At 36.9% G+C, this 72,089-nt stretch overlaps 1 long non-coding RNA gene and 1 other non-coding gene across 3 annotated transcripts; one reads left to right on the plus strand and one right to left on the minus strand.

The window, feature by feature from the left end:
- Nucleotides 1–3,789: 3,789 nt before the first annotated feature.
- Nucleotides 3,790–50,379, minus strand: LOC103887216. 2 transcript variants are annotated; one of them, XR_651224.4, is made up of 4 exons: nt 50,268–50,379; nt 36,527–36,596; nt 30,629–30,849; nt 3,790–4,207 (listed from the first exon to the last, which is right to left on the minus strand). It is a non-coding gene; the product is annotated as an uncharacterized LOC103887216 (long non-coding RNA). The 2 variants fall into 2 exon arrangements; XR_002515297.2 differs by lacking the exon at nt 30,629–30,849.
- Nucleotides 38,294–38,480, plus strand: LOC116272345. The gene has a single exon (XR_004181038.1).
- Nucleotides 50,380–72,089: the final 21,710 nt, after the last annotated feature.

Below are 72,089 nucleotides of genomic sequence, written 5' to 3' on the forward strand. Positions count from 1 at the left end.
ACACCGGTGGCTCTGCTGGTCTGATGGCATGGAGGTAGCCTCACCCCCTTGTCTCCACTGGGCATTGCCCTAGTAGGAACTTTTTGCCATGGCCCTACCCATGCTGCTGCTCTCTTCCTGGGCCTTTTGGCTGTCCTTGTTGGGGTCTTGTACCCATGGCTCTGCTGGGAAGTCCTGCCTTTAAAATATATGTGGAGGCAGGAAGGCCCTCCTGGCTTTGCTGGGTGTACCCCATTTCACAGGTCTCTGTGTGGGCCCCACCCCTGAGCCACTGGAAAGGGATATCCTGGCCCATGTGGACTGGAGACATGGCCCCATCCTTTTGAAACTATTCTGACCTAGACCCTTGCACTCTGGGTCTATGATGGGAGGTAAAGCCCTGATAACCTCTGAACTGTTATTTTTCCATCATCTTAGAGAGTAGCTTCTGGCTTCTATTGAGATGGCTGATCAGTACTAACAACCTTTTCAAATAGTTGCCTGGCTATGCGCTTAGTGTTTTCTTCTGACCATGATTTCTCTGTTTTTACGGTATGGGTATGCTGAGAATTTTCCAAATCTTTGAGTTCTGCTTCCTTTTCGCTTAATAATTCTGTCTTTAAGTCAGTCATTTCTTTCTTTCTTAAATTTTACTAAGAGCACTAAAGAGAAGCCAAGCTGCACCTTTAAGACTTCTCTTTGAAATTTTCTCAGCCAAATGTATCCAATTTTATTGCTCACAAGTTCTACCTTCCACAAAACACTAGAACACAGCACAATTCAGCCAACTTTTTTTTTAACCACTTTCTAACGAGGATAGTCTCTCCTCCAGTTTCCAAAAGCATCTTCCTCACTTCTTTTTGAGACTTCATCAGAATGACCTTCACAGTCCATATTCCTACCAATATTCTGTTCAGAATTACTTAGGCATGCAATAAGAAGGTTGAGGCTTTCTCTACCCCGGTTTTTTTTGTTGTTGTTGTTTTTTTTTTACCACGACCTCACCAGAATCACCTTTCAAGGTTTGCTCCCAGCAATGTAGGCTTTTTCTAGCATGCATTCCAAGCTTTTCCAGCCTCTACCCATTCCCCAGTTCAAAAGTCGCTTCTGTGTTTTTAGATATTAATTACAGCATCACCCCACTTCCAGGTACCAATTTCTGTCTCAGTTCATTCAGGTTGCTAGAAAAGAGTACCACAGCCTGGGAGGCTTTTAAACAACATTTGTTTCTCACAGTTCTGGAATCTAAAATGTCCATAATGAAGGCGTGGGTAGATCTGGTATCTGAGGAGGGCCCACTTCCTGGTTCATTAACAACCTTCTGTTTGCTGTGTCCTCACATGAAGGAAGGGGCAAGAGAGCTACCTGGGGTCTCCTTTGTAAGGACACTAATACCATTAATGAGGGTTTTATCCTTATGACCTAATCACCTCCCCAAAGCTCTACCTCCATATACCATCATATTGGCAATTAACTTTCAACATATGAATTTGGGGGAGATATAAACATTCAGTATATAGTAGTTTTGTCTCTTTTCTTCTTCTTGTATTTTTTATTATACACATCTTCTATCTTTGTAATTGTCACACAGCTCTTAGATATTTTGTTCTGCTTTAATTTTTTTCATTCTGTTCTCTTTCTAGTTTTGGAGGTTTCTCTTGATATATATCCTCAAGTCCAGAGATTCTTGCCTCAGCCATATCCAATCTACTAATAAATTTATCAAAGGTATTCTTAATTTCTCTTAAAGTATTTTTTATTTCTAGCATTTCTTTTTGGCTATTTCTCTGAATTTCCATCTCTCTGCATACATTGCCCATCTGCTCTTGCATGTGTAATTTATCCCTTGGAGCCCTTAGCATCTTAATCACAGTTTTTTTCCTTCTTTTTTTTATACTTTAAGGTCTGGGATACCTGTGCAGAACGTGCAGGTTTGTTACATAGGTATACACGTGCCATGGTGGTTTCCTGCACCCATTAACCCATCATCTACATTACATATTTCTCCTAATGCTATCCTTCCCCTAGCCCCAAACTCCCCCAATAGGCCTTGGTGTGAATCACAGTTGTTTTAAATTATTTGTCTGATAATTCTAACATCCCTGTCATGTCTGGCTCTTTACTTGTTAGAATAGAGTGGGAATATCCAAGCTCTGATACTTGCTGTCTCTTCAAACTTTGCTTTTGCCTTTTAGTATATGGTATGGTTTGAATATGTTTCCCAAGGTTCATGTGTTGGAAACTTATTCCTTGCTGTGACAGATACGGTTTGTCCCCACCAAAGCTTATGCTGAAATTTGACCCCGAGTGTGATAATATTGGGAAGTAGGGCTTAGCGGGAGATAGTTGGGTTATGGAGATGGATTCCTCACAAATCGTATGATGCTGTTCTCATGGTAGTGAGTTCTCATGAGAATGGATTTAGTTCCTGAGAGAGTGGGTTGTTATAAAGCCAGGACATCCCTCAGGTTTCCTTCTTTTTGTACATGTTCATTTCCCCTTTGACCTTCTCTGCCATGTTGTGATACAGCATGAAAGCCCTCACCAGAGTCAGGGCCAAGCCCTTAAACTTCTCAGCCTACAGAATTATGAGCTAAATCAACCTCTTTTCCTTTTAAAGCACCCATTCTCAGGTATTCCTTCATGGCAACACAAAACAAAGACAATCCCCACTGCAACAGTGTTGAGAGATGGGATCTTTAAGAAGCAATTAGGTCATGAAGGCTCTGCCCTCATGAAACAATTAATGCTGTTATCGCAGGAGTGGGTTTCTGATAAAAGGATGAAGTTGACCCCCTTCCCAATCCTGCATGCTCTTTTGCATTTCTGCCATTCTTCCGTGGGCTGACACAGCAAGAAGTCCTTTGTCAGATTTGCCCATCAACCTTGGACTTCCCAGCCCCTAAAACCATGAGCTGAATAAATACCTATTCATTGTAAATTACCTAGTCTCAGGTATTCTGTTATAGCAATACAAAGTGGGCTGAAAGAGTATGCCTTGTAATTTTTTCTTGATAACTGAACATGGTGTACTGGGTAAAAGGAAGTGCTGTAAATAGGCCTTTACTAATACGGTGATAAGGTGTTGGGAAAGGGGAAACTTTCTGTAGTCCTATGATTAGGTCTCTATCTTTTAGCAAGCCTATTTCTCTGGACTCTGAATATCACACTTGTTTCTTAGCCCTTCCCTTTTTAAGTAAAATAGGACAGCTAGAGTAGGCTGGGGTTGGTTATTTTCAATTCCCTTAGGTTAGTTAGGCTCTGATGAAACCCCAGCAGGTGGCTCTGGTTAAACAGTTTCTCCTAAGAGTAGACCTTGTTAAGAACAGAGCGCTCTGGCATGTATCAAAGTGATTTTTCTTTCCTTCCTACTGCCAGAAGCACAATGTAATTTTCTTCAATAGTTAGTCTGATAATCTGGTCATGCTGCTGATGGTAAAACATACAAAAGCATGGTGGTCCCCTTATGACTAGGTCTTCCAGAGTTTTTATCTCTCAGACTTGTCTACACATAGCCTCCAGCAATTCATCAATTAGTTTAGGTTTTCCTACCTCCGCAGTGGCTCCAATGGAGGTTTCTGCTCCAGTATATTGTGATTCTCTGTATCTGCCTGTCCATCTTGCTAATTCTGGGGCAACAGTTTGCCCTGTGACCTCACTTCTCTTATGGACCCAAGAAGACTTGATTTTTCAGTTTGCTCAGCTTTTACTTGTTAGAACCAAGTGGCAACTTCCCAGCTCCTTAAATGTGAAATTGGAACCTGGAAGTCTTGGAGATTACTTTTTCAAAATTAAAAAGACAGTGATAAACAGTCACAAAGCAGCTTTATTTAACTTTTCCAACGTATTTATCAGGCCAGTCTCTTTCAGACATTCAAAAAGAAAGAGTTTCTAACCTTAAAATAATTAAATGACAAACGGTAACAGCTGCTAGTTATCTCCCAGTGGCTGTTCCCATGGTGGTAGGGCCTCAGATGTGTGGCCATTTGCAATGGACACAGCATTTCTAGCTTGCAGCCAGGCACAGCCAATAGCAGGAGAGAACAAGGTGTGTTCCTTTCCTCTCTTGTCTTCTGACCCTTTCCCTGTTCTGCTCCTCTGGAATGTGATGTTGCCATGTTGAGACCGTGAGGTTGAAGCCTTCAGGAAAGAACATCAAGATGAATGGAGTCTGAGTTCCTGACAACATGGAGCATCATGCCAGCCATGAACCACTTCCGAGACATCCCTGTGAGACAAAAATAAACTTCCATATTCTTTAATTTGTCATTTTGGAGGGTTTTCTGTTATTTGCTGCAAAACCTGATCTTAACTAACACAGATATTGAATCTGAAATTCCCAGGAAAATCCCTGTAAACCTGTTGCTTGCCACAAATAACTGGCCTTTACCAGTAGCATTCTACTAAAAAAACCGTATGTGGCATTATCCCTTATTTATAGATAAATAAAATAAGGGCCAGATAAGTTTCCATTCAGATTCTGAATCTAATGCTCCTCTTAAGAAACTGTTTTGCATGCTAACTAATGAGTAATAAATTAGAATATAGAGTCAGTGTCAGCCTTTTGTATACAGTTCTGTGTTTGTTTCAAGATATTAATCTCATCTAGTTACTCACAACCACCCTTAAAGCAGGTTCTTAAATGACAAAACTGAGGCCCAGAAAGTGTCATCTGTACAAAGTAACACAACTGGACAGTGCACTAGCTTCCTGGTTTCCAGCTTTTATGATTTGTGTCATATTCTTCACCAATCTTTTAAAGCCTCATCTGTCATAAAGTATATTATTTAACATTTTATCCACCGAGTTTGATCAATAATATTTTCCATCCCCATTGTAGACTACAGGCTGTCCTTTTCACACTTAAATCTATAAAACTGAGAGAAGAGCATGAGAATCAAGAAGATGTTATTGTTTATTCAATAAGGTAATGTTTACTTCCACATCTGGGAAGGAGGAGATTTTGAAAGGAAGAGTAGACAAGGAGTATATATGACTTAAAACACTCTCTGAGTTCAGGGAAACAATCCTTCTAATTGTTACTGATACACTGGACATAGATAACAAATAAGATATCATTTCCATCCTGCAGAAAATCAAGCAGTCTATTCATTGACTGAAATAACAAAGCCTGATTGAAAAATCCACAGGCAGAAAAATCCCAATGGCTGCTTTGCGTGCTCTAGTTAGTTCAAGCTGAAAGTTTTAGTATGCGGTTTGCATTTGCTTTCATGCCCCAGTGCACTCAAATTTCAGTATTATTCAATTTCCTGAGGAGCCCAAATATGAACAACCTTAATAAACAATATTTTCCTCCACTTCCTATATGAGTGTTTAAGGTAATTGCTCTATATTGCTTCTGCTGTAGCCTGAGATCATCAAAAGCATAATCGGTATATGTAATGAGCTGACCTTGACCTTTTCTTCAACCAACTTTAAAAAGAAACCATTTCTGTTGGGTCTCTGATGGATTCTCTTTTTAATTTGTCTGCTTTTGTTGTGTATTTTATTCCTTTTTGCTCATGTGGCAAAGGGACTGAATGTTGATGACTGAAAGTTTGGATCTTTTCCAGGCATTTATTTTGGGACAAGTTCTCACTCTCTTGGCACAAATACCTACCTGCCACCCCCGTCCTGCCCTCTCCTCCCCACAGTATGACCGACATACATCTACCCTTTCTCCCTTATGTAGTGGGAAGAGTGGGAGTTCTTTTGACAATCTCTATAAACTGAAGTATTTATAGCAAATTTCTGGGTAGACATAGATAAGGCCTAGGGAGTTTGTTAAGGATAATAAAATTAGTTGCTTTACTTTTAAAAAATAAAACATTCTTAAACCACTTCTGAGCCATTCTATCATTAAATTTGCTTCTATCTTGAAACTTTCCTTAATAGTCAATTCTTATGCAACTTCCTTTTTCCCTTTGACAGCATGAAGCATTTTATTCACATGAGTTTTCCTGGTATAAACATTTGTATTTGAAGGAATTGGAAGATGCAGCTCACAGTAGACTCTTCTCTCTTTTGTACATCCCACTATTCATTTAAGGATCCTAATTCTTAGAGTTTGCACTTTCATATTCTCACGCCATAATATTCTGAGTATGGTGAAGCTTTCAAATGCAAGTTAGAAGTTCTGAATGTTACTGAATTGACTTTGATTAGTCAATAACCTCTTTATTTTTTATTGGTGAAACATATGTATAATAACTAGAAATCAACTGATCTATACATTTGCTTTGAAAAATAAGTATAACTAAAGTTAGAGAAACAGTGCTGGGTAAATAGTGCGTAAAAGAATTGCAAAGAAAGGGATTCTTGTTATTTAATTGGCTTGAATTAAAGAAAAAAAACAGTTTTTTCAACCATTATAACATGATTAGCTTAAAAAGACCTTCCTGCTGAATAGTATAAGATATTTTTTCAAAATATACCTCAATAATAATAGCAATTTTTTCAGCAGTCCTAAGAGTGTAGGTAAAATAATATTATATGTTTTGTTTTTTTAAAAAAGGCAAAGTACTCTCTTTTATGACTCCTCAATACATTTCCTGTCTTGCAGGTCCAAGTTCAGTTCCATATTGGGCATACAAATTCCTGTAATTATTTCATATCCCAACAGTTTCTACCTCTGAACTGTTCGTTATATATTTCATATAACTTATTACATTTATTCTAATACTTTCTTATACACAATATTATTGTTATTATCTAGAATTTTGAAAAATGTCCTCCATCTTCTAAACTGAATTTTAATTTGCTGGAAAAAAACGATTGCATAGTCTCATTTACTCTCAAAGTTTTATCTACTAATGTAGAATAAGTCTTAACAAATTATTCGAGATTTAGCTTGCTCTGCAGTTCTTTTGCATTGGAATGTATAAACATTACTGTAGGCTCAATTCATATTAGTCTACTTAAGTAAACAAGAAACAGTTAATTATGATCAGTTTCTCAAACTTATATACTATTTCCTTCAAGAAAAGAACTTTGTTTTGACATGTGTAACATTCAGTGTAATCCACTGTAGGATCAAAACATAAAAATCTTTGTGTTATGGAAAGGGAGGCAATAACTAAAGTTTTACAATAAACATATTTTACATTTTACAGTGTTCTATGTTTTTCAAAAATGTTTTTATGTGCCTTTTGAAGGTAAAAACGAAACACATTTTAATTTTATAACATCATTTAATAATGAATATTAGGTTTTACCTGGAGTTCTTTGAGAAACAACAAGGCCTGGCGGAAATATTAGAATCAGAGTGCCTAAGTTTGAATCCTGACCCCACCACTTGCAAGCTGTGTGACCTTTGTTGTTACTTAACCTCTCTGTGTCTCATTTTCTTCATCTGTAAAACAGGAATGATTACAATAATTGGTTGTAATATATTAATGTATATCATGCATTTAAAGTCAGGCCTGGAACTTAATTAGCCCTGGGTAAATTTCTGCTTATACTATTATTTGGGGAAAATTTTCAATGTATCGTGATTTTTTGTTGTATTCAGATTTATTATCTAAATTATAATATAAAAATGGATCTACTGGAGTTGATAAAATAGTTTTATTCCTCTAACTGTGATGCAAGAAACATAGGTATAACCACAGTGTCTTAAACTTTGCTATAAGCTATGCTTCACCAAGTACATCAGACAATTCATTATCATGGGCTCAATAAATACCTGCTTATTGTTAATTAACTGCATAGCAGACTTCCTATTGCTGGATAAGTGTTAAAATTTAGTCTCTTTAAATTTATTTTGCTTGCTTAAGTGGCAGGCTTTTTTGGACAATTGAAATGTACACACAGAAGTTATATATATATAAACACACTGATATATATATATATCTCTTCTTTAGTCTTATATGTGACTAAAAATATATGTTATAAAAAGTGTAAATCTCTCCAATGCCACTCTATTCCTCTTATAAGCATCCTTATAATCCCATTTTCCAGAGGCTTGCTTCCTATTCCCCCTAGGTTTTGATATACCATGTAAGCAAAACTATGTGTGTATATATATGCATACACAGGATGTTTTTTCTCATAAAATTGGTATTTACCACACATAATAATCTTCTGTTGTGTTTTTTCGTATCACATACTTCTAACTTGATTAATACATGTAGATTTCACTTTATTCTTTTCTAATTTTTTTGAAAATTCAGAAGCATGTAAAAACATATGTACAATGACATATGTAGCTATATAGTGAACATCCATACATCCATTACTCAGGTTAAGAAGAACATTGCCAGTATATCAGAAACCCTATCTAATAGCTACAATAGTGTTCCAGTTTATGTCTATATATTAATTCATTTCACATTCACTTATCAATAGATATTTAAGTTACTCCTAATATTTTGCAGTTACTAATAATGCTGTAATGAACATCCTCTGTTTTACTTTTACATTCTCATGTAACTGTGCCTACATGACGGATTCTTAGATGTGAGATCTGTAGGTCATAGGATGTACACTTTTCAGATTTGAACAGCAAAAACTAAATTATCCTCCAAAAGTTTGGGTAAATTTACACTTCTATGAGCAGTATAATAGAGTTTATTCCCCCAGACCCAGCACATATCCAACAGTTGTTGTGTTCAATATTTTTAATTTTTCTAATCTGATTAGAAAAAAGTTTTATTCATTTTAATTTCTATTTCTTAACTGGTGAAGTTTAGCACAATTTCATATATTTATTAGGTACTTGTATTTCTTTGGTGAATTGCCCATTCATGTACAAAACCCATTGATACTATTGGATTTGTTTATGCTTCCTTCCTAATTTGTAGTAATTCTTTATAAAACAGATATATAAGTCATTTGTCTGTTATATGTCACATGGATTTTCTTCTGGGTACTCTTTTAAAGTTTTTAATGTATCATGGAATGCATGAAGGTACAGGTACTATAAGGCTCAAGAATTAATATTTAATAAGCTATTTTTTTCACACATATTTCCTCACAGTATTTTAACCTCTTACAGAAAGGTTATTTAAAGCGGTTGGATTACTGAATCTAAAATTGCATTTGCCGTTTTGGTTTCCATTTGTGGATATGCACCTACACATCAAGTAATTTGTGCTTAATTTTTTTCATTCTCATGGACAGAGAATGTTAAATTGCTAAGAACCCTGTAGTGTTAGTGGACCATTGTAGAGGTGTGTATCTAGTTTTCCGAAGAGGCGATTTATTTCTATATCAATTGAATCATTATATAAAAGCTATATATTCTTCAGTAAAAGTACAATTACACTAGTTTAGAATTAAATTAGTTCTCAATACTTCAAATCACTTTTCTTAACAAACTTTTGTGGTTTTTTTTCCATTTGTTTGTTACTCTGTCACCCAGGCTGGAGTGCAGTGGCGTGATCTCGGTTCACTGCAACCTCCGCCTCCTGGTTTCAAGCGATTCTTGTGCCTCAGCCTCCCGAGTAGGTAGGATTACAGGAGAGCGCTACCATACCTGGCCGGTTTTTTTTTGTTTTTTGTTTTTTTTGTTGTTGTTGTTGTTGTTGTTTTTGTATTTTTAATAGAGATGGGGTTTCACCATGTCGGTCAGGCTGGTCTTAACTCCCAACCTCAGGTGACCTGCCTTCCTTGGCCTCCCAAAGTGCTGGGGTTACAGGCGTGAGCCACCATGCCTGGCATTAACAAAGGTTCTTATATGTACCTCTAGTGTGTCTCTTGGTATGTTTTTATAATTTTTTTTGTTTCTAGTATTTGTTTTATTTCTAGAATTTGTTACTAAAGAAACTTTGAATGTGATAGAAAGGTGAGAAAATCCTAGAAAAACTGATAGTCTATTAAATAATAGCTTGGCCACTTTACATATTGCTAATATAAAAGAATAATTGCTCTCCATATAGAGAAAACTATGCTTGACATTATTTTTACAAGAAAACACGCTTTTTCAAAAGTAATGACATTAAAATTATAGCCAATTTTTTAATGGGTTATATGCCTCTGAGAAGTAAGGAGTGTGTCTTATTGACAGCCTGTAAATAGAACAGATATTCTGTCACTTGAATTTTTAAAATTTACTATTTTCTAATTTGATTGAAAGTTTTTTGGTTTAGTATCTATAGAAAAAAAAGAAAGAATAACATATTTTGAGAAACAGGAAAATCTGATCTATGCTTTCTAAAGACTATAACATGCTTCACGATATAATTTCTCTTCAAATATGTTTAGTACATTTAATGTGTTTTTAATGTTTTAGAAAATAAATATATTCTCTCTGTTTTTTCATTCTCTGCTAATTGTATGCTGCTTGTTGTTTAGTTCATATGCATGAAGTAGCTAAATGTTGGCAAGAACTTTTAGCTGGGCTCAGCTTTTAGTAAGCCAAAAAATTTTGAAAGAAGATGGGCATTCTTTAGCTTCCAAAATGTTGACTCTGGATTTAGCAGCCACTAAGTAATAATAGACTACCCACTGACTCAAAGGTCAGAACCACAAACTGATTAGGACATCATGATTATGTGAAGAAAGAAACATTGGGTTATCTAGTGCCAAGTTTGAACCGGATTGTGTCCTGTGACCTACTTTCCTTGCTCTCTATGGATGGAACATGCAGCCGTATTCTCTGGAGACTATTAACAGTTATTATTCAAAATGTAAAGGTTTTAAAGAAGTCATATATTAATTAATCTAGCCTACCCAGCAATATTATTGATGTGGTTAATTTGTTTGAGCTATATGATATAAAGAACATTGTAATGTACAAAAATAAAGGCAAGCAATGTTACTGGAAGACTTGATGTAGGCAAGTATTATAAACTTCACTGCTACCTATGTAGGTTACACAGATCATGTTACATTGTTGATAGATACACATTTAAACAGCAGTTTTAGTCACATACATAAAATTCATCCTTTTAATATGTACAATTCAGTGTTTTCTTAGTATATTTACAGAGTTATACAACCATCATCACTATTTAATTTCAGAATATTTTTATCAATCCAAAAACAAGCCCCATGCCATTAGCAGTTACTCCCCAAAGTTGGTTCTTTGGAATAATAGGCAAAATTGATAAGCCACTGACTAGATTGACCAAGGAAAAAAAAAGAGAGAAAAAAACACAAATAAAAAATGCAGACTTGAAAGAGATAATAAGAGAATATTTTTATTATATTATCATAAAAAACTTTGTCAATAAATTTGAAAATTTAGATGAAATTTTCAAATGGACAAGTTCTGAGGAAAACATACTGTACTAAAGTCAATGAAAAAAGACAAAAAACCGAATAGTAACTATTCTAACAATTATTACAGAAAATGAATTCATATTCAAAATCCTTTCCACAAACAAAAGTCCAGGTTCAGATAACTTTACCAGTGAATTGTATCAAAAATTTAAGAAAAGATGAATCTCTTCTGTTTGAATCTATTCTGATAGATTAGGATCTGTTCTAATACAAACTCTTCCGTGAAACAGAAAGTAAGCAACTTACTTTCTGTTTCAGAAGACCAGCATGACCTTGTCACCAAAATTCAAGGACATTATGAGAGGAGAAAATTATGAGGGAAACATATTATTATCTCAATGATACAGAAAAAGCATTTGATAAAATATAACATCCTTTTTTGATAAACAGAAAAATTGTATCTAGGAATATAAAGGAACTTCATTAATCTGATAAGGGTCTCTACAAAGAAACAATTAGCAAATATACTTAATGGAGATATGCCAAAAGCTTTATCTTTAATATCTGGAGGAAGGCAAGGATATTCACTATCACCACTTATATTCAGCCTTGTTCTAGAGGCCTGAGCAAGTGCAGTAGGGTGAAAAAAATACACTGATTGGAAAGGAATACATAAAATTGCCATTATTGGTGAATATGATTGTGTTGAATGAAAATTCAAAAGCATCTACAGATAAATTATTAGAAATAGCAAGACCGATGACTATAAGGTCAGTATTAAGCAAAGAACTACCAATCTTAAATCTCTACTTAGGTATCTCAGAGTGATCTCAAACTTAACAAAGTTCCAAACTCTTGTTTTTTTCCCATCACAAATCTATCTCTCCTCCATCCCAATGTCCCCGTTTCTGTCAGTGGCAACACCATTTACCCAGTTACTCAAGCCAGAATTAAAGGGTCAGCCTGGGTCTAGCCTGTGTACTGCTTTTGTACAAATTAGAAAAGGTCTCCATGGTGGTAGCCCCATGCCAGGGGACATGACTTGGTGGACCAAGTGTGAGCTGGGTTTCAGCTCCTATTTGCCTTTCTCAGTTAAGTGCTCTTATGCAGTGAACATCCTGCACAACTGTGTATGACAGCTCTGCATTGATCTTCCTCTTTTCCCCAAACTCAATTAATTCACAAATACTGCCAAGCTTATCCCCAAAATGTATCTTGAAACCACTCTCTTTTCTTCCTCACTCCTTCTACCTTAGTTCAAGCCACCATCACCTCTCACCTTCACTACTATATAACACCATTGTAGCTGGTCACTCCATTTCTGTTCCTGCTCCCTCAATTTCCCCATAGCATGTGAAGTGATCATCTTAAGACATAAATCCAATAACATTCATCTCCTGCTGAAATTCTTTAATAGGTTCCCGTTTAACTTAGAAAAAAGTCCCAGCTCTTTACTATGAGCCACAAGGCCCAGCATGATCTGATCCTGTCTGTGTTTCTCACCTCATCTGTGCCACTGCCTCTTTGCTCTTCTGCTCCAACTGCATTAATCTTATTTCAGTTTAATTAACACACCAAAGATCTTTCCTACCTCAGGCTTTTGCGCATGCTGGTCCCTTTTTGTGAATAAAAACATAATATTATAATTAATGACTAGTATTTGTTTTGTTCATGCTATGTGCCATGTACTGTTCGAAGTACCCTACAATCATTAACACGTTTTATCTTTACAATAGTTTTATGGAATAGGTAATACTGCCCTCCATATTTCACGGATAGGGAAACCAAGGCATAGAGAGGTTAAAGAGGTTGCCCAAGGTCTCACAACTTGTAATCAGTGAAACCAGGATGAGCTTCTTCACATTCTTTGTACAGCAGCCTCTTCTCATCCTCCAAGTCTCAGGATATTAGTCCTGTACCTGGGAAGGCCTTTCCTGACCACTATATCCAGGATAGGTCCCACTGTTAGTAGCTATCTCAGCTCCTAGCCTGTGTCCTTCATAGTGCGGACTACAACTTATTGTTATTATTTTTATTTTTCCCCATCTTCCCCACTAAAATGTAAGTTCCATGAAGACAGAAACGTGATATTCAAGCATCAGTATGCCAAACACTTTAAAATATAAAATGATGAATGAGAACACCTTTTCAACATCTAGCACATTACTTTGGACACAAGAACCACTCAATAAATGTTCACTGAATTTATAAGAGCGATATCCCTTTCCTATTCAGATATTATTGACTTGCAGAAAAATAAATGTTTTGTAATTTAAAACAAAATAAAAAAATGCTACTGAAATTACTCCTCGATCAGCTTAACGGGTTTTGCTAGAAACATCCTACCTTTGCCTGACTCACTGTAGAGAGTATAAACCAGACAGGAAGCAATGTGTCTTGCTGTGAATTAAAGATAAGCTAATAAAATTATCTTTTAAAAATAACTAACTCACTGTTGAGATTTTTTCTGATTATGGGCCACATTCTATGGGTTTAGTAGTAATCATTACTTTATTTCAATGGTAGATTTACTTAGGAAATAAATATTATTTTCTCATTGATTGAATGACTTAATTTATTCTGATGTTCAGCCAGGTTTCTTATCAAAAGAGGCAGAAACTAATTGGCTAATTGAAGTGAAGGAAATTTCTTGAGAAGGCTTCAGGGTCACAGAACTTAGAGGAGACCGGGGCATGGGACGCTTGGAAATAGGCAGGAACCAAAAGGTCACCAGAGCCAAAAAGCGTGAAGCAGCCCGGAGTTACTGTGTCCTCGCTGGATGGCCTGATCAGGGTGCCACCACCACTGCTGCCACCGTCCTCCAGTCCTGGCATCACTCATACATACGAAATGCCATGAGCAACCATCTGACTCACCTCACTCATGCGTTGGGCTGCCCAAGTCTTAGTTCTCACTTTAAGACTACTCAGTTAATTCCCCACAAAGAAACTGACTAAGTGTCTTTTCCATAGGGAAAAGCAGAAACATATGTTTTCATCTTTTAAAGATATTTTTGAATTGTGTTAATGGCATAGGTTTTACCCAAGCATACAGATCACAACATTAGAAGGGACTTTACTCTTCCTTTAGCCAAAACTCTTATGTTGAATTAGGCATTAAACAAGAAATAAAAGTGAGTGTTGTCATTGAAGAGTGAAATGTTAATACATGATGAACCTTTGTGAATAAGTCATATGTGAAACAGCCTTGTAGGAATCAGAAGGTAAGAGTGCCATCCACATTCTTTGCAGAACTAGAGAAGAGTCTTGCATTCAGGTCATGACCCAGCCGTATTTTCAATTACCTATCTAGCCTCTTCACATGGTTTCCCACATCCACACATTCAATTTGGGACATTCTGCGTTTGAGCTCAAGCTCAACATGTATAAAACTGAACTCATCTCTTCCACACCTGCTACTTCTCCTGTTTTCCCAATATTGATAAATGCACCACTATCCAATCTAGTCACATAATCCAGAAACTCAGGATTCATAGATGACCATTCTATATCTCACCCTACACATGCTGTCATATCATTACATTCTGTCAATTCTTCCTCCATCTTGCTTTTTGAATGTATGCCTTCCTCTATTCCCTTTTGCTAGTATCTTGGTTCAAATTCATGGTATCTGTATTTCTCACCACTCAACTTATCTTGCAGTTTAGCTTAATTTTAGTAGGTCCCATTGTTGCCAGTAAGCCGGTTCAGGTTCTTGTTTTTGCTTCACAAAGTAATTTGAGAATGAGTCCAAAGTAAGAGTAAGCAAAGAAGTCTATTGCAAAGCAAAAGTGCACTTTGAGAGGCAGAATGGGTTGCTCCGAGAGAGAGACGGCAGTTAGTGCCTTAGGAAGAATTTCTTTTATGGGAGTAGTATATACATATGCAAAAAATACTGATGAGGTCAAGTATGTAAAGGTAGACCTGCAGCTGGCACATGTGCTCGATATCTACAAGCTCTAACAGGCATCACATGTAACATTAGCAAATAAAATCTCCACCTAAGGCTGTCTTTTTTACTATTAAAATGAGGAAAATGTTACTATTAATATAAGCTAAAACTTGACACTTGTTGCACATGCGGGATCCTGGAGAAGTCCCTGCCCCCCAACCTCCAGGCAGGAATTTGTAGCGAATAGCTTCTTGGGCTTTTGGTGCTGATTGGCTGGAGATTGGGGAAGCTACATGAGGAATATGGGGCTTCTGTTCTCTTTCCCAGGCCATAGTGGGTATCAGAAACATGTAACCATCTGGCAGTCTGCTTATATACTGTAGGATCACCTGTCTTGCAAAAGAGTTAGGTGCCGATGCACGAAGTTGCGGGTGAAAAGGACCCCTTGCGAAAGGTGCCTGCTAGGCTTCACACAGGGGAACAAGTCTGTATGGCCTTCTACCCTCGCTTATCCTGCCTTACAGTGTCAGCCATATATCCCACAACTTATTCCCATTTTACCTGGACTACCTAAATTCTGAATATATCCTGCATTTTCATGTGACTTAGATTTTAATATGCTGCTGTTTAGTTAGTTAATCTTTCTACCTACTTCAGTCACTCCTGTCCTTCTTGTTTGCTTGGTAAACTTCTACTCCAAACTTCCAGTTTCAGTTTTATTGAATTTTCCCTGAAGACTTTCCCATATCAACCACCACCTTCGCAAGTAGTCTCAGGCGATTCCTCTGAGCTCCCATAGCACCTGTACACACTTCCCTAGATCGCTTCCTTGCTCATTATTTGTTTATACGTCTGTTTTTCCTTTTGGACTGGAAGCTTCTTGAGTGCTGGGACTGTTGCTTATTTACAGTTGTGTTTTCTCCCCTTAACACATTCATTTAGTGCCTGGTTCACCACAGGCAATGAAAAATATTTGTTTAATAAATGAATGAAGCACGCATCATTGAATAGAGCATGTAGACAAAGATGAGACTGTAGAAAACTCCAGAAGCCAGGCTGAGGGAGTGCCTCTGTACCCTGACTGTGTCCTGCCTTTTACCCAAGCTGCACTCAAAATGGAGGAACTTCAGGAAAGCAGCCCTTATCAATCCCAGATTCTAAAACCTCTTCTCCCTTGCTTTCCCCAATTATTATTACCTCATTACATTTACCTAGGACACAAACTCTGCCTTCTGCTCCCATTTCTAGCCTAGAACTTGCCTCAAACACCTCACCATGGATTTGGTCCATTCACCTGTGAGCCTCAGTGTTCCTCTTTACACACAGTTTATTTTATCTTCTTCTTGCCATTTTATCTCAAGTGACTACACCCTGAGCCAGCCTTTGACTCCCAGACTATGCTTCAGTGTTGGTTCTTATGGCCCACATTGCTTTGGGGGGTCAGGCCTAAAGGTAGGGAGAGATATATAAGGCAGTGCCATGATAAATATCAGCCTAACTTCACGAGAGAAATAAGAGTCATAGGGGAGACAGTCCAGAGTACAACCCTGACAATTTTATCTGAAAACATCTCTTTGTTTTCATGCCACTTTTCATAGCCTAGTATACACATACCACGTGAGTCCACACATGCATGCCTTCTTCCTTTCATTTATTTCTTTTGGCCTTTATTGAGCTCTTTCTGATCACCAATCACTATACTAGGCTCTAAAATAAAATATTTTAGAATAAAGAAGTTTCCCCTGCTCTTCCGATTGCTTATCATCTGGGACGGAGGGATAGTTCCCTGAGTGATAATTATAGGATAATAAAATAAAATGTCAATTGAACACAGGCCCAATAGTAACAAAGCAAAGGGAAATGCAGCCATAAAGGTAACACCAAGTGTCTGACGAACCAAGAACATTAAATAGTTCATCCAAGGCTTCCCATAACTTGCCCTATCTTATCTTTTCCAACCTTAATGCTTTATACTGTTACATACTCTATACTCCAACCAAATGTAAGACTACCATAGAAGACGCTCATTATGAAATTTAGACAGTTTATTTGTGGGATACATTTTCTTATAGTTCCATGAATACCAAAAGGGCTATGGCAACAGCTTATAATTTCTATAGTCTTGTATTTCAACGTGGCAAAGTAAGGTTGATTTATTTTGGGAAGGTATTTTGATAGGGTAACTTTGTGTTAAATATAGTCAACCTTCTGCTAGCACTTTGTACAATGAGAAATAATCTAAATGTAGTTTCACAGATAATCTAAAGTCACGTGTAGATTTACGATGTATTTTCTGCTTTTCTGCTCTGCCATCTTTCTTAGGAAGGATTTCCCATAGTTTTGCCCCTTTTAAGGCTAATGTCAACAATTAAAACGTAATATTAACAAACATTTTCTAACCACATGCCACTGTTGATATGTTTCTGATGGATAATGAGGAAGGAAACTGTTTAACGACTAAACATTGTCTTGCATTATCCCTAAAAGCATAATCAGATATATGTTAAAATGACACATTTTTCTCGTGTGTGTGTGTGCAAACAACTTGCATAAAAATAGTCTAACTTCTGTACCAAAGAGGTGTACAATACATGTAACTATAGGGTTCACTTGTAGTATGTTAGAACCCACCTTTGGGTGGAGTTACATCACTGCCAACGGATATAGTTGTTGTGGTTTATTCTAACACTTTCGGTCACTTTGAACAATCAAGGTTGTTTGATCCAACGTTAGAAGACTGCATTTCATGAGAACCAAGACAACATCTACTACAGCTGTCTGGGCCAGCAGCGTGCGTCACACCACAGACAGCCTGCCCAGCCACTTCTTTCCGGTTCCTGTTTTTGTCTGAAAATGGCAAAGTTGGGAATTAAAACTTAGTTGTAAGAGTCCCCAAATGTAGTACTTTGTAATCAAATGTAATTGTTAGCAAAAGCACATTTGTTTTTGAAATCAAATATAAATGTGCATATAGTATTGATTCGTTTTTAAAATAAATTTGAATACATCTGATGAAGCAGCGCAGTTACACCCTTTTCCTTCTGTATTTTTAACCTTTATCAGAACACTAGCTCTCCAGACTTAGATTACAAGTGTGCTCTGTTTCCCTTTGCCTCAAACACTTTCCTTGGTAACTAACTGCACTACTGCTTCTGTGTCTTCATTTTAATCTCATGCTTCAGCAAATGCAATCTGGCCCTGCTCTCAACAAACTGCTTAATCAAAGCTTGCCCATCTCCCAACCTCATTGGCCACTTTCAGGTCATCATTTTATAAAATCTTTGTTTAAGTCTTCAACACCAACTATCGATGCACTCTTCTCTTGACTGTTGTTAACTCGCAAATATATTTCAATCCTCTTTTCCACTCTAACTCTTAGACTTGTGCTGAATGTCTTTGACCTTTTTCTTTCCCCTCTCACTTATTTTCTTCCACAGCTTTTCTTTAAGTGCTAAAATGAACTTAAAAACGCAAAAGTAATGAATGTCTGTTGTAACAATACAAAGAGTGCAGGGAGCTATCCAGTAACAAATTAGCAATCTTTCCTTCTTCCCATATGTATACACACATACATTTATATATTTGTATTTACATACATGTATATCATATATTCATACATATATGTATTTACCAATGACTTTCTTCACAGAATTGGAAAAAACTACTTGAAAGTTCATATGGAACCAAAAAAGAGCTGACGTTGCCAAGACAATCCTGAGCAAAAAGAACAAAGCTGGAGTCATCACGCTACCTGACTTCAAACTATTCTACAAGGCTACAGAAACCAAAATAGCATGGTACTGGTACCAAAACAGAGATATAGACCAATGGAACAGAGCAGAGACCTCAGAAATAACACCACACATCTACAAGCATCTGATCTTTGACAAACCTGACAAAAACAAGCAATGGGGAAAGGATTTCCTGTATAATAAATGACACTGGGAAAACTGGCTAGCTATATGTAGAATGCTGAAACTGCATCCCTTCCTTACACCTTATACAAAAATTAATTCAAGATGGATTAAAGACTTAAATGTTAGACCTAAAACCATAAAAACCCTAGAAGAAAACCTAGGCAATACCTTTCAGGACATAGGTATGGGCAAGGACTTCATGACTAAAACACCAAAAGCAATGGCAACAAAAGCCAAAATTGACAAATGAGATCTAATTAAACTAAAGAGCTTCTGCACAGCAAAAGAAACTACTTACAGAATGGGAGAAAATTTTTGCAATCTACTCATGTGACAAAGGGCTAATACCTAGAATCTACAAAGAACTTAAGCAATTTTACAAGAAAAAAATCAAACAACCCCATCAACAAGTGGGCAAAGGATATGAACAGACACTTCTCAAAAGAAGACATTTATGCAGCCAACAGACACGTGAAAAAATGCTCATCATCACTGGTTATCAGAGAAATGCAAATCACAACCACGATGAGATACCATCTCACACCAGTTAGAATGGCAATCATTAAAAAGTCAGGAAACAACAGGTGCTGGAAAGGATGTGGAGAAATAGGAACACTTTTCCACTGTTGGTGGGACTGTAAACTAGTTCAACCATTGTGGAAGACAGTTTGGCAATTTCTCAAGGATCTAGAACTAAAATACCATTTGACCCAGCCATCCCATTACTGGGCATATACCCAAAGAACTATAAATCATGCTACCATAAATATCAGGATACATGAGTAGATCTGACCACATGAGGATTATTAGTATGATGACACAGACACCTCATGTGAATACTATGCAACCATAAAAAAGGATGAGTTCATGTCCTTTGTAGGGACATGGATGAAGCTGGAAACCATCATTCTCAGCAAACAATCACAAGAACAGAAAACCAAACACTGCATGTTCTCACTCATAGGTGGGAATTGAACAATGAGAACACTTGGACACAGGGTGGGGGAACATCACACCCCGGGGCCTGTTGTGGGGTGGGGGGAGGGGAGAGGGATAGCATTAAGAGAAATACCTAATGTAAATGACGAGTTAATGAGTGCAGCACACCAATGTGGCACATGTATACATATATATACTTTGTGCACATGTACCCTAGAACTTAAAGTATAATTAAAAAATAGATAAATAAAAATAGATTCCTTTTTTATCAAAGAAAAAAAAACCCACAAAAGTAATGAATGTCTGCTGTAATAATGCAAAGAGTACAGCGAACTATCCAGTAAAAAAATTAGCTATCTTTCCTTCTTCCCATATGTATACACACATATATTTATATATTTGTATTTACATATATGTATATCATATATTCATACATATATGTATCTACATGTATATTTTGTTACAAAAGTTGGGTCATACTAAATACTGTTGTAGAACTTATTTTTTCCTTTAGAGAAAATCATGAATATCTTTCCTAACCAATGCATATGAAGACACCTAATTCTTTAAAAGGCTGCATAGTACTATACTTCTAAATTATTTATGCTCATCTCCACATGGTTATTCCACTAGCTAATCAAACTCAACAAACAAAACCCCAAGTTAAAATTTTCATTCTAAACTGTATATCTCTAAACTGTGTTACATATTTAGTTAATAGTATCACTATCCTTTGATGTATATAACTTGAAAATGAGTGCTACAATTTTCCCTAAGTCATGAGCATGGATTTCTCTATTAGAAATGTTCCCTTGGGTGTGCCACAGATGCTTCGGGCTCTGCATTTTCCAAGTTGGGTCTTCATTTGGTGACACCATTCTCAGCCTAGTAGTTCAAGCCAAAAATCTGGGAATCAGCTGTTTCACATTCCATGTCCCTGAGTGTGTCCGGTTTTGCCACCTATCTCCTGATTTTGTTCTATCCACTCTATTATTACTGTCTTAAACAGGGATTTCATTATTATTCATCTGACTTGTTGCAGCAGTCTCTTTACCATTTTCCTCTCAATCCCACCCCCATCCATTCACCAAGCTTTCATCAATGTGTTTCTCATCTGCCCTAAAGGGCAAAATTGCCAGCTGCCAGGCAGTTTAAAAACCTTCACTGACTCCCATTCACCCAGGGAATAAAATTCATGCTCTTTAGTTTGCAACACAAGGACTTTTTATTCCCTACTCAGCTCTCCAATTTCATTTCCCGTTAGGTTCCAGTTACCTTTTACATTTTATGCTTTTGCAATATCAAAATGCACATACACACACACACACACACGAAAAAATTTTGGGGGGGATCTATACATGCTTACAAATATTAATTTCTTTGTGTGAGATGGCACCCTATACCTCCTTATCTGGACAATTCCTATTTATTTTTCAAAGTCCTGCAGAACTATCCCTTCCTCAACGAAGTCTTCCCTCACTCTTCCCAGACAAAATACATTACTTATTTCTTTACTTTTTGTGAACATTGTATGCACATTATTGCCTATGCATGCAGTATTATTGCATATTATTTTTATATATATGTTATTACATATCTTTACTTAAGTGTCACCTCCAGCTGTTTGATAGTGAGGGCCAGATATTAATTCATCTTTTGATATTTAGCACCTACCAAACTTCTGGCACAAAGTAAGTGCTCCATGAATTTTTATTGTGATAAATTGCATAGCATTTTTATTCCTTTGCCTTCCTCAGCAGCTATATCCAGCCAGTTAACATCTCTTTACAATGCTACCTCCTCAATAGTAATATTTCTCTTTTATTTATTTTCATCTCCACCACTATTAGCATAATACAAGAGCTTATTCTCTTTTATTCATGCATCCAGTGGTATTTGTCAAATATGTGTGGTTTGGGGGATATAAAGTTGTGGGAAACGTGTCACTTGGCCTGGAAAAGCCCATGATGATTCACTGAGGGGACAGATAGACAAACAATCATTCAAGGAACTTCACTGATTTTCCATCCCATAGTTTTCCCCTAATCTTAGGTCTCCTTCGCAACACCCTTAGACAAGGGTCTTAGCATGTTTCCCAAGCTGGTCTTAAACTGGGCTAGCCTGATCCTCCTGCCTCAGCCTTTTGAATAGCTGGATTACAGGCATGTGCCTCTATGCCTAACTTCCCTCAGAGCAATCTTCATGTGATCAAATTATTATTATTTTTTGCCCAAAATCCTATAGCTTCCTATTTATTGCAAAGTAAAAACTCACCATTTAGATTGGCAGTCAGGACTCTATGCCTTTTATATCTTATTCCACAGCTCTCCCTTCCTCCTCTACTTCCTGATTTCTTGCCCATTTGTCAAAGATTAATTAAGATGATACCTTTTTCATGAAGTCCTCCAGGACCCTTCTAGGAATAATAAGCATGTCACTTCTTTTGTTACAACATTAATGTGCATCCTGCTTTGTGTTAAAATTATTTATGTATGTATCTATCCTCATTATAAATTGGGACAAGAAAAGGATTTGAGAAGGTTGTTTTTTTTTTTGACGTCACAAAATGAGTACTAACAGAAGTATAGTGGGCTTTGAATTTGAAGCTTATGTGTTATTCCATGTAAAGTTATTCTATTTTTGTATTATGTAGTTCTCAATGACATTTCCATCTATGAGCTTTATAGAATCAAACACCATGATGATAAAATTTATTTTATTTATAAAGAATATGATTATTTTATGAAATAACTTCACACCAAATATAACTTAATTCTCTAGAAAGGATTTTATTGCCTAGAGTCACCGTGGAATTACATAGCAACGAGCCTTCATTAATGAAGAGTAATTATTTTACTGTGGTAATCTCAAATGCAAAGTAGTGTTACAATCGGTATGTATATTATACTCGCCAAATGAATTAATACTGCTTACCCTTCTGATTAAAAGATCAAAGATTTTTTAATCATGTCTTTGCACATTTTGCATATAATCTGCTGAATCCAGTAATAAGTGATAACAAACCTATCATTTATGTAAATGTTCAGAAGCTTGACAATAAAGTAATGAAACTTGAATTCGCTCTTATGGAAGAATGAGGAGTCCAAATATATAATCTTTGCATATGCATGCAAGGTAGGATAATTCTTTTTCTCTCCCCAGTTGAGAGCCCTTTTCTGATGCAAAAGTGATTTTATGTTGCTTTTAGATCTTTATTTGATACATTGGGCTGGAGGGCAGATTACTGGAAAGAGTTGTGGTGAAATGCAAGCAGAAACATTGGCAGCCATGGAAGAACTGCATAATAGAGAATAGTTTTCCAGGTTTATATCAGTTAAAATTAAATAGTATTTATCTGAATACACTATATTTCTTAGTGTTAGAATTAAATATTCTGATATGATATACATTTTATTAAAATATTTTATTTCTACATTTTATTGAGATGCAATTTGGCTGTTGTAGGAAAAGGAGCATGAATTTTAGAGTCAGATAATCAACTGTGGCTTTGGGCAAGGTACTTATATTCACTTTATTTCAGCTTCTTAATTTATACATCTTTAAAGGATTGTTGTGAGGATTAAATCAGATAAGATATGTAAAGCATCTGGCACAACCCTTGGCAGCACTCCTTTTCTCTTTCTGTATGTTATATACATATAAATTTTATTTGATGGTAAGTGGCCTCTAGCCCTTATATTCTTGAATGCATATTTTCTTAGAAATAGGGATGTTCTCTTACATGAACACAGCAGTTATATGCTTCAGTAAATTTGATCTTCATGTAATACTTTAATCTACCATTTGTATTCCTTTTTTTTTTATTTTGTAAAGACTAGGTCTCACTATGTTGCCTAGTTAGTCTTGAACTCCTGGACTCAACAGATCCTCCTGCCTTGGCCTCCCAAAGGGCTAGGATTACAGGCATGAGTCACTGCACCCGGTCTGTATTCTAATTTTGTCAATTGGTCCAGTGATGTTCTTTATCGCACTTTTTCCTCCCCAGCACAGATTCCAGCCTAAAGTCGTCAAATTGAATTTAATTGTCATGTTTCTTTAGTCTCTTGTAATCTAGAGCCTATCTACAGCTTTTGTTTTTCATAACATTAATATTTTTGAAAAGAATATAACCTCCCTACGCCATTTCATAGAATGTGCCTCATTTACATGTTTTATTTCACAGATGTAAATTTCATGCCTCAAAGATCTTATCTACCCCTAGATTATAAAAATATTCAAGTATTTTTTCTAGTTCTTCTAATAGTCCATTTTGAAAGATCTTTCATTCATTAACTGATGATCAATAAACAAAATGTGGTATCTTCATATAAAAGAATATTATTCAGCCACAAAAAGGAATGAGGTACTGATACATAGTGTAACATGGATGAACATTGAAAACGTTATGCTAAGTGAAAGAAGGCAGACAAAACACACAAGTAATGAGTCTCTTATAACAATACAAAGAATACAGTGACTATTCAGTAAAACATTAGCTATCTTTCCCTCTTCCCATGTGTGTACACACATACATTTATATATTTGTATGATGTGTATACAAATATATATAGGGCACATATTATGTGATTCCATTTACATGACATATACAGAATAGGTAAATCCATACAGACAGAAAGAAGATAAGTGGTTGCCAGAGGCTGTTGGGAGGGGAGGGACTGCTTATTCAGTACGGAGTTTCTCTTTGGGATAATAAATAGTTTCTGGTTGTGATGATTATACAACACAGTAAACTGTATACCTTAAAATGCTAAGTATTATGTTATATCTATTTAATCACACTGTATAAAATATCTTTGGTCCATTTACAACTGGTTTAAGGCATCAGATAGGAATGAGCTTTCAGGTTTTTTTTTGTTTGTTTGTTTTGTTTTTTTTGGTTTTTTTTGCCAGCTGACTATCCCGTCACCCCAGTGTCTAAATGATTAACCTGTTTTGATCTACTTATTGGAAATGTCTCCTTTAATCATATTATATGTTCTTATATACACTTGAATCTTTCTCTAGACATTCTTTTCTAGCCCAGAGTTCCATTTGCCTCTCCCAATTCCAACACCATAGCATTTTATGCAATGTAGGTTTATATCATGTATTATATATATAGATTTATATCATATGTCATGATATTTTGTAGGACCAGTTTTCCTGCTCAATTCTTCACTCCCAGAACTCTTCCTTTTCAGAATTTTCCTGGAAATTCTTCTATGTTTATTATACAAGATAAATATTATAATCTCTTATTCAAGTTCCTTGTTAAGGCTGTTTATTTTTTTTACAGAGACTTTATTTTTTAGAGTAGTTTTAGGTTCACAGCAAAACTGAGCAACAGGTATAGAGATTTCCAATATATCCCCTGCCCTACACATGTACAGCTTCCTCCATGATCAACAGCCAACACCACAGTGGTACATTTCTTACAATTAATGAACCTACATTGACACATCATTATCGCCAGGTGTTTATTGTTTATGTTACGTTAGGGCTCACTCTCGGTGCTGTACATTCTGTGGATTTAGACAAACATAGAACAACATGTATCTGGCATTGTATTATCACATGAAGCAGTTTAACAACCCTAAAAATTATCTGTGCTCTGCCTATTCATTTCTCCCTGACCTCTAATCCCTGGCAACTACTGATCTTTTTACTGTCTCCACAGTTTTTCCTTTTCCAGAATATCATGTGGTTGGAATCAGACACTGTGGATTCTTTTCAGACTGACTTCTTTCACTTGGTAATATGCATTTAAGTTTCTTCCATGTCTTTTCCTGGCTTGATCACTCGTTTCTTTTTAATACTGAAATATTCCATGGTCTGGATGTACCACAATTTATTTATCTATCAACCTAATGAAGGACATCCTGGTTGCTTGCAAGCTTTGACAATTATTAATAAAGCTGTTATAAATACCTGTGTGTGGGTTTTTGTGTGGATAAAAGTTTTCGATTTATTCATTTGCGGACCACGATTGCTGGACTGTATGGTTAAGAGTATGTTTAATTTTGTAAGAAACTGCCAAACTGTCTTCCAAAGTGGCTGTGCCATTTTGCATTCCCACCAGCAATGAATGAGAGTTCCTGTTACTCCACATTCTTGCCAGCATTGGTGGTGTCAGTGTTTTGGATTCTGGCTATTCTAATAAAACGTATAATGGTCCATTGAAATGTTGATTTCAAAGTTTATCATCTAATTTGAGGTTAGCTCTCCATTATTCAAATCTTTTATGATTTTTAGTGGAGATTTGTAGTTTTTTCCAGTAAGTCCTGAATATTTTTGTGAAATTTATTTCTACTTATTTATATATGTATGCTATTATCAATGACACATTTTATTTCACATTTTCAAACTAATTTTGTGTCTGAGAGTCATTGATTTTTATATATTTCTTTTGTACTAATTGCCTTATTGAACTCTACTTATAAATGACATAATATATCCTCCTTCCAAGTTCGTATCTTGTATCTATATGCATTCTTGAGTACTTCTCATTCTACACACTCTTCTTCCATTTGTCATGAATCCTTCTTTTTAGCTGTGATCCTCAAACCTATTTTGCATTCCAGACTTCTCCCCAGAATTTGAGATTCGTGTATTCTTTTATTATTCCTCCAGCAAATATTTACTGGGCACTGGCTGTGTACTAAACCCTGTTCTAGATATATCTCTTGGGAGAGAAAAACAACTAACTCCTAACAAATAAAGTTCTATTTATAAGAGAATAGCACGGCTCTTTGTTATTATGATGGTAAGTTTTGAAAGATAAAACATTAGATAACAGAGAACTTACAGTTTTTCAAATAGTTTATTTTATAAAAAATGCCAAAATGACATTGAATCATTATCTTGCAATGTATTTTGATGTCCCTATCACTCTTTTGATCTTAGAAACCTATTTTTACATATTTCAATTTTACATCACAGTAAGGAACTTCGAAATGTAATGTTGTCTTACCAAAAGAATATATGGTGTTAACTGTCATGAAGATTTAAACCAGTGATCCCAAATAAATGTGTTAAATCCTTTACTTGCATGGTTAACCAAGCAGATTTTAAGTTGAAGATTAAAATTTATTTCTTATATTTTTCCATTGGCTTGCTTTGATGAGTCATCTAAAGTCGGATTAGCTCATCTTCATACCTCTGTCAGAATATTAAATAATTAGTATCATTACTGAGAAAAAAAGTGTTTATGAAGCTGATTATAAGCTACTATGGTTATTCTGTAAGAAGAGAAAGTCAGAAAACCAAGATTTAGGATCCAGATCTACAGGGAATAGTTAGGTGATCTGGAAGAAGTCATAGCTCTTTTCTTTAGCTATAAGATGAGATTAAGTGTATATTAAGTACTTGCTCCTTTACTGCTGAGGAAGGTTAAAAGAATAAATAAAATAATACATGAAGACCTTATGATCTCCTTGTTATAGATGAATCCTAGGAAAGGTCACCTAGTTAAGCCTTCTTTTCAGCGCAAAGAATCCCATCTCTTGTCTTTCTAACAAGTAGACAGACAGCAAGGCTCTCCTTGTGTATTACAGAAATCAAAGGTTATAAAGTCTTCTATTTAAAAAAAGGAGAGTTATTAATGTGAATCACTTTAACATATCCTCTAGTGGCTAGGGCTAAAATGAGGAAAATCATCTTGACTATCAGTTATTTCTTTATAAAAAATATTCTGAGGGCACATGGAATTATCTCATGTAAGACCGTCTGGAGACAATGTCAAGTGATATGGAAAATATCAATAACATAATAGATGTAAACCTAGTTCTAGCCACTGTACACTTAGAAGGGTTTCATTTCCACAAAAACAAAGAGCTTCAGTTTATTAATATTTAAAATTTGGGATAATTATGGATTATATTTAACAAATGTAACATTTTGTACTCCATTGTAACTCAGTAAACATAAAATGTAGTAAGATTCTGAAAGCAAAATATTTGCTATCAGTGTAAGTAAAATGTGTTAAAGTTTTTGCTTTATATTCCCAAAATGAAAAAGCAAAGCAACATTTAAAGTAGTCACAAAAAAAGTGCTTAAGGTAATGAAAACATTAATAATGGCCCAGCTAATATATTATCTATCAACTACTTCTATCAGTTAAATGAGAGCATGGAACATATACTATTTTCATTATAAAAACAATTGAATACAAACTGGAAAGCGTGACTATATAGGTAAAGCTGTAGAAAAACTTGCTTTTTCTGGTTTCAACATCACTAACATCATTCCTCCTACAATAAATAAACAGCACATTTAACTAATGAATTTTCATTGTCTCTCGCCCACAACCAAATTGGCAAACTAAAGACTCACATAAAATTCCCTTATAGTATTTTCCTTCCTCTACAAAAAATTTCAAATACAATCAGTTATTACCAAATACATCCTAAAATACTGTTTTCTTAAAATTATGCACATTTTCTTTATAGCATTTACTAAAAACAATTCTACATTTTTAGGAAGAAAGTAATGAAGCTTCTTAAAATGGTTTCAGAGAAACTCTTGAAAGTTCCTTTACTATCTTTTTCTTTTCAGATGAAGTACATCCTGTCTGAAGCAGAATTACTAACAAACTGAAAGCAAGCACTTCAGGGTAACTGGATTAAAAAATATATTACATTTTAAAAGGTAACTCTGAACATACCAGAGGAAAGCCTTTGGTATAATAATAGAAAAAAAAAAAAAAAAAACCTTTGAGGGCTGTGGTAAGCCACAGTCGTTTTTAAAATACCTGTTAAACAGAAAGAGTGGCTCGTACTAGTGGTCAGTGTGTGAGAAATTCAAAATGCTTAGGGTTTCAAGAAATCAAATCTCAGAATTGGTGATCAGAGGTATTTTTCTCTACATGGTAACTCAATTTATAGAATTTTATAGTTTATGATAAAGGGAATATATTTTCTGATAAGTTTAACAAAATTATGCATCTATGCATTATACTTTGGCAGAAGCAATAGGGAGCTTATATTGAAGAAGGTTTGCATCTCTTGGTGTTATTTCCCTAAAAATGAGACAACTCAGGGACCATTGCTATCAAGGAAGGGACAGAGCAGAACCCTGACACCATTTGTCACTGACACCCAAAACATGGACAACAGTGATGCTTTACCTTTCTCTTCTTCAATTCCCGAATCCAGATATTCACTGGTCTGCAAATGATGCCTATTCAGTATCTCTTGAGAGTATCCACTTTTCTCTCTCCCGGCCTCTCTAACATAAATTAGGCCACCATTGCATCTCACCTGAAATTTTGTAATAGCCTCCTGATCGCAGCCACTCTCACCTCATCCGGCCCATTCTCCCTGTGGCAAAGTGATTTTTCTAAACTGGAAATCTCCCTCATGTAAAACTCTTCAATAATTTGCAACTGCTGTCATGAAGTCCATTCTTCCTTCCTTATATGGCTTATAAGGCCCTCCAAGATCTTAACCTCCCTCAACAAATACCTCACCAGACTCACTCCTTTACCCTCTTAATTACTAAAACTGCACTTTCTTGAATAAGTGATGTTCTTACCTCCGAGTCTTTGCACATTTCCCTCTTGCCTCCCCAGTGTCATCTCAGCATCTCCTCACTGCAGCATCACTCCACATGGGTCCTGAATGCATTAAATGTGTTCTGTCTCAGGGCTAAGTGTGTCTTCTCTGACTCGAATGTCCCCCCGACCCAGTTATGAAGTATATTTATGTGACCCCGACATGTTACTCTCAACAGCCGTATGGAAAAACCGACATGAGGAAGAGCATATACTTTAATCATATCCTGAAAACAGATTCAAAAATTCGAACTTCTAAGAAACTGTAATGGAGAACTAGTAAACAGACTACTAGAAACATGACAATAGAGAGACTCTTTTTTCAGTAGCATTGAGAAAACTAAGGGGCTGAGCCAGAATGTAGACAGGTTTTTCAGGTAGTGCTGGTAGTTGCAAAACAATTTCAAATAATGAATTGCTTATATTACACTATAAGAACTTGCTCAGGGTCACTGAGCTGGGATGTTCCCAGACCGGTGGGAGGAGCAGAGGTATCCTTAACCAACTAGGAAGTCTGCACAGCAATAGCCCCCGATGCTCAGCTTCTACTCTGTCATGTTTGCCTACATATCTCCAGACCTGTATCTCTTGTCATGTGTTGCATAGTACTTCTTGGGCGGGGGGCCCACAAGCACCTCAAAAACAACCTGTCTAGAACAGAATTTGTCATCTTTGCCACAATACCTTTTCCTATGTTCCCTCTCCTAGTTATGGCACCACCATCCACTCAAATAACCAAGCAAGAAAGCTAGATATTCATTATACCTCCCATCTTACCATCCACATCCAACCTTGTACCCTCTCCTGTTGATGTGACTTTTAAAATTTCTTAATAATGCTCAAATCCATTTACTTCTCTTCATCCTCACTGCCTCTGCGTTTATGTGAAAGCTACACTTGTCTCTGGGCAATAGCAGGTCTTAACTGGTTTCCCTCCAATCTTACCTCACCCTCATTCATTCTCCATACTGCAGCCAGGGTGATATTTCCAAAGTTCAATCATGTTACTACTCCTGTTTAAGACCTACAGTGATTGCCTATTACCCTCAGGATAAAGCAGTTGGCGGATATTTGCTGAGTGAATGATCAACTTTTATCTTTTCAAATCATGAGAATAACTTTAAGGTTGGACATTATTCCATTTTTTTCAGGTAAGGGCACTAAGGCTAAAAGAGCTTTAAGAACTTACCCCACAGTCAAATGGCCAGGTTTGTCTGACTTCTGAAGCTGTGCGCTTTCTATGTCACACTGCCTGTCTTTTCTATTCAAAGATGGCCTTTTCATGCAGACGGTGAAGAAAGACTGCTGATTGCATAGTGGATTTCTGTCAGTCATGCACAAGTAAATAATCTCTGATTCCAACAATGTTGTAGCAATTGCTTTACAAAATTATCTTGCACTGCAGTAAAACTGTAATTAACCAGAATCTTCAATTAAGCAGAGTTTGTTTTAAGAGCACTCAGAGGAAAGACATTGCAAACTTTAAGACAAAATAGCCATATTACCACCAAACACAAGCTGATATAATTTTCTTTTTTTTTTTTTTTTTTTTTTTGAGACTAGGTCTCTCTCTGTTGCCCAGGCTGGAGCACAGGGTACAAACACGGCTCACTGGAGCCTTCACCTCCCAGGCTCAAGCAATTCTCCTGCCTCTGTCTCCTGAGTAGCTGGGACTACAGGCATGTACCACCACAACTGAATAATTTTTAAATATTTTGTAGAGATGGGGTCTTGCCATGTTGCCCAAGCTGGCCTCAAACTCCTCGGCTCAAGCCATCTTCTTGCCTTAGCCTCCCAAAAATGCTGGGATGACAGGCATGAGCCACCATGCCCAGACTACATAGGATTTTTAAGAGATGTTTCCAAGGTATAACTTTGAATTTTTATATATTGAGCTCCATGGTTTATATTGTCTTCTATGGCACGTATAATAATCATCAAATAGAGCTTGTATCAGAATAGTGCCTGGCACATAGTAGATGCTCAGTAAATTTGTGAATAATGAATAAATTAAGGAATGAGAAAAGCAAAAGCCTCAGCATTCTAAGATTCAGGATCGTTTTCTTATTTATGGTTGTCATATTCTTCCCATGAAGGGAAAATAGTAAATGAATATATTTTAGTTAGGTTTTTCACTATGTGGGTCAAAACAACAAAAGAGTTTTCTTATCCTTGCTAAACTAGAAAACTCATTCAACCAAAACAACTTATTTCCTAAATATACTGGTAAAATATGCATATTAGCCTAGTTTTTAAAGTTTCTATTGAAGTTTAACATATACTTGTATTTATATTTAATATGGATTTGGCCACATTGAGAAAGAAGATTGACAAAGTTGGTTGAAATGGAAGTTTTGAGCTTATTGGTAAATTATAAATATTAGAATTATCCCTGTCTACATTAAGATTTCAGATTCCTGGCCTGGCACGGTGGCTCACACCTGTAATCCCAGCACTTTGGAAGGCCAAGGCGGGCGGATCACGAGGTCAAGAGATCGAGACCATCATGTTCAGCCAACATGGTGAAACCCTGTCTCTACTAAAAATACAAAAATTTAGCTGGGTGTAGTGGCACATGTCTGTAGTCCTAGCTACTTGGAGGCTGAGGCAGGATAATCGCTTGAAACTGGGAGGCAGAGGTTGCAGTGAGCCAAGATGGCGCCACTGCACTCCAGCCTGGGTGACAGAGCGAGGCTCTGTCTTAAAAAAAAAAAAAAGATTTCAGATTCCCTCTGGGTCATCTTTTTCTTAACCCTCTTCACAGTAATATACTGTGGTGTTACCTGTCATAATTTTAATCAAGTTTAATTTATTATCATATTTGTTATATTAAAACAAAAGTAGAATACTCATTTTCTGAGTGAAATATACAATAGATCATTTTTACTCAGGGAAAAGTTACCACTGGAATTGTATACATCGCATTCTGTACTTCTAGGTCTTTATTTTTATAATAAAAATTACATTTCTAATATTGTTTTCAATATTTTAATAAATAAAGCTCTAATATGAAGAATCTGAAGATGCACAACTGAAGGAAATTAAATTTATATCTCCTTTAAAACAATCAAATCATTATTTGCATTACTGGTTATAATGGCTGATCAGCTTTGGGGTCATGCTGTAAATAGGGCCAGAAAATGTGGGGGTTGGAAATCAAGCTTGAGTTTCCATTGCAATGAAATTATGATTTGGTTATGATACACTGACAACTTGTATCATCTTTTTTTTTTTTTTTTCTCTTTCACCCAGACTGGAGTACAACGGCATGGTCTCAGCTCACTGCAACCACTGCCTCCCAGGTTCTAGCGATTCTCCTGCCTCAGCCTCCAGAGTAACTGGGACTACAGGCGCATGCCACCACACCTGGCTAATTTTTGTATTTTTAGTAGAGACGGGGTTCACTATGTTGGCCAGGCTGGTCTCAAACTCCTGACCTCGTGATACGCATGCCTCGGCCTCCCAAAGTGCTAGGATTACAGGTGAGAGCCACTGTGCCTAGCCCAGTTTGTATCAAGTTTAGTTACACCCTCATTGTTTATGAATGTAAGTCTAATATCCCACTACCTCTAAAGGAATCTGTATGGGAAATTTATATTTTTCAGCAATCTTAAGGGTTTCTGATGGAAATGAATCCCATCCTGAGACATAGATGAGATTATTTTAGTACCAAAAGTTTTGATACATTTAATAAAAATTCGTTTTCAACCATGGCACAATATTGAAAAATTTGAAAAAAATCTTGGGGTGGGGTTAGCAATTAGGTTAATAGTAAAGATGATAGATTTTTCAGAACCCCTTTTTGACAAGACCTGGGCTTCTGGAGAATGCGATTACAACTGTTTGCTCATCTACCTGGCTGGGGAAGCACAATGGCACACTATTTTTTGTCCGGGGAACCTTCTCTGATTCTTGAATCACATAAAGAACAGCCACAGTAAGCCTGGAGTAGAAGCACATCTTCACAACAGGTTTGAGAAGAGGAGGAAGTGCTGCATGCATTGTGCATCTATGCAAATTCACATGACTCTGTGTGTGGGGCACTTTGTGCAGGAGAATCCATCTAGCGTTGCTTTCCTCCCTGAGTCTCTGAGGGTTGGGCTTCCTTCCTGCTCTAAAGTGGGGTGGGAATCTCTCTGAAACCACTCTGTTTCCCTGCCTTGTTTTTTAACTCCCTGTGAGCTATGCAATAGATCAAGCTCATTCTCTTTGTTGACATGCTCAGCTTTGCCTTCTCATGCATCTGACTTCAATGTTTTTCGTAGTCTTCAAATGAACTTTGTATGAAACAGAGCAGCTGCCTGTAACAGATAACAGCAAAGCACCTGGGTCATAGACCAGTGTGGTCAGCGGCTCCTTCCTAAGCTGCAGTCTGCTTCTTTGAGGATTGCCTGAGTTCTCAACTGCCGCAGATCAAGAAAATCTAATCATGGTTTGATTCCAGGAGAGAAAAAAAAATCAGTTTAAAATTCAAAGTATTAATGTAATCATTTATGAAAACAAGAAACCTCTAAAAGTCTGTTTCAGAGAGTTTAAAGAGGGAAGGAAGCAGGAAGGAAATCCCCTCAACAGTTTTATCTAGAAAAAAATAAAATTGTATCTATGCCACCTCCATGTTGACAAAAATAATGCAGAAGAAGAACCTGGTGGACATACTTTTAATTAGATCAGTGATGTTCACAGGATCAGGTACAAGAGCATTGGATATAATCTATTTGATTTATACTCATTACTGCATACTTAAAAGAATTTCATACCCTGTGCTGCTCCTTCTCAGGCAGCTTAGTGGTTATTGTGGATCATGAACCACACCTTTTTGATCAGATAAAACTAAAATGTGATGATGAGGGGAGAAAAAAAGCCCTATGTTCATTACCATTGCTTATAAAAATATATAAGACATCAGATATCTGAGATGAAAATCAATTTATTAGACTTTTCGTTAAGTTTGTGGCAACATTTTAAACAATAATATGGCTTATCAAGTCACCTTTTATTGGGTTAAAACCTCCTGCAGCATCTAAGCTGAAAGAAGACTTCACTGATTCATGCTTACATTTGAGTTTTTAAAACACCACCTCTTCAGGTAAACTACTTTGACAGTTATTTTGCATACACCAATAAGACTTCACTTGTGCAGTGAACAATCTACATTAACATATTTGATGGTCCCCCAAATTTCCCAAAGTCTTTTTTCTTTTCTTTAAAAAAACTTTTTTTATTTCCATAGTTTTTGGGGAACAGGTGGTGTTTGGTTCCATGGAAAAGTTCTTTAGTGGTAATTTCTCAGATTTTGGTACACCCATCACTTGAGCAGTGTACATTGTACCCAATGTATAGTCTTTTATCTTTCATCCCCCTCCCACCCTTCCCCCTCAGTCCCCAAAGTCCATTATATCATTCTTATGTCTTTGCATCCTCATAGCTTAGCTCCCACTTACAATTGAGAACATACGATGTTTGGTGTTTGGTTTTCCAATCCTGAGTTATTTCACTTAGAATGATGACCTCCAATTCCATCCAGGTTGCTGCAAATGACATTATTTCATTCCATTTTATGGCTGAGTAGCATTCCATGGTGTGTGTGTGTGTGTGTGTGTGTGTGTGTGTGTGTGTGTGTATCACATTTTCTTTATCCACTCGTTTGATGGGCTTTTAGACAGACTTCGTGTATTTGCAAATGTGAATTGTGCTGCTATAAACCAAAGTCCTTTTTCTAACCCAACTGAAACCCTTAAACTCCTAGTATATAGAAATTTGGAAGCTACCACGGGCATCAAGTCTTTTGACTCTAGCCTTAAAAAGTTCTAGAATACCCTCCTTTTTATCCTCACCACTAATGACATATGACAAGCCTTTGAAGTCACTTTCCTACACTCTTCTAGGAAAGCTTCTAACTGATCGGATTGCCTCCTGTCTACTCTTTACATTGATGATGGAATTGTCCTTTCAAAAGTGGCACTGATAGTTTCACTCTTCCTCTTAAGAATCTTCAGAAGAGTGAAAACAAAATAGGTTACAAAAGTGACATGATATTTAATCACTTTAGCCTCTGAGGCACCCTGGGTGGGAGAAAGCAGCCAGAACCCCAGTTAATTGCCTCCGACCTGAAGCAACTTCTATCGGTAACCCAGCATATTATCCAAATATTACTATTTTTATTTAGGTCATTACATAAGAGCTCCAACAGCACTGCTGTAAAGCAACAGTTCTTAACTGAGACCTGAGAACCCCATGGAGAGCAATGTATGGGCATTAAGATATTTGAGATGCTCCATAGGTTTCTGGGGAGTGGATCCATAGAAAGGATCTATTCTTGAGGGGACCATACCTGTTAAAAAGTTAAAAACAGATCCACAGTACACATTAGTTTTAGGCGGTTCTATACTATCTGCACAACCTCAGCAACAACCATTTTTTCCCCATGCATCTTATATTCCAGCCACAGCAGACTACTTGGCATTCTTTTCAACCTTCAGAGGTTCTTCAGCCCCTATCCTTCTGCAGCGTTATCTCCATCGCTTCCTATTTCTTACCTTAGGCTTCACCAGTGAAGAATAGTTGCCAGTTCTCTGAAATCATTTTCAAGGGTCAGTGCCCTGTCATATACTATCATCAGCTTGGAATGTTCTTACAATCTACCTGGCGAACCCCTCCACATCTGTCAAGACCCACCTTAAACTCCACTTCTCCGTAAAACCTCCTCTTACTCCTACTAGAGGAATTCATTGCTCTTGTTTTCATGTTGCCACTTTATTCAACATTAATTTCACTAATTTCTGCTCATTCTAATGAACTTAATATGTTCCTCCCCACTAGACTTTATGCTACTTGAAAGCAAGGTCTCTAATTTATTCATCTTTATGTGCCTAGTATATTGTTTTTAGTTGACGTTTAATATACATTTGTTAGATGGCTGTTCGTCTGTCCCCACTTCCATATGTGAAACTTGGACTTCCTTTGAAGATCTGGATAAAATCCCACTTCTGAAAAACCTCTTGACTCCCCAAGGTCAGGGGCTACTCTCTCCTGTAAAACACAGTAGTTCACACACAAGTCTACTGTACCAGTTACACCAATCTCTTACCTTGCTCAGGCGTAGAACTGAGGGGCCTTCAGTTTGCAGGCTCAGCCCTTCTCGGTTCCTTGGCTTAATCCTGACAAAGGAAGCAATTGCAGCAGTGATTTCAGACCCACCAGTGAAATCCATCCCCTCCTCAACACCACCAATAACAACAACAACAACTCCTTTTTTTTTTTTTTTTTAGAGCTCTCATATCTTTACCTGCCAGCCCTCTCTCTCTAGAAACTGAACCTGTATAGCCCTTAACCTATTCCAAATGAGAGGATTTTGCAGGAATCATAACATTCTATCTTTCTGCTCTTAGTATTTCTACCTCACCTTAGAAATCAGTGCTCAACCAGACATTGCCTAATATTGCAGACTGACCTGCTTACCACTATGTTGAGGAAGAGTGACCTTACAGCCAGGGTAGTTTTTCTGACCAAAGCCGGCTACATCTATTTTCTGCTTTGTTCCTTCCCCAAAACGCCTGGAGCTAATTGTACAGTCACAATGTTTAATAATCCATAATGCTTAACACAATGACTTCCCATAGTAGATGCTTAACATGAGTGAATGGACAAATGAACATCCAGTTATAAATATAGAGAACTGGTTGTTTAAAATATATACAGTCATATATACACATATGTGTGTATATATATGAAGTATATATGTACTTATATATATAAGCATATATATGAACTATATATATGAAATGTGTATATAGATAGATAGATAGATAGATAGATAGATAGATGAAGTAATGGGAACTGTGGTGAAAACCTTGTTTACAGGAGACAGCTATTCCTTGGCCCTAGTCATTTCTCGACACATGAGAACATGGGACCAAGAATACCAGATTTTCCACCTTTTCAAGACAAACTGAACACTCAGATTTTTCTGTGAATTTTTTGATATTTTGGCTGGAAGAAGCATGGTTCATGTCCAGTGCACCTGTACAGGATTCACATGTGGTTAAGTCAGATATTAACAAGGGTAAAACATATAGGCCAGTTGTCTCTCTGTGAGTTTGAGTGCTAGCTGAGTGTCAGTATTTCTGGAAAGAAGGGACAACAGCAAACATTCCATGTACAGGAGTTAGCATGATAGAAACCAGCTTGGTTCTTTTGATACTCTGCCACTGTTCTTTTCAGCTGATGATATGCCATTGCCAAAACAAGAAGATCCAGAAAGTGAGCGCCTGGTGGCATTAGTAATCTGAGACAGATAATTTGAGTGATGTTGATTGAAGAATAACTGTGCTCTAATAAGGAGATTAGGATGATTCCTTTATTGTCTTCTGCCAATGCTTTATTAGAAGAAGAGCCTGGCACAATATGGGCTCAATAAATACTTGCCGAATGCATGCATGAATGAACAAATACATTGTTCTATATTTATGGAAATTTTTAGAAAAGAGCTCAGTGTTTTTTTTTCTGTGAAAATTTTCCCTAATCAAAAGAGCCTTACCTGGTACAGTGAAGACATTATGCTAAGTGAAATAAATCAAACACAGGAGGAGAAATATTGTAATCAAACACAGAAGGACAAATTTTGTATGATTTCACTCACATAAAGTACTTAGAATAACCACATTTATAGAAACAAAAAATAGAATGGCAATTACCAGGGAGTGGGAGTGTCGGTAATGTGGAGTTGTTGTTTAATGGGTACAGTTTCAGTTTGGGAAGATGAGAATAGTCTAGTGATGGATAGCGGTGATGTATGCACAAAAAATGTGAATATACTTAATCCTACTGAATTGTACACTTAGAAGTGGTAAAAATGATGGCCTTGGGAAAGGCTCCTGTGTTGTTGAACCTGCTCAGTTGTGGGTGCAGCCTTGCACCAGGCAGCCCAACCCTGCCCTAAAGTAAATTTCCAGGAAAAGTCTTTCCTGGGTTGTGAATCTGCAGTAACAGGTGTGCACATCCTAGCAGCAGTTTGATGATCATGGATGAAACTGCAAACAGGACAAAAACAAACAAAAACAAACAAACTATAAATAAATAAAATGGTTAAAGTGGTAAATTGTATGTCATGTCTATTTTGCCACAATAAAGAAGTGAATTATTCATAATTGTGATCTGCATTTCTGGTTTATATGGGGTTTTTGGTCAGGCTCCTTTTTGCCTTTACCCTACTTCTGCCCAAATTAATTTTTCTATCCCCTGTGTATTACTACACACATAAAAATGATGTGTGTGTGTGTGAGTTTGTGTAGGCACTTAGATAATCCAGAGACTGAAATACATAGGAAAAGTATATACTAATCTCTTTGCAATTTCACAACTTGGTCTTTAGAGAGTCTTATTTCTCCAAATATCCTTTGTTCTAGTTCTTCATAGTTTTTTATTTATTTTTTGCTTTTTTTTGTTTGTTTATTTTTTGAGACAGAGTCTTGCTCTGTTGCCCAGGCTGGAGTGCAGTGTCTCTGTCTCTTCTCATTGTAGCCTCTGCCTCCTAGGTTCAAGTGATTCTCATGCTTCAGCCTCCCAAGTAGCTGAGGTTACAGGCGTATACCACCACATCTGGCTACTTTTTGTGTTTTTAGTAGGGACAGGGTTTCACCATGTTGCCCAGGCTGGTATCAAACTCCTGGTCTCAAGTGATTTGCCTGTTTGGACCTCCTAAAGTGCTGGGATTACAGGTGTGAGCCACTGCAGCTGGCCTAGTTTTAGATAGCTTTAAATATTGATGTCATGTGGCAATTACCATGGAATGGATATTGTCTATTGGGGTTTGTTTACTGGAAGTACTGCTTCTGACTTTCAGAAAAATATGAGAAAAAAAACCATGATGTCCACCTCTCTTTCTCCAACTTCATTTCTAATCACTCCACTTAAGTCCCATATAACTTCATGCCTAGACAATTATATTAGTGTTCTACTTTTAACTCTTAGCTCATTCAGTGTTTACTGCACTATTCAACCATATTGATTTTCTGAAACATAACCTTTTCCTAATAGATGACTTTATTTCCTATTTCACAAAGGTTATATCAAGCATGGGTGCTGTTAACTTCCTGCCCTTCCCCTACTTCTGTATACTTCTATAAACATCTCTGCATGCTGTGACCTTGCCTGCTTTCCCTGTTCCAGAAGGAGAATTTCACACTCCTACTTCCTAGCAAAGGCTAATCCAGCCACCTGTGCTCCGGCTTTCATTCCCTCCCACCTTCTCCAAGACCTACAGCTATCAGCTGTCTCTTTTCTTTCCTGTGTCTTTAGCTTCTTCCTCTCTTTCAGCTCCTTCTCTCTAGCCTATAAACAAGCTCCAGTCTTTTGCAGTTTGCAAAACAAACAGTGCTTTTCTCACCATCCTGAATTTCTCCTTCTATTCATTCTTAAGCCTCTTGAAAGACTGAGGTCTGTTCACTTTCTCCACTTTCTTTCCACTCCTACAGTCTCCTGCCACCCCTCAACTGAAACTGCTCTATGATTATTACCCATGGCTGCTTAGGCGCCACATCCAGTAGGCAGTTTTCATTATTTATTTATCCAACCTGTTTGCAGTTTTGACAACGTTGGCCTTTAAAATCATTCTTTCCTTGGCTTCCAGGGAACCACTTCTCTTAATTCTATAATTGTTCCTTCTCCCTTTTCCTCTGTCCACCCTCAACTATTGTGCATCCTATTTTGCCCTTTGGAGTCCCTTCTCAGCCTGCACAGAGGTGACAATTCCAGGCCAATGGCATCACCATAGGCTAATGACTCCAAAATCTCTCCCTTAGCCTCCGCATTCTCCCATTTTCTAAACTCAGTTGCAAACTGAACATGTCCACCTGGATGTGCAGTTTAATTCCCTTTACCCTGATCTACCCCCCAACCTCTGCTTTCCATAGCTTGGTACCTGGCTATCAAGTGCCCATGCAGAAACATGGAAAAGATTCTATTGTCTTCTTTTTCTAAATAACTAATCCAATTAGGATTGTGTGCTGTGTGCATTTCTCTAAAGTGTCTCTTTAAGACTAGTTCCCTTATTTGTCTATCCTGCATGGCTCTTTAGCTATTTAGCTAATAGTTCTTTAACTATTCACTTCCTCAAATAAGTTAGCACCACATTAAGAATCTTATAAAATATTCTTTATTTACTATAAAACTGTCTATAGTAACTTCCAAATCTTTTTTAAGAACATCTGGAAATTTAGGCCAGAAATTTGATTTATTAATAATTAAAATATAGCCATGAAATAGCACTTCACATCCATTAGGATGGCTATTTGAAAAAAAAAAAAAAAAAGAAAATAACAAGTGCTGGCAAGGACGTGGAGAAATAGGAACCCTTGTGCACTGCCAGTGGAAATGTAAAATGGTGCCGCCATTGTGGAATGCAAAATGGTGATTCCTCAGAAAATTTAACATGGAATTATCATAAGATTCAGTGATTCCACTTGTATGTCTATACACAAAAGAATTAAAAGTAAAGACTAGATCAGATATTTGTACACCAATATTTATAAGAGTATTATTCACAATAACCAAAAATGGAAATGACCCAAATAACAATGAATGGATAAATGGATCAGCAAAATGTAGTATATACATACATACAATGCAATATTTTGGGCTTTCAAAAAATTAACATTCTGATAATACTACAACATGGATGAATCTTGAGAATATTATGCTAAGTGAAATAAGCCAGACACAAAGGACAAACGTGATTACACTTATCTGAGGTACCTAGAATAGTTAAATTCATAGAAACAGAAAGTAGAAATAGTGACTTCCAAGAGGTGTGGGGAAGGGATAACAAGGAACTACTTTTTACTGAGTGTAAAGTTTCTATTTGGGATGATAACAAATGTCTTCAAGGTGAATATTGGTGATATTTGCACAACAACATGAATGTATGTAATACTGTTGAATTGTACACATAAAAATGGTTAACATGGTAAATTTTATGTTATGAACCTTTTCCTACAATTAAAAGCATTAACAAATATATAGAGAATTTTTCGAAACTTTCATTTCTTTAGCGTTCTGGAAGAATTTACTCTGTCCTGAATGACACAAAGGAATGGGAACTAACCGAAGCACATGATCTCTTGGCAAAATCAGAGATGTCAATGGGCAATTTGAAACCTTTGAGTGAAAAGAAATAGAAAGCATCTATAGATGTGAGGGTGATCTGCTGCAAAACCTGTCCCTCTAGTGATTGCAGAAATTCCTTCTTTCCTTGTCGGTTTGCATCTCCCCAGATGTCTGGCAGTGGAGTGTGAGTTTCTCCGCTTGAATTGGACTCTTCCTACTGCTGTTAAAGGAAACCATGAATACAGTGCACCCAATAACAGAATAGAACTATTCCTAGGAAAAAGAAATTTTAAAATACATGCATTTGTAGAGTAATTATAAAGCAATCCAAAGGCTGAATAACAGACAAAAGCAACTCAAGATCAGAACAAAGCTTTGGGAGGTCTAACAGGGAAATACGTGCATCATAGTTAAGCCGCAGAGTAAATACAGCATGAAAACTCAAAACTGCTTATCTGTGTGGTTTTCATAGTGTCAGTATATATGCAGAGTTGGTCTGACTGCACTGAAAGCCATTAAAGGTCATGGAAGTAAAAACAAAAGTCAGACCGTCTGTGTGAAACTTTGGCAAGCAAATGCCAAGTTTCTTCAACATTTTCTCAGTTCTGAAGAAGTGAGCGAGAGGTGGCAGTAATGGTCTTTCTCTTTCTCTCTCTGTCTCCCCCCCTCTCTCCCTCTCTCTCTCAATTGTAAATTAAAGCATTATTTTCTTTGTGGCCCCACAAATAGAATTCAATATTACAGTGAAGGTTACCAATGAAAGAGATGATCTGTTCCTTTTAATATCTATTTATTTTCATGCATATTGCACCACAGTTAAACTGAGAACTTTGTCCTTTTAAATTGACCTGCTTTGGGGAAAAAATACGCACTCCCTTAGAAAAGACCTCCTCCTTGTCAAATCAAAATTGCTTCAGATCAGTGAAGACCACAGGAATACTCACTGCATCCACATAGAATCAAGACGCCAGAAATAGCAGATCACATGTTTTTCTTTAGTTGTGCAACACAGCTTTTGAGTACAGATCAGGAAGCTGCTGAAATGTTAGGTAGATATGGGTGACAAATCATGTTGGTTGAAAAAGTAGCTACACTCAGTGGGATGAACATGCCTAGGTATTTACATTTACTCAGCAACTGGGTACTGGAGATAGTGTTTTGTTTTGTTTTGTTTTGCAGGGGGGTGGAAAAGTATGGAAAGGAAGCAATACGTCAATTCTGCAAGCATTTACAGAATGATTACTATATGTGGGACATTATGCTAGGTACAGTTGTGAGTTACTTAAAGCTCAACAAGTGTTGAGTAATTTCCCACAAGGTCTCATTGCTAATAAATAACAGAACATAGGCCTTTGCAATTCTAAAGTCCATGTTTTTAACCTCTATTCTATGTTACTGCTCAATTACATTTGTTAAAAGGGCAAGGTTCTGCATTATATGTTCCTCTGTCTGGACTCCCCCTGTAACACCTGGATCAGTCTTCCCCAGTAGTTTCCCTTTCCTCAGTCCTCTTCTATAAACCAAGACATTCAAGAGGTCTTACTCATTGACCCTAAGTTCCATGTACCTCTGTTGCTGCTACTACAACTACCATTGCTACAGTTAATAGCACTAGTTCTATTATAATGTTACTGTTACTAACCATGAGGATTGATAAAATTCATTGAGTACTTACTATATCGATGGAACTCTGATAAGAATTTTGCACTTGATCTTAGCCAAAAGCCCAAGAAGTGATTTCTAGGGATTTTGTAAACCTTATTTCATGTAACACTTTCAATGGTAGTTGGAGGTGCATGCGCTGGAAATAGACTTTTCTGGGGTTAGGTGCTAGCCTCTTCATTCATTAGCTGTGTGACCATTGGCAAGTTGTTTAACTTTCTGGACTTTTGATTTCCTCGTCAGTACAAATGAAAATAATAAAAATATCTGTCTAAGAGAAGTTTGGAGAAAATTGTATAATGTAATTTAAAGAAATGGCTAGCATACCTGATAAATATTGGCTATAAGTTGTCATCACTATTAATAAAAATACTATTAATATTTTCATCCATTGGTAAAATCCCTGCCATCTTCATACTGCCCATCTATGAAGAATTTTACCTTGGTTTATTTTTTATAACTATTTTTTTTTTATTTCAGTTCCCTGTCTGAAACTCTATTTTGATCCTCTGTCCAATTGTCTGGATTCTTAGCCCTCTGTTTTATTCCAGGGGACTGGACATTGTCCCTAACTGCTGCTTAGCCTCTGACTGGGTTACTGCACATCACCCACTTCTGCCTAACATCTCACCTAAGGTAGAGCATGCATCATTATAGTTACAGAGGATTCAAAGATGAAAAGAAATAGCCCTGTCCTAAAACAACTTATAATCTTTAAAAAATAGAAAATATCATATCAGACATAACTTATACATCTCCTTGGATACCAGTGGCCTTGCCTCTGCTGCCTCCCAGGCCATTAGCTTCTCCTTGGAAGCCTCTGAGGTACACTTACTGTATTACTCATGCATTTCTGCTGAATGGAGTCAACTAATTGCTTCTCCAAGAGTATCGGCCCTCCACCGTGGTTGCCACCGTGCAACCAGGTAACCAGCCATATGCCCAGAGTCTCTGGCTACTTCTGCCACTTATAGGTTCAGATGAAACACTTCACCACAGGGCATGGTTTTTGGCTTCCTGATCAGCCAGATATTACATCTGGAAGTACAGGAAAATTAACTCCCCGTGGGATCAATTTGAGTCAAAGAAGGGAAGCAGATAATAATTCTCTCTCCTCTCTCCCTTCCAACCACAGTTTTCCAGAGTGGCTGAGCAATAAGCGTAGCAAGCGATTCAGTCTCTCTGTGGCTTATTTTGAAGCAGTGGCTGGCATGATAACCTTCTATTACTTCTCATCCTTCCCAGACTCACTTCCTTTTCCCTCACTCTCACTGCCCTGGGATTGCATCTTCCATACAAAGTTTAATCATTTAATCCATGCCTCAGGGTCTGTTTCCTAGGGAACTCAGGCTAAGAAAAACATGAGTAGAACTATTAGGCACATTCTGATAACCTCCCTAATAGGGTTACTAGAAGCACTCTGGGAACCTGGAGGAGGAAGAGAAGATTAATTTAGCAGGATTTTAATATGAAGAATGGTTAATATTTACCTCTTTCTAAATGCCAGTCACTATCTAATGAGCCTCACATGTACTATGATTTTCCTCATTTTACATATGAGTAAACCAAAGCATAGCAAAGTTAAATAACTTACTCCAGGTCATACAGCCTACTGGTAGAAGTTAGGATTCAAATTTTACCATAAAGACAATGCTCTTAATTGCTAGTCTTTGAAAAAGTTATGCAAAATGCAATGAGGGGCCAGGCTTGGTGGTTCACGCCTATAATCCCAGCACTTCGGGAGACTGAAGTGGACTGATCCTTTGGGTCTAGGAGTTCAAGACCAGCCTGGGTAACATGGTGAAACCCAGTCTCTATTTAGAAAGTTTTAAAAAAGGCAGTGAGGGAAGAGGATCAAGTTGAATGGACTCTGAAGCTCCAAAATTTGAAACTGGTGAGTCAAAGAATGAAAGGAGAGTCATTAGGCTTAAAATAAGAGAAGATATGGAATAATGAGAGATCCTTATGTAGCCTGGTGCTCTTTATGATCATTCCTCTTCACACAGCCATCTCTCACCACACCTTTCCCCTTCTCCAACACACAACACACTAATATAACTGAACAGTTTTGTCTTCAGAGTTAGCACGTAACCCCATGTTTCCCTCCCACTAACTGTTTGCCTGAAAGGAAAAAAAAACATACACTTCATAGATAAATCCTCTCATTCCACACTTAGAGATAAGGAGCTTCTAAAAGCAAATATCAGACTTCGTTTTAGCCATAAATGATGTTATCAAACTCTTTCCTGTTTTGATGGAGGGGGACAGTTAGAAGGCAAGAAAGCCCTGGGTCCCTGCAAGGGGACAGAACATTCTGTAGGCAGGAAAGATGGCCTTACTAATTATACAATTTATTCATGGCTCTTCATGGTTCATCTTCATCTGAGAACAAGCAAGAAAGAGCTAGTCATAGCAGTCTTGTGGGGCCATGCTTTGACAAATCATCATGGAAACCATGATCAGATAAGAAACGTAAGCAGAGATCTAATCCATGGTAGGATATTTATAAAAAATGGACAGAATTCTGTTTGGAATGTCAACTGTTTTAAACATGGAAATTGTAATCAGATGCTGGGTGTTATGAAACGTAATGACTGTTATAGTTCAAATTTAGTTTCAACAAATGTTTTTACAAGAAAATCCTCTATGGAAATAACATCGTTTCTAAGCTTAATCCTGGAACGATAGACAATTTTGTTAAAACCGTATTTGTTATATTTTATCAGTCAATAATGGATGTGATTATAGAATTCATTTTATAAGGCATGCCCCATATGTGTGTGAGATGCTAGTGAGGAAGACCAATAGGAAATGCCAATATTTGAAGTAAAAAATTACAGTCCTCTGAAATGCCCAAGCATAGCTTTTAAAATAAAATTTCCCATGTGTCTTAGCCTATTTAGACTACTAGAACAAAATGCCTTAGACAGGGTAATTTATAAACAACAGAAATTTGTTGCTCACGGTTCTGGAAACTCTGAAGTTCAAAATCAAGGCACCAGCAGATTCAGTGTCTGGTGATGGCTTTAGGGATGACACCTTGTTCTTGTGTCCTCACATGGCAGAAGAGACAGAAGGAGTAAATAGGCTGCGTCAAGCCCTTTACAGGGGTACTAATTCCATTCATAAGGGTGAGTCTCCTCCAAGGCCCCGCCTCTTAATACCATCACCTTGATAGTTAGGTTTCAGCATATGAATTTTGGAGGGATACAAACATTCAGACCATAGAATCACATACTTTAATTTTTACAAATTTTTCCTCAGTTTTGCTTCGTGTCCCTGTGTGTTTGACGTTCCTAGTCGTATCACCATTTTGAACAAGGACAGCAACTTATTAGTGTTGTTACCTAAGCTTGTGCATTTTGTAGTTGTTCAATACCAAAGGATCCCCATGCTAATGAATCCTTTTAATTACATCTGATTTTGCAAACATTTGGATATTCGTTTGGCTAAATTTAGTTAACTTTAGTTAACCAAACAGTCAGGGGAACAGCACTGATGCACTTCCCCGCACTGTATAACTGTCTTCCATGAGACAAGAGAAATCTATTTCATGATGGTTAAAAGCTCCCCATGGTCCCACAAGCTAATTAAAATAAATTAGAGTCGTGCTTAGTAGCAATAGAAAATTAATATTTAATTTAAAATAACTAGTTTTAAATTACTTTTTTGTGTGTTTTCCACAGTTCATTAAAATCATTTTTATATCAAAATTGAGTAACATAAAATGTTAGCTTTTCTATTTCCACTGTAAAATAATTATCACGAGTTGAGTGGGGTGCAGTGTCTCATGCCTGTAATCCCAGCAATTTGGGAGGCTGAGGCGGGTCGATCACTTGAGGTCAGGAGTTCAAGACCAGCCTTGTCAACATGGCAAAACTCCTTCTCTACTAAGAGTACAAAAATTAGTTGGGCATGGTGGTGAACACCTGTAATCCCAGCTATTTGGGAGGCTGAGGCATGAGAATTGCTTGAACCTGGGAGGTAGAGGTTGCAGTGAGCCGAGATTGCACCACTACGCTCCATCCTGGGTGATGAGTGAGCCTCTATCTACAAAAAAACCAAAAACAAAAACAAAACAAAAAAATAATCACGGGCTGGGTCCAGTGGATCACACCTGTAATCTCAGCACTTTGGGAGATGAAGGAGGGAGGATCACTTGAGGCCAGGAATTTGAGTGCAGCCAGAGTAACACTAGTGAGAGCCTGTTTCTATAAAAAATTAAAAAATTAGCTAGATGTGGAGGTGCACATCTGTAGTCCTAGCTTCTCAGGAGGCTGAGGCTGAGGCAGAAACCCCACTTGAGCCCAGGAGTTCGAAGTTGCAGTAAGCTATCATTGTGCTACTTGCACTCCAGCCTGGGTGACAGAGCCAGACGCTGTCTCTAAAATAAATAAATAAATAAATAAATAAATAAACAAATAAATAAAAATTAGCACAAATTTAGTGGCTTAAAATAATGCAAATTTCTTATCTCACAGTTCTACAGGCGAGAAGTCCAGTATGAGTTCCTTCCTGTTGGCTCTAGAAGAAAATCACTTCCTTGCTCATTCGGGTGTTAACAGAATCCAGTTCCATGCGGCTGAAGGACTGAGGTCCTCATTTTCTTCCTGATAGTGAACTGAAGACCATTACTGTGGCCATTTAGAGGCCACTGTAGTCCCTGATTCATGGCCTCCTTCCACCCTAAAAGCCAGGCATGTTGGGTTGAATCTTTTTTGCATCTCTTTCTGACCACAGCAAGAAAAAAGTTCTCTGCTTTAAAAAATGCATGTAGTTCGATTGAATTCACCTGGGTTGTCCAGGATATTTAGGACAGATAATCTGAAGGCCCATAACCTTAATCACATCTGTAAATTCCCTTTCACCATGTAAGATGACATATTCACAAGTTCCAGAGACTAGGACAGGGACATCTTTGGGGGCCATTATTCTGTCTACCACACATGAAGAAGCACATGGGCGGTGGAGGGAAGAAAAATTATCTAAGACAAAACTATGTTTCACACATTTTTTTTTCCCGGAACATGTCTCCCAAACGTTGTCCCTGTAAGTGGTTTATAACTCTTGAAATGTCACGCTTACTGGTTTACAGTGCATAACTTAACGGTTTGCAGTGCAGAAGACATCCATCATGAAGCATGACACACTGGCCCTGTTTTCTTTTGTTAGAAGGTCTGTTGGCCTCTCCTTTTTAGGGTATTATACCAACCAGCATCAAGAGCCTCCTGACTTTCTGACCTCACGGTCTGATATCTGGATCTTACAAACTGCTCTAAAAGTTCAAGGTGAACTGTGGCAGTTCTCCAGAAGTATATAGCCTTTCTGGAGAATCTACTCCAAACAACAGGACATGCTAATTGTGGATCTCTCTAGGGGATCAAAGTTACTTTTAGGTGAACTCCAATGAGGATCTGATTTAATCCAGTTATATCTAATAGTCTGACCAGCAGACTTTTCTGGTGGTCATTTTTTTTTTTTTATGTGGGTCTGGACCATCGATTTAAGTTACTAGACTATTGCGGTAGCTTTCTAATTCATCTCCCTGCTTCCAGTCTCTCCCCACAATATCTTATCCTCTATATTATCAGAACAGTGGGAATTCTCAACTTTTTAGTGTTTAACATCCCTGAGGAATCCACTACCCTTCCATTAGTAACAGTGCCTCATAATGGTAGTACTTCTCTACACAAAGTCTGTTAGTTTATAAAAGAATCCTAGATAATTCTGAGTCCCCATTACTCACCCCCAAATAATTCTGCAACCTCCTTTTTATATACTTTAAGGGGGCATAGGATCATCATCGTCATAAAATTTTTTGCCTGTAATCCTAGCGACTTGGGAGGCAGAGGCGGGAGGATCACTTGAGCCCAGGAGTTTGAGGCTGCAGTGAGCCATAATCACGCCACTGCACTCTAGCCTGGGCAACAGAGTAAGACCCTGTCTTTTAAAAAGTAACAAAAAAAATAATAAACCTTTTTATTGTCATTACAATAACATGCATTTCTTACCATGTGCCAGATATTGTTCTAGGTGCTTTATGTATGTTAATTACTTTAATCTGTGTTAAGTGCTCTGATTAAACCAATGTTTCAGATGAGAGAAATGAGGTTAAGTGACTTGCCCATAGTCATATAATTAAATTAATAAGTGAGGGACCTGTGATATGAACTCAGATTCCATACTCTCAACCACTAAGCCAAACTATAACCCAGCACCCTCTGTTAAGAATCCAGGATTATCTATTTACTAAAACATAAATATTATCATACCTCTACTTTCCAAAACTTTACAGATTTCATTTATTTATTTTTATTTTATTTTATTTATTTTGAGGCATAGTCTCACTCTGTCACCCAGGCTGGAGTGTATTGGTGCACTCTTTACTCACTGCAACCTCCACCTTCTGGGTTCAAGTGATTCTCTTGACTCAGCCTCCCAAGTAGCTGGGATTACAGGCACGCACCAACACGCCTGGCTAATTTTTGTATTTTTAGTAGAGACGGGGTTTTGCCATGTTGGTCAAGCTGACCTCAGGTGATCTGTGTGCCTCAGCCTCCCAGAGTGCTGGGATTACAGGCATGAACCACCGCGCCCAGCCTAAAGATTTTAGCATAGCGTTCAAGACTCTTGATTATCCATATCCAACCTCAAAACTGACCCTAATGATTTCATTCTAGTATCCCATCACATTTGCTTCCATTCAGTAAACATGGATTGGGTATTTTGATCTAGGTAGAAAGGGTATAAAGATCCTACAAGGTACATCAGAGAAACAAAGAAATAATGATCATAAACAGAGAAGGGGATTTACTTATTGAGGCTTTATGTGTCAGGCACTGTGCTGTTCCATGTATTTACCCCTTACAGTTGGGATAGCAGTGGTACAACTGGGATTTAGACTCTGGCCTGTCTCCAAAGCTCATGGTTTTTCCATGATACCAGAGGTTTTTAAAATTTTTCTTTCCTGTCAAGTAACTTATTATTGAAATGGAAATAAGCCAAATAGATGACAGCAGAACTTCTCTGATTAATCAGATGTGAAACCCAGAACCCCGACCTACCTCCATCCCTAGGTCTCTGACAGGACACCACGGAGCTCAATTTGGAAACCATGCACGCCACAGTGCTGCTTTTCTTTGGTTTGGCCTTTTAATAATGTACAAAGTGCAATAGTGTAAATAGTGTAGGGTGTGCAATGCATTTTGGGAACTAAAAAATAAAAGGAGGAACCAGAACTAAATTTTATAAAAGAAAAGTAATTTCCACAGAGAAGGTTACATTTGACCTGTGTCTTAAAAATGGGTAGGGGTTTTCCAACAGGAGAATGAAGTATGAACTCTTAAGGCAGACACAGCAATATAAATATCCTGACCACGTTTGGCATTCTCATATTTCATTGCCTTTAAAAACAAAAATGGAAACTTGGTGCCTGGACAGTATAGTGTGGTCATAAGAGACTAGGTTGGAAGACAGGGGACTGGAACTAGACTTGCTGGACTAGCTACTTCAGTGCCTCGTTCTTCATCTTTTCATGTATGAATTCAGAGGATCTCACTAGGGACCAATAAAAACTCCTTCAAGCCATAGAAACATCATTCTGTAGATCATGTGCAATTTCTTTTCTGCTATCTTATCTGCAAATGTAGAAGAAAAACGATTACAAGTGTCATGATTAAGAGCTGGGGTTTTGCTACTCACTTGCTTTATGATTCAGAGCAAGGTTCTTAACTACACTATGCTTGAATCACCCTAGTTAACTACATAAGGTTGTTGGAAAAAGTATGTTAATGCACATAAAGTACATTGCCTGCTGTATATCAAGGGTTTAATAAGTGTTAACTATAATTATATATGTGTGTGCACATAATGCATATGTACATCTACATGGGTAGAACTTTTAAAAGATTCACAGGTTATACAGAATATGTAGACTTCAAAAATGCAATAAAACAAGAAAAGTATCTTTGTAATCTTAACTAGAAGTAAGTGTTTCCAACATTAAAAGCTGGACTTTTCGTTTTAAAAAAAATGTTAAATTTTTTTTAATTGACAAATAACGATTGTACGTATTTGGAGAATACATAGCGATGTTTGGATCCATATAATGTATAGTGATCAGATGAGGGTAATTAGCATATCCGTAGTCTCACATATTTATCATTTCTTTGTGTTGGGAACATTCAATATCATCCTTCTAGCTATTTGAAACTATACATTATTGTAAATTATAGTCATTCCACAGTGATATGGAACACTAGGACTTATTCCTCCTATCTAGCTGTAATTTTGTATCCTTTAACAAATCTCTCCCTGTTCTTCACATTCTTTTACCCTTCCAGACTCTAGTATCACCTGCTCTACTATTTACTCAAAAAAAAAAAAAAAAAAAAAAAAGTGGACTTTTACTTATTGCTTTGACTTTAGGTCAAAAAAGTGAAGGAATTGCATCTTCTTATCTGTCCTTTTGGTCCTTGGAAAGACTTATTTTCTTTATTGTAGTTTGTTTTCTAGAAAGAAATAATCTATCCAACTTCTAAAACTCCGTATTTAAATGTCTGTTTTGATTTAATTCAACAAGAAAAATAAGGATAATAGCTCTCATGTTTAATATACATGTGTGTCAGGCAATTTTAGACACTTTACTCAGATAATCTCATGTATCCTCACAACAATTTTATGAAATAAATATTCTTATTCCCATTTTACAAATGAGTAAATAGAGGCAAAGAGGATTAAAGATTCTGCCCAGGTCATGTGACTAAGAATTGCAGAGCCAGAATTCTGTCCCAAGTACTGCCTTGCTGGTCACGTTTGACTTTCCCACTTGCACTGCAGGACTCAAGCTGCTTTCTGAGGAGAGCAGGGAGCTGCCCTGAGATCAACACTTGGTCCTGTTCTATCAGTACTTACAAAAAATAGGTACTGATCTAAATTCTCTAGGTACCCGAATGTCCTTCAAGAGATGGAAGAGTAAACTGAATGTGGCATATCCACACAATAGAATATTTTTTGGCCATAAAAAGGAATAAAGTACTGTGCTAATACATGCTACAACTTGGATGGACCTTGAAAACATTATGCCAAGTGAAAGAAGTCAATAAAAAAATACCACGTAATGTATGGTTCCATTCATATCAAAGTCCAGAACAGAGAAATCTATAGAGACTAAGATGGTTGCTTAGAGATAGGAGGGCGGGGGACAATGCAGTAATAGCTAAAGAGGATGGAATTTCTTTCTGAGGTGATAAAAATGTTCTAAAATTGACAGTGTTGATGGTGACACATATCTGGGAATATACTAAAAGCCATTGTATGGTATGTTTTAAATGGGTGAATTACATGGGATATGAATTATATCTCAACACAATTGGTTTTTTTTGTTGATATTGTTTTTTGTTTTTTGTCTTTTTTGAGACAGAGTCTCACTCTGTTGCCCAGGCTGGAGTGCAGGGGCGCGATCTCGACTCACTGCAAGCTCTGCCACCCGGGTTCACGCCATTCTCCTGTCTCAGCTTCCCGAATAGCTGGAACCACAGGTGCCCGCCACCACGCCCGGCTAATTTTTTGTATTTTTAGTAGAGACGGGGTTTCACCGCGGTAGCCAGGGTGGTCTCGATCTCCTGACCTCGTGATCCGCCTCCCAAATTGCTGGGATTATAGGCGTGAGCCACCGCGCCCAGCCAACACAATTGTTTCTAAGAAATTATCTGGGGACTTTTAAAAAATGCTGATTCCTGGCTTTGCCTCACCCCACCCACATCTCCATCTCAACTCCTACCTCTGAGTTTCCAGTTCAATAAATCTGGGCTGATTCTCTGGAAATGTGTATTTTATCAAAGGTGCCCCCAGTCATTCTTGTGATAATGCATGTTTGGCTGTTAGTGCTCCAGAAATGGGTTGGGCTGGCCAAGAACTAACCCAGAAGTAGGCCAAACGTGTTGAAACTCGGAATTCCTGGGTGGACATGGCTCTTTTTAACTGGCATGATTTTGAGGGTGGCTGGTGGAATACCAAAGTCACTGAATATCAAATATCACAAAGTTGGCTTGGGCACTTTTTTTCCCTGGGAGTAAAGCAGTGTCCAGTAAAATCTGGAAGAATATTGTTTTACTGGAACATCTTGAGATTCCTGTTGAGCAAGCTTTTTCCTTTTTGCATAATTTTGGTGATCTTCTTTGCTCCATTGTAAATGAGTTCCCAAAGTTCTTCTTCAGTTGATTTTCTATATGGCGAGTTAATAGAGTATCTTATTTCTGAGAGATGGAGATGAATGAAAAAAATAACTTAATAGAGAAAAAGCACATCAACTCCAGGAGAAGGAATTATACTGAGAAAGAAGTAATGACAAAAGTTTAGTGTCTGAAATTTTATATTTTAATGACAGATTGGCTAAATGATCAGAAAATAGACTTAAGGAAATGACACTAAATTGGAAGGAGATGAAATAAATGAGCTTCTAACTAATGTTTAACCATATTTCATGATTATAAATATTAAACCAGGTACATTTCTGGGATTTTTACTATTCAAATATAAAAATTTGGGCCCCTAAAGAGAACAACACTACATTTTATTATTCTAAAAATACAAATACTTTTGAGTATTTCTAGAATGCGACATACTTTTTCTGACTAAACAGCATTACCTCTTAGTTAAGGTCCAATGCTGCAATTTGACCCCTTCTGGCAAATTAAATATAATTATGCAAACTACTAGGATTTGGGCCTAATCTAATTAATACGGTACATATGAAGCAGATAACAATTTCCCTGGTGGAAAACTAGATTGTCTAATTTCATGTTTGAAATGTGGTTTAGGAAAACATTGTATTATGTAAGAAAGATTTCATTAGCTTATATATTCTGTTTACTCAGCCCCATAGTGGACATGTTTAGAAAAATAAAGCCCAAACTGGAATCTTCAAATGATGACATCTCATTTCAGAAATTTAAAGTTACAAAATAAGATAATCCATGAAACTAGAAAAAGAATAATTTCATTTAGAGATGATTGCTTTTTCTCTAATAAAGTACAAACATAGCACTACTATAATTTTTCTCTTTATATAGCCATAAGCAGTACCAAATATGATTTAATGGAGATAATTCTGTTCCTTTAAACATAAAAGTTTAAGGGTTTAAAACTGACCTAGATTAAATGCATACCAATAAATTCCAATCACAAACTTTCTGGATGATATTTATAATCCTGAGATTGAGTGCATGCTTTTTAAAATGCCTGAATCCCATTAGCATTAATCAGTGCTGTATGTGTGCACTGAGCAGAAATCAAGAAAGAATTTTTTTTAATGCCCCTTACCAAGAAAACGAAAGAAACTATCTGTTTCATATGGAAAAAAACAGGTCTTTTTTTTGTTGCTTTTCTCATACGAAAGTGAATTCTATACGTAACTGAAGTCCTGGTTTAATAACATTGAATATTCTTTTTTCATCTAAAGGAAGTGCACAGGGTTTAGCGAGACAAGGAGCTTTCTCAGGCCTGTGTCATTTCCAAGTGTGTGAACACAGTCTTTGCTCATTTGTTCCTTAGCTCCTCGGGGAGACTGCCAACAAGCAGGCCAGCTCTCAAGCTGTATTGTGCAAAGATTTCTAGCCCACAGGAGTTGGATATTTTTTCCACAGGTAAAAATGTCAATGTCATAAAGCTTTCTAACCACATGTTGGAGATCAACAACTTTTAGAAAGCAGGAGCCTGTGTTTCTTACTTATTTTTAGCAGAGAAACATCAGTTTGGTGGATAAAGAGAAAAAGTTCTGTTGAGCATTCTAATGCTATATTTTCTACTCTGCTTCTAAACCTATAATGACAAATATATTCCTGAGAAATAAAGCAGTAGAAGCAGTGTTTGTGTTGTGAGTTTATGTTTATGTGCTATTAAACAAGCACAAGTGTAAGTGAGGCTAGCAGCTATTTTCATTGTGCCAGGGATTCCCCACCCATGGGCTACATATCTCTGGGATGGGGAAGGCGGCACAGAGTTGTAGTAAAGAAGGGAGGAGGGGGCAATAATCCTCATGTTCATGTGGATTTTTAACCAAGTATTATTAAAAATGCAAGCACCATAATGTGATATGGAAGGGCCCTCAAATATTTTCTATTAAGAACAAAAATAAATCATCTCATATCTTAAATTTACTTCAGAATGATCTGAAGTGGGATGAGTGAGTAAAGCACAGACAAAATAAGGTGAGTCATGAGATGATAATTGTTAAAGCTGGGTGATAGACACATGGAGGTTTGTCACAGTCTCTAACTTAGGATTTTTTTTTTAATTTTTCAAAATAATAAGCTTAAAAATATTATGCTTAGAAAGGTCGGAGACCTTTGCTTTTATACTAAACTATCAAGTAATTTTGCTTAAACATTCTTGAACTGGGTACCCAATTGATAACAAATATGAAAGCAGCCAAGTTATTAAAGCAAAGATTAAAGTGGGTTACAGAATGCTACGTAAGAGATACAATGTCAATATACTTACTATAGGGGTACCGAGATCTAGTTTTTACACGTAATCTAATTTTTATCTCACACTAAATACTGGAAAGGAACATAGCATTTGTGTACCCATAATGGGTTATAAGTTATATAGACTGAGAAAAGCCTGAAAATCAAAATGCTTTTATCACAATTACCTGTTATTCCCTTTTTCCTTTCTCCCTCTCTTCCCCTGTCTCTATTTTGCTCTAATTCGGTGCTATTTACCTTAGTAAATAGTTTGAAGATATAAAAGTTTGAAGATAATGACCTATTTCATAATTGAAGCAGCAAACACAAATGAGAATACATCCTTTTGGGCTATTACTCACAACCATTTCGTCTGCGACAACTGTTCTACTTTTCTTTAGCCTTGGCAAGCTCTTCAGAACAACATTTCCTTCTTTTCATTCTTATGCAGGGTGATTGTTTGGTGCTGATACAACATTGACTTTTCCCATAATTTAGCTTAGAGTGTTTTACACTGGGGAGTTTCAATGTGTTTAAATTGTAAAACTTTTTCCAAGCATTTTTGTAGCAGAACTCCATGTTCTAATAGTCCCGGCAAAGTTGTTTTCAATATTTTTTCTCCACGAATTTTCATGAAGGTTTAATTCCATTTTACCTTTGTCAATTTTCCCCAAAGATAAATTAAGTCACACAGAGAGATTGCCATTTCCTGTCTGAAGTCTCATTCCTGTGTACAATGGCGGTCTTTTTTATTTAGGCCTACGCCATTCCATCAAGGTAAGTAACTTTCTAACTAGTCATTAAGAGCAACTTCTGGGAAATTGTGATGCAATCCCACATGTCAGCCAGGTGAGTTACGTTGGGATCAAAGATTATGTGATTATATGTATGTGCGTTCCTTTGTCATATAAGTTATACTCTGACTTATCACTGCATGATAACTTTACATCAGCTTCCCACATTCTTACCTCTTGAATGACACATATGGTGAGCTGACCAGTGGGTTTTAAGATGTAGTAGCAGAAGAATCCAACAGACTACTGTGGATATTTTAGCTGAGATAGGAATTTTTAGGTTGGTCATATTGGCTTTGGGGATGAATTGCCATGAGTCTGGGTTCTCAAGGTATTGTATTCTGCTTTCTTCCGTAGGTTTTGGAGATAATTTCAGAAACGTCTGCATTTCTTGTGAAAATACTAGAGATAGTGATGTGTTCCTGTAGCATGGTGGGCTTTGAATTTTCCTGCTCACGTACAGCCTAACAGAATTTTGAAAAATTTGGTGTGTCCCCCTTGCACATTGTTAACAGCTGAAAACTTTTCTTGTTAAGTTCAAATAGTTGCAGAGGATATGATTTCCCTGGTATTGCAAATATTCTCCTTAAAAATACAACTGCTACATCACTTTTTAAGTAATAACTAATGTAATCTAAATATTATGGCAATTCAATACTCCTACTATCCATTTAAAAACACATTATTAAGATTTATTTAATAGATATTTACATCATTTTTTTTCCTTAAACTCATGTTTCCATTCCACTTTGCCAAGGAATTTTGTTCCAATATAAGTTTATGCTTGAACAAATTGATGACCCTATGTTTCACTTCAATAAAAGGATTTACATAAATAAAAAGGTATGTAAATTTTGCTTCCCTATAATCATAACACCCAAACTTCTAGAGGAGTCACATTACAATTATTAGCAGTATATAATTGATCCAAATGATTTTAAACATTGACAACAAGAGTTAATGTAAGTAAACATTTACTTAAGAAGTAAATGTAATTTTACTAGAAATACATCTGTTAGTGAGATAAATGTGCAGGAAATTGGGCTTTTTAATTTTTAAAAATTCTGCTTCTTTTATTTTCTATTGTTTTAAGACTTGTTTTGCTTGACAATCAGTTTATGTGTATCTATTCATGAATAGTTATTACTTATTGCTAGAATGAGATTATTTCAGCATTGATACAGTCCCTACTTTTTATTTTTATACGTGCATGTATAAAAATACAGAGGTTGCAGTGAGCCAAGATCGTGCCACTGCACTCCAGCCTGGATGACAGAGTGAGATTCTGCCTCAAAATAATAATAATAATAATAATAATAATAATTTGGAGATCTATCAGTGTACAACTTCATGAAGTCTCACACTTGGCTACTACTTCCTACTGCCTTTCTTATAGAACCTCGTAAGTGAGAAACATATCTCAAAAGTTTCACCAAGACCTCCCAGGCCCCATGCTACTCTTAGCCTGAATGCAGTTCGTTTCACTGCTTCTTCTCTGAGTAGCACCAGTGGGCAGGTGGTCCACAAGCAACACATTCACAGACTGGCTCCTCTAACTGGAGAGAGGACCCTGCCCCAGCAGAGAGCCATGGGTGCGTCTCAGTAACTAGATGAGTGGAAGCCAAGCCCCAGATGCTGTCCTACGGTGGCGTCACATTCCTCTGCCCTATCCTCATCTGTTAAATATGGATTACTATTAAAAACAACCTCTTAGGGTTAACTCAGTGTTGCATTGAGATGCTATATGTAAAACTTAAAAAGGTTGCGTGAATGTTAGTAGCCCCATGTTGAGGATGTTTGAATATGATCTGTCCCAATCTTGTTGATCTCCTCATTAGATGAACTGGGTCTACTCATAGAACATGATGTTAAGACACATGCAAAAATGCAGCCCAGCCATTTGGACCTGCATTTTATTCTCTAGCCACTTGGTTTCTGAGCAAGGATCTCATTAACCACCTAGGTCCCCCTTGTTTAGATGAGCATTTGGACGCTGAGAGGTTGTTACCTCAGCAGTGTTTGCTTCAGGTAACCTTTGATGCTTTCCCTCTTGTTCCACACATTATGTGGTATTGGGCAGGAGACACTCCTATCTTCTTTCTTGGCCTCTGTTAGGCTGGACCAATCCCAGACAAGCCCTCACTATAGATGGGAAATTGGATAAATATGAACACAACTGGAGATACAATGAAGAAGAGAATTCAAATAACTCAGCCTGTTCACTAAATAAATCTAGATAAAATTAAGTACTTAAAATAAGAAAGCTTAAGGGAAAGTGACAAAACAGATTTAACAAGGTACACAGCTTTCTTTGGGGCAATAATAGTTTACTTTTATTTTTGTAAAAATATCTATTAACAGTATTTACATAGTGAAAAATTAGACAAAGAATAAAATATTTAACAAAAGCTTTATTGTATCTTTTTCTATTTTTCTTTCTTCAGATTTCATTTTGAAAGCTTTCAATTTATTGATCAGAAGTTTGCCTCAAATCAATGCTACATAGCAACTGCTGAAGTAATTTGAGATACGTGGTATTAAGTTAAAAATTCCCCTCTAAACTTCATGTTCAATCAGCTTTCACTGTGAAATAGGATTTGATGACATTTAATGCTGACTCTGTTGATACAAAGGGTTGGGAAAAGGTCACTGAGTCAGTTGACATTTGCTGGGTACCCACTGAGAGTGTGACACTGTGGTAAGTATTACTATGTAGTAAGTATTAAGTATGAGGCACTTCATGGATCTGAAGGACTCCTCGAAAGTGAGACTTATTCAATGAAAAAGAAACTTTTATATGCTTCCTACTCAAACTCTGGTGAATCTTTTCACCTTTATTTGTACTTGGGTCAGAGGGAGCTGTGACATCAAGGCAATGATAAAGAAATAAGCCAGGGACATAAGGAATGGTATGATAGGAGAACACATGTAATTAAATATAGGTAGCTCCAAATTAACTAGTACAGTGGTAAGAATCTTCTGAATGCTCAGTTAATATTTATTGATGAGGCCATTCACACACGCATGTCCTTTCTTTCCCCAAATCCGTTTGCAGGCAGCACACTGGAGGTTGTCTGGGCTCTGAAATTCATCTTATAATATTCTCTCTGCATTAAAAGAAATACACTCTGAGGTCTGAGACAGTTCGAGAACTTTCAAACTCTTTTTAAACTTTTATAGTCCCCATATAATTTAACTTTTCTAAAAGTTTATAGACATGCTCATTTTCTTTTTTTTCTTATTTGTTTGTTTATTGTGGTAAATATGCATCATATAAAATTTACCATTTAACAGTCTTTAAGTATATAATTCAGTGGCATTAAGTACATTCACAATATTGCATTGCTTTTTTCCTAGCTGAATAGGATTCTCAAAGTCTCTGTGACAGAGATGAATGAAGTATCAGCTGAGAAACAATTGTAGTCAGCTTAAAGGACATTCCATAATCACAGAATACTCAGTAGGGGACACACATACACATCACATAAGAATTGAGTAGATCCCAAATACCATCCAAGGAGGCAGGAAAGCCCCATGACTGTTGTGTAATGGGCAGCATCAGACCTTTGTTGGAACAGATTGTCTTATAGCAGGCCAATAAAAAATTGGCATTGCTGCATAATTAATGAACTGAAAAATGGATGAATGAGATTTCGCTCTAACTAAGGTGCCCCTAATATCTGGCATGAAAGCAAAGCTGTATTAATTTGTAGAGTGGTTATTGTGTGTATATGATTGTGTGTGGATGTGGCGTGTCTGTCTGTAGGCATAGTTTGCTATATTTTATTTGCAGCCTGTTTCTTTCTCTGCTTTCATCCTTCTTCCTCATTCCCACCCTCTCATCACTCCTTTTGTTCTTCTCAGAACTGCCATTATGTTTTTATATGTGGATGAGGGAGAAGGATGACAGATTGAATGATTCAATTTTTAGATGAATGTCTGAGCATACATGAATTAATCAATATTTCATAATCTAGGTGATGAAAGCCCCTCCTTTTTTAAAGCATGAGGACATTATGCTTTGTGTGTGCAGCTTAACTACTATTAAGGTAAATGGAAATCAGGCAGGCAAAGCCCCTTTCTTGAGTTGATAGCATGCACTAGTGTGCATCATTGTCAATTATACATCAACTCTTAATCATCTTGGGAGGGAGGAGAGGTAAATCCTGCTGCTGAGCCAAAGCACCTCATGTAAGGATTATTGGCCAGCATTAGGATCTGAAGTTAAAATCTTAATTCTCTATTTTCTTTCTAACTTATTCTTCTACTGTTAATTAAGTCAAATATTCCCCTAGGAAGTGAGTGAATGTATGTGTGCTTGCAAATGGGGTGGGAAGGAGGTGAAAATAAAGAAACACTGAAGGCAAGAGGAAGAATATTTTTGCATTCATATTTTAGGACTACTAAAATGTGTAGTTCATTTTTCTAAAATCTTGAATCTGAATATTTGTCTGCATATATAATGTCTTCTATTAGGTGTATAGTTCTTGTATTTTTAGTTCTAGGCATGAAATAATCTCTATTGAAAGATTTACTCCTCATTTGGCTAGACATTTCTTCATTCAACAGATATTTATGAAATCTATTATATGCCAGGTAGTAAGTGCTGCAAAGATAATTAAGCTTTTACCATCAAGGAGCTCCTTGACTAATGAGAAAAACTGACATAAACAGGCATTTTAAAATGTATGAGCATTCAGCTTGCTAGAGCTTAAGTTCAAGCTCAAGATTGATGAAAGGAGAGGCTGGAGATGTAGGGAGAGACCACGCTGTGGAAAGCCAGTCCAGTGAAGATGCTGTCATGAACAATGGTTTGAAATAATAAAAATGGAGCTCACACTCCTGGACAGTTTAGCACAAGCTTTCCAGGCTGTGGCTGTACCTAGAGCACTGAGTCTTCTGCTAGATCTCCTGCATTTGCCTACATCCTGGAGAAGAGAGGGAGGAGTTAGGTCTGAGTCCACCCTGGAGTGGCACACATCAATTCTTCCCATGGTGATCACATGGCCCAGTTTATGCCTGAATTCTCAGCACAACAAGAAATAGTGTCCTCTTTCACTCTTAACAGTGTCTCGGTTTGGACAATAAGTTATCTGATCACACTAATTTCTCGCATATTCTATGGGTGAGAGTTCAATCACCTGGTCACATCTAACTTCAAAGCATGCGGGGAAATCTATGTGATCAAGAGGAGAAGGCAATGGATATTGTAGAATGCAAGGCACTTTCTGCTGCACGTGTCAAGGGGTTTAAAACTTTATTCTCCATATCCATTGCCTTTTGAGCATGCTCACCTAAATATGAATATTTCTTTGAAGTCTTCCAGTGTATTTTGAAATTCATAGGGATCATGCATCCTGCTCCATATACGTGTGGTTTTCTTAAAATAAAATAATGTACTTTCTTTCTTCAAAAATCTTTACAAATAAGTAATGCCCCAGGAATATTTTCCATTCTTTGTGGAAGAAATTCTTTGCAAGTGTGTGCAAATCATATATCTGCATATATAGAGATGTCTAGAAGACTTTCAATAAAATATTAAACCATGCTTATTTCTGATGGTAGAATTGGCGATGACTTCCTTTTTCTCTGCATTTTTCCATACCATTTTGGAATTTTAAAATAGTTTTTATTAGTTTTATTAGTTACATTAGTTTTTATTTTAGTTTTTTTTTTCATTTTTATGAAAAGCCACTTCCTATAGCATTGGCTATATGAATATCCAACTTGGAACACCCAGCACTGAACAAACCGTCAGGTAGAAGAATGACCTGACCAGATTTTCATTTTAAATAGGACATTCTGACAGCTGCATGGAGTGTAGTTTCCAAAAGACAGAAACTGGGAACAGGGAGACCAATCCAGACTGTTATAGGTATCTAGATAAAAGACAATAGAGTCTGATCTAGGTTGGTGATAGTAGGAATGTTTGGAAATTAAATCAGTAGAGTTAAACCAAAAAAGAATTATTGATAAATTTGACTAAGTAAACACTAAAGGTTTTGCTTCTTCAAAATATCATAAAATTAAGTTTAAAAAGCAAGGGACAAACTGTAAAAAACACTTGTGAGATATGAATGATATGAAAGATGGGAAAGGTTGGCATCCTGAATATACTAAGAGCTCTTAACAATAAGAGAAAAGCATTCTAATATAAAAATGAACACAGCAATTTATCAAAGAATAAATATGGCTTCCAAAATGTTAAAACCTGACCAAAGATAAAAAAAAATACTGGAAATAAAAATACAGTCTTCATTATCATATTAGTGAAGATAGTCACAGAATAAAGCACAGATATATGCACAAAGTGTTCATCTTGGAACTATTAAAAACAATGAAAATTGAGAAAATAATTCTTTCAATGAAAGGTTTGTTAATAAATTATTATAGATCCCCCTATTGGAATATTAGGTAATAATTAAAAACTATTGCATAGATCTATAATATTGAAATAGAAAGTTGTTTGTGCATCACAATGCCTGTGACCTATTATTAAGTAGAAACTGGTTATCAAACTTCAAGCATAACATGCCAATTTTACGTAAAATTCTGTGTATGTGTGTGTGTGTGTGTGTGTGTGTGTGTGTGTGTATGCAAAACGTGTATCTGCCTATATAGGGATACCTAGAAGACTTTCAATAAAATATTAAAACATGCTTATTTCTGGATGGTAGAATTGGAGATAGCTAGCTTTTCCTTTTTCTCTGTATTTTTCCATATCATTTTGAAATTTTAAAATAGACACCATGCACTATTTATATAATTTTTAAGTAAACAAAGCCTTATTATTTGGGGAAAAAACAAAACCCAGTAGGTATTTTTTACTCCAAGGGTGTAACAATTAAGGAGGACTTGGTGATTGATTGGTTATAGAGAGCAAATGTGAAGGATTGGGCGAGGATGACTTTCAATTTTCTCATTCTTTGTAATAATTCACTGGCACTGAATGAAAGACAGTTATCCTCTCTCCTATCCCTTTACCGTGTTGTCGTTCTTTTTGCTTTGCAACTTCTCATCCAGATTCTTCTCCTCCTAACACTGTCCCTGGACTCCCTGAAATGCTTGTTCCAATGCTAACAGCCCCTCTGCATCTGTTACCTTATTTCAGAATGCTTTCTCCATATGTTTTCCCTAACTGAATGGCGGAGGATTAGAGATGAGACATGGTGCTGGAAATGACTGACACAAATATTCTTATACCAGTACAGGTTGTTTTGATGGCAGCATCCTATAATGAGGGTCCCAACGTAGTATCAGAGAAGGTGGGAGATGAACAAATTTATGAGGGATTGCCAAAATTTTCTCCCATTCTGTAGGTGGCTTGTTCACTCTGATGATAGTTTCTTTTGCTGTACAGAAGCTCTTTAGTTTAATTAAATCCCATTTGTCAATTTTGGCTTTTGTTGCCATTGCTTTTGGTGTTTTAGTCATGAAGCCTTTGCCCATGCCTATGTCCTAAATGGTATTGCCTAGGTTTTCTTCTAGGATTTTTCTTGTTTCAGGTCTTACATTTAAGTCTTTAATCCATCTTGAGTTAATTTGTGTATAAGGTGTAAGGAAGGGGTCCAGTTTCCAGTAAGAAGTCAAATCCCTGAATAGACCAATAACTAGTTCTGAAATTGGGGCAGTAATTAATAGCCTACCAACCAAAAAAAAAAAAAAAAAAAAAAAAAGGTGCAGGACCAGAAGGATTCACAGCCAAATTCTACCAGAGGTACAAAGAGGAGCTGGTACAATTTCTTCTGAAATTATTCCAAACAATATAGAAAGAAGGACTCCTCCCTAACTCATTTTATGAGGCCAACATCATCCTTATACCAAAACCTGCCAGAGACACAACAACAACAACAAAAAAGAAAACTTCAGGCCAATATCCCTGATGAACATCCATGTGAAAAATCCTCAGTAAAGTACTGGCAAATCGAATCCAGCCCCACATCCAAAAGCTTATTCACCATGATCAACTCTGCTTCATCCCTGGGATGCAAGGCTGGTTCAACATATGCAAATCAATAAGCATAATCCATCACATAAACAGAACTAATGGAAAAAAAAACACATGATTATCTCAATAGATGCAGAAAAGACCTTCGATAAAATTCAACACCCTTTCATGCTAAAAACTCTCAATAAACTAGGTATTGATGGAACATATCTCAAAATAATAAGAGATCTTTATGACAAACCCATAGCCAGTATCCTACTAAATGGGCAAAAGCTGGAAGCATTCCCTTTGAAAACCAGCACAAGACAAGTATGCCCTCTCTCACCACTCCTATTCAACATAGTATTGGAAGTTCTGGCCAGGGCAATCAGGCAAGAGAAATAAATAAAGGGTATTCAAATAGGAAGAGAGGAATTTAAATTGTCTCTGTTTGCAGATGACATGTATATTTAGAAAACCCCATCGTCTCAGCCCAAAATATTCTTAAGCTGATAAGCAACTTCAGCAGAGTCTCAGGATACAAAATCAATGTGCAAAAATCACAAACATTCCTATACACCAACAACAGACAAACAGAGAGACAAATCATGAGTGAACTCCCACTCACAATTGCTACAAAGACAATAAAATACCTAGGAATCCAACTTACAAGGGATGTGAAGGACCTCTTCAAGGAGAACTGCAAACCACTGCTCAAAGAAATAAAAAAGGACATGAATAAATGGAAAAAACATTCTATGCTCATGGATAGGAAGAATCAATATAGTGAAAATGGCCATATTGCCCAAAGTAATTTATAGATCATTGCTATCCCCATTAAGCTACCATTGACTTTCTTCACAGGATTAGAAAAAACTACTTTAAATTTCACATGGGACCAAAAAAGAGCCTATATAGCCAAGACAATCCTAAACAAAAAGACCATATCTGGAGACATCACATTACCTGACTTCAAACTATACTGCAAGACTACAGTAACCAAAACAGCATGGTACTTGGTACCAAAACTGACATATAGACCAATGGAACAGAACAGAGGCCTCGGAAATAATGCCACACATCTACAACCATCTGATCTTTGACAAATCTGACAAAAACAAGCAATGGGGAAAGGATTCCCTATTTAATAAATGGTGTTGGGAAAACTGGCTAGCCATAAGCAGAGCCAGTCATTTCTTAGTATGCATTGAACTCATGCCAAACTATTGTTTCTCACTATTATTGTCTAAAAGACAACGTGTACTAGAAATGTGAGACAGGAAATGTCCATCTGACCTTATTACGGTAGAAGGAATTTTCCAGAGTCCATATGCTGATGTAATTATTTTAAGAATTATTTTTATTTTTTAAAGTGGTAGATCCTTAGAACAATTGTCTTTGCTGTCACCAGCATAGCACATGGCTTATCATCTTCCGTTTGGAGGAATAGAGCACTGTAATTGCTGCAATCAGGTTTTATATTATTTTCTAATTAGGTTTTAAGAGTTCTTTTTATTTGCTTGGTTTATTTGTGTGTGTGAAATGTAACATATATATTTGTATGTCTTAAGCTTTACTTCCTTTGGAAGGTCCTTAATTTATTTTACATAGAAAATTTTTCCTTTTTCCACAAAGCTATGACCATATAACTTACTTCCTTCTGTTCCAGTACTGTACTTTATGTAATTTCCTGTAAACAGCAGCAAACAACTTCAGTATACACTGGCTGTTTGTTCAGTGTTCTTGCAGTACTTACAATGGACATTTCTCAGCATAATTAATCTCTTTTTAAAATTTGGCCCTATTCTTGTCAGCACCAATACTATACTTTGAAATGAATGGAAATGCAGTAGTCATTGAAGGGATACGGATTAAATCTTAAACTGGGTCTAGGGATGAGGTGACAAGGGAAAGAACTCTCACAAACCTGGTGCTTTGTTTCTGCTTTGTGAAGTGAAAAGCAATGAGCTATACTCTGTGAAAGAAAGGAAATGGTGCTGACGAGCTTTTCCCCAACCACTGTCCACCTGTGGTTCAGAACTAGCAGAAGTCAATTAGTTATTTAGTTTGCTAGCACATTTAAGTGTGACATTTGATTTATATGAGCATCAAGAACTAGATATTCAGGAATAATTCAGGTCCTTTTTCTCTTTCATTATAATGAGTAACTTTAATTCTTGTTTTATATTTGCTTGAATCCATGATCTGTTTTTAATCCTGTATCTTCTGTGTCTGACAGGCTCCATTTCATCCATTTTTTAGTTGTCCTTTTTTTTCCATATAGTTTTACAGAATCCCGCAAATCCTTTTCTCCCGTTAAAATGCTATCACTAGTAGTACTATTTCTAATGCCAATTTAAACCTTTTTATTCCAGCATACTTTGTGCAGAATGAATTAAGTGTATCTATAGAGAATGAATGATTGGTATTCAGCCAAGCTTTGCCTGTGTCTTTCCATGACCAAAAACAAGTCAGGTGAAAAGGGGAAAAAAAATCAGTGAGTCTGTTGTTTCATCTTTATGACTCCGAACAATCTATTTGTATATTTTGGGAAAATTTTTTCTCATTGAATCACTGTGTATATTTATCATGTATTCAACTGATAGTTGAATTTTCATTATATATCTATATGGTAAAAAGTTTTGAATGAGAAACTACTTTTTATAGCCATTTCAGAAACAAGTGAGGTCAGTGAGCATCTTGTTTTAGGAAGAGGGGGATGGTGGGGACATTGGACTGAAAGGAAGTCCTATGTCAGAGGGCTCTGTGCACATTTTCCTGAAGTACCTCAGCTATGCTTAAATGTAATCTGTTATTTTAACCAATCATAATGGTTGCATTTTGCCTTTTCTCATATAAATTATAAATTTGATGACTTATAAATATGGCAAAAGTTTATTTTTCAGGATGCCTCTCCCTTCTCTGACTCGAACAGACTAAATTCTGTTTCCAAAGACTTCAAAAGTGACCAGATTATTGTGAAAGGAGAAACAGTGTTTTTGAGGGCTGCTGATAATGCCTGTTAGCCAGAAGAATCATTCAAAGGTTTTCCACCTGGCAAAGAAATGTGGTAAAAATCTTGCCCAGATCTGCATGTGCTAAGCATCCAGGTAAGTTGGAGCATCATATTAATGGCACACAGTGAAGAAACGAAAGGTAAAACTATAATGCAATGTATTTCTGTGCCTCATGTTGAAACTTCATATTCAAAGGGTAAAGGGACTTCATTCTTCTTCTCCTTCCCCAGCTTGTCTATTGCAGTTTTGTATTGAAATGTTCTCTGGATTCATAAAATATTTAGGGACTACATAAAGAAGAAAGACTTTGGAATCAAAGGCAAGGTTCACCTAACACAACTTCCGTTAGAAGAAACTAGGCAATCAGGATCTATCAAAGGCCCAGTGTTAATTGGTACCGGTTTCTCACTGTGTTTTGATTAGAAGAATATTGAACAGCAAACATTTAAGGATTTGTTTGACTGAATATCGACTTAAAGTTCTGATCTCTAGTAATGTCAGACGTATTGCCTTGGTAAATTGTACAGGTGAATTGTTAAAGATGAAAACATAACATATATTTATTGTTTGAATAACTTTAGAGAAAAAAATAATGCTATTTATTTTTCAGAATCAAGTGTAATTACTATATCAAAAATCCACAGAATGTGAAAGTATAAAGGAAAACTATCAGGTGAGACTCAATTATTTTTATTTCAAAGATATAGGTAAAAATGTGAACAGATCGGGAGGCTGAGGCATGATAATCACTTGAACCCAGGAGACAGAGATTGCAGTGAGCCAAGATTGCGCCATTGGACTCCAGCCTGGGCAACAGCACGAGACTCTGTCTCAAAAAAAAAAAAAAAAAAAAAAAAAAAAATGTGAACAGATATATTGACATAAAATTCATAAAACATATGAATACATTAAAAACTAGGAAGCCTGGTTGCCTCTGAGGATAAGAGTTGAGGACAAATGTGTCAAGAATACTTTGAATGGCGGGAACCCGGGAGGCGGAGCTTGCAGTGAGCTGAGATCCGGCCACTGCACTCCAGCCCGGGCGACAGAGCGAGACTCCGTCTCAAAAAAAAAAAAAATACTTTGCACGGCTTATACTATTGCAGTATTTGAATTTTTTTCTTGTACATGTATAACTTTTTTAAAAAGAATGAGAAATATTGTACAAGTGTAACTGTTTTTACTGTAAGTTTTTATTTCCATAAAACTATAATTAAGCCTGTGGTCAATAGACCCTGTTATATAGCTTTTATATCCCTTGAATTTGTATACCTGGTAACACTAGCTCATGTTTGTAAATCCTTTGGAACTCTTAAAACGATTTTACATACATTACCTAATTTGTAAGATTACAAAACTATTACATTAGCTTTTCTGGTTTTCTTGTCTTAATACATGATTATCATATTAAACTGCAGTGTTGGTTTTTTTTCCATCATGCCACACACACAAAATAGGAAACCAGCAGTTGTGATTTTCTTCAGCAATTCTTAATGTAAGTTTTTAATAGTTTAGTACTTTTCTTTCATAAATATAAGACCAAGCTGTAATGGAATTATACGACTCATGCTTTTAGAACAGAGCCTTCTGTTACTCGTGTGTTTATCCTGATGGCCATATGACCATGTGAAGTTCCGTCACGATTCTAAGGGATGTTACCTTTGTCTTATCCACTGAACTCAAGACAGGGTGTTGGAGAATTCAACAGCTGAGTCTGACGGTAAATTAAAATACCAGTCAAAATTAAAAGGACTGTGTGAAAGGGGAGTGAGCCTATAGGCTATTATGAGATTTGTCCTGCCCAGTTTAATACAACGCCTTCTCTGCTGAAGGGTAAGTAAGATAACTTTTCATGCAAATAGAAGACCAGGTCAGAAAAAAGATCCACTCACTTTCCTTCTGCTTGGCTTACTGGACTTGTAGGCAGACCTAGGTTTTCCTATTTTATTAATGGTTATGGAGCTGAATTTCTTTCCAACAGAAGTTGTTATTTGAGTTTAGCAACATTGATAAAATTGGCACATCAAACCACTTTATACTGAAAAGGGCTTCATGGACAGTGACCTGCTGTGAGTTGGCTGACAGTTGAAATGATGAACAATGCTGTTTAGTTCTGCGCTTTATGCCTGCCAGAGACTAAGAATAACTTGACCAATAAGGAGGGCGGATCTTTGTTAGCCTTTCTGCATTATTTCTTCCAATTTAGTATTTAACCTCAGGAAAGAATCAATCACATGTGGGTGGCTATTCGTTGTAATATTTAAAGGAAAAGTAGCACAGTGGTCAAGGGTGAAGGATAGGAGTCAAAGAGACTTGAATTCAAATTCCAGCTCCACCCTTTACCACACATGGGAACATGGGCAAGTTACTTCACTTCTTCAACCATTGGTTTCCTCATTTCTAAGATAAATCTTGTTGGAATGATTTTTTTCAAAATGAATTAAGTGTATAGTAGAGGGCCTACAGTTTTATATGGTTTATATAATTACTAAAATTTTTGTGTATGATTGTAATAACTACATACAAAATTTCATGGTAAATGCATAAAAACTGACTATTGACTATGCCATCCCCCACTCCACTCCCCACCATTCATTCCTAAGCCCACTCCAGGCAGGCAATCCGCCATTCCACTGATACTACACTTGACAAGGTCACCAATGACACTTACACTGCTAAATGCAGTGGCCAGTTCTCAGTCTTCATCAGAGTTCAGCATTCAGCAGCCTTTGGAAAAGTTAATCTTGCATTCCACTGCCTGCCTTGTTTTGTTTTCCTAATCTCTAAACATTGGAAGGCTCCAGTGCTCCATCCTCTGGCCTCTTCTCTACCCATAACCCCTCCCCTGGTGACCTCATCTAATCTTGAAGATTTGCTATCATGTAGATGCTACTGACTTCTCAAATATATATTTCCAGTTCACATCTCCCCCATGACTTCCAGGCTTCTTTATCCAACTGCCTGTTCAATTTCTACTTGAATGTCTTAGGTGGTTTCTCAAACTTTGCATGTGAAAAACTAAACACCTTGATCTTCCTAAAAATCTGTTTCTCTATCATTTAGTTGCTCAGCTAAAAACTTTGGAGTTAGACATATGGACAGCCCACCCCAAGGAAAGAATCAGAGGAGAAGGGACACAAGACCCCAGAAACACACGAAGCACCTTAATATGCACGCTGCATCTCTCTAAAATGGTGGAACCTGTTCATCTGCTCTGGAGGACGGCTGCCTGGGGCAGACATACGAGTTGTTCTTACGCTGTGCTTCCTGTGTTCCACAGTAATTGAATTGTAGCTGCAATGCAGTTACCAACCAGGAATACAATTTCTCAGCCCCACATCTTGCACCTACAGCTAAGTGTGGCCATAGGACCAGTTTTCATCAATTAAGTGTGAATAGAAACAAAGTGTACCACCTTCAAGTGGAGACTTTGAAGAAGCAGGGCAGCCATCCCTTGTTCTCTTTCCCCTTCCGCTGGTGGGATACAGATGACAATAAGGCCTTGGGTTTTGAGGTAGCCACAAGATGCAAAATGCCTCAGACCTGAGTCACAACGTGGAAGAAAGAAGCCTACTTACCTGGAACACCCAGCCTGGTCCATAGATGACCAAGAAATAAACTTCTATTATGTTTGAACATTACAGAGTTTGTTCTGTGATAGTAGTTTATCTCATCCTGACTAAACTGTTGCATATCTTTCAAGATAGGCCCTCCTTCCCTGAAAGTGACTTCTTCATACATGTAATCTATATTTTAATTCATATTCTCCAAAGCATATCTACATCTATTCAACTATTTTCATGTGTTCCATCAACAGAAACTTCATATAAATAAATATATATGAAGATTTTTTTTTTTTAAAGACACTTTGGAGTTATCCTTGACTCTGTCCTCTTTTCTCACACTCATATCCAAACTATCAAGAAATCTTGTTGACTCAACCTTCAAAATCTATCCAGGATTTAACCACTAATCAACCCCTTCTCCTCTGTCAGTCTGTCCCCCTACATTTCATCTTGATCATCTTTAGAAACTCCTAACCAGTCTTATTGCTTTCACCATTGTACTTCCAGACTATTCTCAAATGGCAGCCAGTCAATGAGATCCTGCTGCACTTCTGCTCAAAACCTGCAAATGACTTCCTACCTCACTTAAGGTAAAACCAAATGGGACCTGCACAATCTGGCCTCACCTCCTAGTGTTTTCCTCCTTGCTCATTCTGCCCAGTCACACTGCTCTTCTTGCTTTCCCATGAACGTGCTAGACACACTCTCATGTTTGGGCTTTTGCTCTTGTTTCCCTTCCCAGAATACTCTCCTCAAGGATACGCATATATCCAGCCCCTCATCTCCTTCAAATTTTAGTTCAGATACCACTTTCTCAATGAGGGTTTTCTGACCAGCCTATTTAAACTTAGAGTCTCCCCTTATCTAAAGCCTTGTCTTCCTTCCGGCTTCACTTTTCTTCATAGTAATTACCACCATCTGACTTATATTTGCTTGCCTTTCTTGTTGATCTTCTGTTTTCCCCACTCAAATGTAGTCCATAAGGGAAGGGATTGTTGTTTCATATGTTCACTTCTCTATCCCCTGGGCCTGAGCCTGGCTTTGGGTAGACACCCAGTAAATGTTTGTTCAAATGAATAAATGAATGAGTGGCATTTACTACCTTATACGGTATT

The sequence above is a fragment of the Papio anubis genome, chromosome 1 (genome assembly GCF_008728515.1).
Source record: "Papio anubis isolate 15944 chromosome 1, Panubis1.0, whole genome shotgun sequence".
NCBI lineage: Eukaryota > Metazoa > Chordata > Mammalia > Primates > Cercopithecidae > Papio > Papio anubis.